This window comes from Staurois parvus, unplaced genomic scaffold, assembly GCF_062004578.1.
Source record: "Staurois parvus isolate SC_StPar_1 unplaced genomic scaffold, SC_StPar_1.0 ptg001115l, whole genome shotgun sequence".
NCBI lineage: Eukaryota > Metazoa > Chordata > Amphibia > Anura > Ranidae > Staurois > Staurois parvus.
The window spans coordinates 185,523-257,611 of record NW_028318911.1 but is presented as its reverse complement, the minus strand read 5'-3'; positions in this window follow the sequence as shown (position 1 = coordinate 257,611).

Genomic DNA, 72,089 nt, shown 5'->3' with positions numbered 1-72,089 from the left:
AACTGTCCCTCTTCTATTCCCAACTCCCACCATCCTTCTCTCCTCCACAACTTTCCTTCTTGTAGAACCAAATCTCTCCATCCCTCTCTCCTCCACAGCTGTCCATCTTCTAGACCCAAATCTTTCAATTCCTCCATCTGCCACAACTGTCCCTTTTCTGGACCCAAATCGTCCATCCCTCTCTCCTCCACAACTGTCCATCTTCTAGATCCAATACTCTCCATCACTCTCTCCTTCACAACTGTTCCTCTTCTGGATCTAAATCTTTTTGTCCGTCTCTCCTCCACAACTGTTCTTGTTGTAGACCCAAATCTTCCATGCCTCTCCTCCACAACTGTCTGTCTTCTGGATCCAAATCCTTCCATTCCTCTCCTCCACAACTGTCCCTTTTCTGGATCTGAATCCTTCCATTCCTCTCCTCCACAACTGTCCCTTTTCTGAATCCAAATCCTTCCATCTCTCTCCTCCACAACTGTCCTTTTTCTGGATCCGAATCCTTCCATTCCTCTCCTCCACAACTGTCTGTTTTCTGAATCCAAATCCTTCCATCTCTCTTCTCCACAACTGTTCTTGTTGTAGACCCAAATCCTCCATGCCTCTCCTCCACAACTGTCTATCTTCTGGATCCAAATCCTTCCATTCCTGTCCTCCACAACTGTCCCTTTTCTGGATCCAAATCCTTCCATACCTCTCCTCCACAACTGTCCCTTTTCTGAATCCAAATCCTTCCATCTCTCTCCTTCACAACTGTCCCTTTTCTGGATCCAAATCCTTCCATACCTCTCCTCCACAACTGTCCCTTTTCTGAATCCAAATCCTTCCATCTCTCTCCTTCACAACTGTCCTTTTTCTTAATCCAAATCCTTCCATCTCTCTCCTCCACAACTGTCCTTTTTCTGAATCCAAATCCTTCCATCTCTCTCCTCCACAACTGTCCCTTTTCTGAATCCGAATCCTACTATACCTCTCCTGTACAACTGTCTGTCTTCTGGATCCAAATCCTTCCATACCTCTCCTCCACAACTGTCCTTTTTCTGAATCCAAATCTTTCCATCTCTCTCCTCCACAACTGTCCTTTTTCTGAATCCAAATCCTTCCATCTCTCTCCTCCACAACTGTCCTTTTTCTGAAACCAAATCCTTCCATCTCTCTTCTCCACAACTGTCCTTTTTCTGAATCCAAATCCTTCCATCTCTCTCCTTCACAACTGTCCCTTTTCTGGATCCGAATCCTACTATACCTCTTCTCTACAACTGTCTGTCTTCTGGATCCAAATCCTTCAATTCCTCTCCTCCATAGCCAGGGGCGGACTGACCATTAGAGCACTCGGGCACCGCCCGAGGGCCCGGGGTCAGTAGGGGGCCCCATGAAATGCCCCTGGTACCTTTTTCATAGGCTTTTTTGAGTGTGGGCAAGGACACGAGGGCCCATGATCCCCCATGAGTTGTCAGTCCGCCCCTGTCCATAGCTGTCCCTCTTCTAGACCCAAATACCTCTTCCACAACTGTCCTTCGTAATCCAAATCTCTATATATCTCCGTTTGTTGCTGTTTCATAAAACACTTTTTTTGTCTTGTGCTTGTAAAATTTTGGGGGAAACATGAACAGAAATGTTTCAAAAACAATTCTTTTTTCCCAAAATGTTTTTACACTCAACGCCCCCCCCCCCCTCCTCTTTCGCCACCCCAGAGATTTAGATGTCGGGGCTTGTAACTACAAAAACTGCACAGATGGCCCAGTTCTGTCCCGCGTTGATTACCGGCGTGCGCCTCGTCAAGCTTCGGATTATAGAACCCCGCCGACTCCACAGATGCAGGACCAGCACTCTAAGCGGCACGTTAGACGAGGAGCAGGTGCGGTCACAGCCCAGCGCCTGACAAGCGCCACATCCGTCACGTATCCACTGTTAAGGATCCAGCCGAGGTGTCCATGCCAGGCCTGATAAATGGCAGTTCATCCAGAACAAAGCTCAGGGGAACCAGCCCATCCGCGCTAATGTAGAAACGCCAGAAAGAGCTGAGAGTCTGGAATCTGTAACCAGCTTGTCGCTGAGCCACCAACCTTGTCCGAGATGAAATATTTATGGCGCGCGACTTGTAAAAATATCATATATCAACTGACGCAAAAGGAGAGTCGACGGGACTTTGAAGAGAACCGGTCACGACTGCGCTTTTTTGCTTTCTGATTATTCCGTCTGAAATTTTTGAATGATTCAATACAGAGGCGCCCCTAGGGTTGGTGTCACCCCAGGGGCGGACTGACCATTTGGAAACTCTTGCACTGCCCGAGGGCCTGGGGTCAGTAGGGGGCCCCATGAGAAGCCCCTGGTCCCTTTTTCATAGGCTTTTTTGAGTTTGGACAAGGACACAGGGGCCCCATGATCCCCTATTGCCTGGGGGCCCCATGAGTTGTCAGTCCGCCCCTGTGTCACCCGGTGCGGTAACACTTGGTGACACCCCCCCCCCCCCCCCTTCCCGACGATCCCCTCAGAATGGATCGGATCTGCGGATTGAGCATAATGGATCGGACTCTGATCCATCATGCTCAATCTGCAGATCCGATCCATCCTGCCGGGATCGTCGGCTTGCTTTTCGTGGAGCGGGTCCAGGGTCACCCCGTATAGGTTGCATGCCGCTGATCCCCGCAGGATGGATCGGATCTGCGGATTGAGCATAATGGCTTGGAGTCCGATCCATTGTGCTCCCCAATCCGCAGATCCAATCCATCCCGTCGGCTTGCTTTACAGCTTACCTTTTGGTGGAGCGGGTCCGGTGTCACCCCGTATAGGTTGCATGCTGACGATCCCCGCAGATTGATGGGATCTGAGATTGGGGAGGATAATGGATCAGACTCCGATCCATTATGTTCAATCCACAGATCGAATCCATCCTGCGGGGATGGTCAGCATGCAACCTATACGGGGTGACACCGGACCCGCTCCACCAAAAGGTAAGTTGTAAAGAATGCCGACGATCCCGGCAGGATGGATCAGATCTGCGGCTTGGGGAGCATAATGGATCGGACTCAGATCCATGATGCTCAATCCGCAGATCTGATCCATCCTGCCGGGATCGTCGGCTTGCTTTTCGTGGAGCAGGTCCGGTGTCACCCCGTTTAGGTTGCATGCCGGCGATCCCCGCAGGATGGATCGGATCTGCGGATTGAGCATAATGGATCGGAGTCCGATCCATTATGCTCCCCAATCCGCAGATCCGATCCATTATGCTCCCCAATCCGCAGATCCGATCCATTATGCTCCCCAATCCGCAGATCCCATCCATCCTGCGGGGATCGTCGGCTTGCTTTACAGCTTACCTTTTCGTGGAGCGGGTCCGGTGTCACCCCGTTTAGGTTGCATGCCGACGATCCCCGCAGGATGGATCCGATCTGCGGATTGAGCATAATGGATCGGAGTCTGATCCATTATCCTCCCCAATCCTCAGATTCCATCAATCTGCGGGGATCGTCAGCACGCAACCTATACGGGGTGACACCGGACCCGCTCCACGAAAAGGTAAGCTGTAAAGCAAGCCGACGGGATGGATCGGATCTGCGGATTGGGGAGCACAATGGATCGGACTCCAATCCATTATGCTCAGTCCGCAGATCCGATCCATCCTGTGGGGATCGTTGGCTTGCTTTACAACTTACCTTTTGGTGGAGCGGGTCCGGTGTCACCCCGTGCGGTAGGTGTCACCCGGAGCGGCGCACACATAACAGAGATTTAATTTTGTTAGTAACGTTGAGAGAAGGGCTTTAATGATTTTCATTATTATTTTTACATCTGTGAAAGGAGTCAGCTTGGGAGTTTGGTGTCAATTGAGGTCTGACAACTGCAACCTTGCCAAATACCTGACCTGGCATGCTGTCTTCTAGCATTGGAGTGTGCTTAACAGAACCTTAATTTTGGTAGTAACGTTGAGGGAAAGGCTTTCATGACTTTCATGAATATTTTTGGGTTTGTGAAAGGAGTCAGCAGAGTCTGACAGCTGTAACCTCGTCAAATACCTGTCCTGCTGTCTTCTAGCACCAGAGTGCACACAACAGATACTTAATTTTGTTAGTAACGTGTAGAGAAGGACTTTTGTGATTTTCATAATTATATTTGGATCTGTGAAAGGTGTCAACTTGGGAATCTGAGGTCATTTGAGGTCTGGCAACTGCAACCTTGCCAAATACCTGACCTGGCATGCTGTCTTCTAGCACCAGAGTGTGCATAATGGAGTCTTAATTTTGTTAGTGACATTGAGAGAAGGGATTTCGTGATTTTCATTTTTATTTTTGGATCTGTGAAAGGAGTCAACTTGGGAGTTTGAGGTCAGTTGAGGTCTGACAACTGCAAATTTACCAAATACTTGACCTGGCATGCTGTCCTCCAGCACCTGAGTGCGCAGAAAAGAGTCAGAATTGTGTTAGTAATATTCAGAGAAGGACTTTCGTGATTTTCATTATTATTTTTGGATCTGTGAAAGGTGTCAGCTTGGAAGTCTGAGGTCAGGTGAGGTCTGACAACTGCAACCTTGTCAAATACCCATCCTGTTGTCTTCTAGCACCAGAGTACGCATAACAGAGTCTTAATTCTGTTAGTAACATTGAGAGAAAGACTTCTGTGATTTTCATTATTATTTGTGGATCCCTGATCAGGGAGTCTGAGGTCAGTTGAGGTCTGACAACTTCTCAATTACAGTACCTGTCTTGTTGTTTTCTAGCACTGGAGTGTGCATAACAGAGCCTGAATTTTAGTTGGCAAAAATGAGAGAGGGAACCTAAGGCACATAAACAGCCATCATTTTTAGACTGTCCTTGAGCTGACCCTGCGATGGCCAACAGGGATTGTTCTGTTTCAAACAGATTATACCTCCTTTGAACCAGTCTGCCTGGCTAATATGGTCACCTGCTGACTTGGCACCCTCCACAGGCAGCGTAACTCTTCAATAAGACACGGAAGTTGAATCTAACCCAGTTTTACTTCAGACAATTGCAGTCATTTGAAGTGTAGAAAATGAGGCCTTTCCTAAGCCCTGTCTCTGCAAATAATACAGACTGAGGAAACGTGGAAAAAAGGTAGGGAGGGAGAACTAACCAGGAGTAAACAGGAGGGGAGGACAGAGGGAGAAACCAAAATCACATAGGAAACAAGTTGTAGCGGCTCAATACCTCCACTAGATTTTAGCATACTAACCTGATGCAGTTCAGAAAATGTACATGAAACTGGGGCAGAACTGGACGCGCCTGGTGTGCAGGAGCTCTAAATGGGCTGCTAACGATCGCGAGGCCGACAAAATCAGAACGGAGCCGTTTTCTTTTCAAAGCAGCGCACCATCTGTGCATGGAGTCTGCAAAGGTGGGTGTAAAGTCAACCTAACTGACACTCGTCCAAAAAAATCGCTAAGAGGGGTTCCCTTTAAAATGCGCACACGGCGAGCTGGGCACGCGGCGGTTAATGCTTTGGTGAGTTCCTGCTCTTGCAGTGCCCGTGGAGCCATAATGTTTGTGCCGGCGATGAAAAGACACATTCAGCAAGGTGACATCAGCTGCTCTCATATGATGCATGTAAACAAGCCATCTCCTCCGGGCTCCAGCTAACCGCAGCATCATCAAGGCACAGCATGGCCTCATCTGACCAGACGCAGCCCTCTCCTGTCCCGGGGCGGCCATAAACAACAATAACATGACGCCATGAAGGCCGGCTACATGGAACGGCTGCTGTGTGAATTGCATACAATCATTTATGGGAACTTTCTTTATAACCTCCAGATGCCACCTAACGTGCCCTCATCATAGCGCCGAAATGCGTTCCCATCAGCAGCCATTTTTTCAAGCATTTTTCTGGTTCACTACAATAATCCATAACTGGAGTGGCCTGACTGATGATTAATTATATCCCCCTCTGATTAACAGGTGACCCACTCTAGGGTTCAGGGACAAAGCTGGGCTAGGGGGCGCTCCTGTCCTCTTCCTGAATGCACTGTCATCCTCTGCAGGCTGTAAAGGAAAAGCCATCAACCTGCCGGCTAGCAATTATACAAGAGCTGGTAGTGCTCTTTAACTGCTCTGTTGGAAAAACCCTGCTGTTCACAGGGTTCAATAGCTCAAGCTCTGAGTTACATAGACAGAGTCTCAATCAGAGAGGGAAGTCAGATAGAAATCCACTTTTGCTGTGCTCTCCCTCTCTTTCTTAATTTCTCTTTCTTTCTCACTCTTCTTTTCTCCCCCCCCCCCCCCCCCCAATTCAATAAACCCCTCTCTCTCCTTTTCCTTCTCCTTCTCTTCTATTTTCTGCTATTTTTCTTCTCCTTTTCTTCTCCTTTTCTTCTTCTTCTTCTTCTTCTTCTCTTCTCTTCCTCCCCTACTCTCATACCAATCATTAAACCCCCTCTCTCTCTCCTTCCCTCTCTTTCTTATTGTTTTTTCTCTTATTCTATATTCACCCCCCCCATCATAATGTTCTGTTAGCTCTTTATCTAATGTCTATATGGCTCCTCCTTCCTCCTCAGATGAAGTTTCGACAAGAGAGAGTGTCTGATGGCAAACGGTTTCTCCTTCTCTTTCATTCTTCTCCTTCTCTTTCTTTCTTCTCCCTCTTCCTTCTCTTCTTTCTCCTTCTCTTTCCTTCTCTTTCTTTCTTCTCCTCCTTCTCTTTCCTTCTTCTCCTACTCTTTCATTCTTCTCCTTCTCTTTCCTTCTCCGCCTTCTCTTTCCTTCTTCTCCTTCTCTTTCTTTCTTCTCCCTCTTCCTTCTCTTTCCTTCTCCTTCTCTTTCCTTCTCCTTCTCTTTCCTTCTCCTTCTATTTCCTTCTCCTTCTCTTTCCTTCTCCTCTTTCCTTCTTCTCCTTCTCTTTCCTTCTTCTCCTTCTCTTTCCTTCTCTTTCTTTCTTCTCCTCCTTCTCTTTCCTTCTTCTCCTTCTCTTTCATTCTTCTCCTTCTCTTTCCTTCTCCTCCTTCTCTTTTCTTCTTCTCCTTCTCTTTCCTCCCTTCCTTCTCTTTCCTTCTTCTTCTTCTTCTTCTTCTTCTCTTTCTTCTCCTTTTCCTTCTCTTTCCTTCTTCTCCTTCTCCTTCTCTTTCCTTCTTCTCCTTCTCCTTCTCCTTCTCTTTCCTTCTTCTCCTTCTCTTTCCTCCTTCTCTTTCCTCCTTCTCCTTCTCTTCTCTTCCCTTCTTCTCCTTCTCTTCCCTTCTTCTCCTTCTCTTTCCTCCTTCTCCTTCTCCTTCTCGTTCTTTATTCTCCTTCTCTTTCCTTCTCCTTCTATTTCCTTCTTCTGCTTCTTCTTCTTCTCTTTCTTTCTTCTCCTTCTGCTTCTCTTTACTCCTCCTTCTCTTTCCTTCTCCTTCTCTTTCCTTCTTCTCCTTCTCTTTCCTTCTTCTCCTTCTCTTTCTCTTCCCTTCTTCTCCTTCTCTTTCCTTCTTCTCCTTCTCTTCCCTTCTTCTCCTCCTCCTTCTCCTTGTTCTTCTCCTTGTTCTTCTCCTTTTCTTCTCCTTCTTCTCTTTCTCCTTTTCTTTTCCTTCTCCTTCTTTTTTTCTTCTCCTCCTCCTTTCTTCTCCTTCTCATTTTCTTCTCCTTTTCTTCTCTTTTCCTTTCCTTCTCTTCTCGTTCACTTCCTCCCCCCTTCTCACCGATCATTAAACCCCCCCCCTCTCATTCCCTCTCTTTTTTATTGTTTTTTCTCTAATTCCATGTTCACCACTGCCCCCCCCCCCCCCATCATAATGTTCTGTTAGCTCTTTATCTAATATCTATATGGCTCCTCCTTCCTCCTTAGATGGAGTTTCAATGAGAGAGAGTGTCTGATGGCAAACAGCTTCTCCTTCTCTTCTCTTTCCTTCTCTTTTCTTCTCCTTCCCTTTTCTTCTCTTCTTCTTTTCTTCCCTTTCTTTCTCCTTCCCCTTTTCTTCTCCTTCTCTAAGCAGACTAATTTTAGCCTTAAATCAGACCTGGTATGAGCCTCTTGCAGTTCAGGTACAGCAGGATTGGGATTTGAAATGGAGAAGCAGTACAAGGAGCCAATCAGTTCATGTGCTGACACAAGGCATTCTGGTTGGAGGAAAAAGCAAAGCGACAGAGAGATGAGCTCAACACTGTGCCGCTACTCCTTTTACTGACCAATTGCAGGTTGGGGGCTGGTCCGGGATGGTCTAGGCTTGTAGGAAGTGGGTTGAATGATTCTGGCCATCAAGCTGAGAACATCTAGTGGATGGGAGGAACCAGGGGAAGCTAAATATCAGCAGATTAAATTCAGCTTTGAAGCTTCCCAACTAGAAGATGGATGGTGATCATTCACTTCTTAAGCTTTTGAAGCCTCAGAAGATTTACAACCAACCAACTTGAACAGAAGATAATTTGTAAAAAAAAACAGAAAAATGTAAAAAAGGTTCTGATTGGTGACCCCGAATAATACATGACACCATGAGACGGTCCTGACATCCTCAGTCTCAGTCTCAAGTCTCAGGGCCAAGTCCTCAAATGTCTATATGGCTCTTTATAAACAAATTACTTCTCCACTTGAGGTATCTACAAGACAGGGCTGTATTTCCTAATATACGACATTCAGCCGGACTTGTCAGAGCCATGTGTTGTAAATAATATTTGATTTACTTTGGAGGAAAATAAAAACTCCATTAGTCAAAGGACCTGCCAGCGTTAAGTTATTCACAGGTTGTACCATATTATGATTTAGAGTTTTAAAGGAAGCCATAAAGGTTGATTTCCCCTCGTCTTACCAGCGGCTTTATGCCAGATTTGTCTTTCAAGCCGCAGGGGTCAGCGTAGATGGAACTGGCGATCTATAAATTTCCCGGTCGTGAGTGACACCGCTACAGCATGAGTCAGAATATTGTGGGAGTCCAAATTAAAAAAAAAGAAAGAAAAATGTCCTGACTCCGCCCAGTTGTCAGACAAAGCGAGCCTTAAAATAAACTGCAACAGCAAACATGGGACCACTTTTAGCAGGTTCAGCCTGGACCAGGACAAGGGGTGGGCAGGTGGGGCAGCTGTCCTAGGCGCAGAGAAGCAAGGGGGTAAACAATAGATGCCAAATGGTACACCCACTCTACGGCATGCATTAACAGCGGGGGAGGGGGGTGCAATTCTGGATCCTTGCCCTGGACCCTGGATGACCCTGTCCCGGTACTGGGTGCAGCAAGTGGGCGGAGTTGGGAACCTGGGTTTGGGGAATCTCACCACTGAGTGCCTGTATGCAGTTAAATCCTAACTCTGCCAATTTTTATTAGTTTTCAGTGATTGGGTAAGAGTTCAAAATTCTTTCCATTTTTTTTTTCCTCCACTGTGCAGGTTTTCCCTCACTTCCTGTCTGTGACACTCGTACAAGAAATAGGGGGTGGCAGGTGTCATTAGGCAGATAGGCAAAAATGGCAATTAAAACATTGTCAACCCTTCCCAATTCCCCCAACAGGGACACATAACTAACAAAGTCTCCAAATCTGTCCAACAGGGGAGTAGATAAGGAGGGGGATATGGGGGTCTAAAATTATTATTATTATTATACAGTATTTATAAAGCGCCAATGGTTCGCTCAGCGCTGTACATTACAAAGGGGGACAGAACATGTGGCAGAACAATACCAATACAATGCAAAACATGAGGGGATCGAGGGCCCTGCTCCTTGGAGCTTACAATCTAGGAGGGAGGGGATGGTGGTACAGGAGGAGATAGCTGTGGGGGATGGAGTGGTAGGAAGAGTGGAGGAGGTCGGCAGGTTAGCAGGGGGTGGGGTAGGCTTCCCTGAAGAGATGGGTTTTCAGGGTGCGCCTACAGGAGAGGAGAGTAGGTGATAATCTGATGGGTTGGGTCAGGGAGTTCCAGAGGATGGGTGACACCCTGGAGAAGTCCTGGAGGCGGGCATGGGAGGAGGAGACCAGGGAACTAGATACCCTCAGAGTTTCCTGGCTGGTGCCCGCTCTAGGGCATTGAAGCCACATAGCCTACATATTCTTTTCTGTCCTCTCAGTAGAAGGCAGCATATACCCAGCATATAGGCAGGTGTGGTCTATTTTCTTCACTGCTCATTCGGAATGGCAATGCAGCTGGAGGAGGAAGTCTAAGGGAAACTGGGTTTCTCTCTGATTCCCTTGGTCACCTGGAGCAGCATTCTGGTTGGCTAAACTGGATCCAGGTGACCCTGGCAGCCATCTTGGGTGACGCAGAGTCTTGTTAAGTTCCTTCCCCCTGATTTTGGCATGATTTTGCAAAGTGGCTAGTGTAGGGATAGCACATCCATCTGTCATGGACAGCACTAGCGGTAGGGAGAGGTTCTGGAAGAGTAGGTAAAGCTTAAGACCTACGTCTGCAACGTCAGCAAGCTCACCTTTGGGTTGGACCAGCCAAGTTGTATTCTGCTTCCCATGACAGGCGCTGTCTTAATTTCAGTCCTACACATCACTGAGTCTTCATTCCAACTGTTGTAAGTTCCCAGATGGGTGAGCTCCCCATTGGGCTGTTGTACTGTTACAAGTTCTTTAATACATTATTTCCTGCATTCCAGGCCTGAGTGTGTTTTCTGCCGCTGCACCAAGCTGCACCTACCCCAGGAAAGTATACCCATTCTAAGGCATTGAGGTCTATGGGCAGTTATACGCAGCACCTTGGCTTACTGGGTGCAGAAATATGCCTGTATTTATGTCGTACCTGGCCCCATATGCCCTTGTGCATGAGGCCTTTGTGTACAAGGACTGTAGCATATATTATTGTGTAGGCTCAGGTAGGCTCCTTCCACTGTTAGAAACGTTTTGCCACACTTATAATGCACAGCAAAACACACGCAGTCACCATATTTTTCCCCTTTGGGTGTCCAAGGTGGGACGCCATTCCTTCAGGAAAAAAATATCTATGGCCCTGGTGAACACTGGGGGAAGGGTGACTGAGGAAATGCTTGTGGTTGACCAATCTTTCCACAGGAACCCCTCAAATAATGTTCTGTTCCCTGGGAACTCTTGCTAAATGAAACTCCTGGGTTGTCCATGGGAAAGAGTCTCTTACATTGGTGGTTATTAGGAAGAATGCAATCCATATAGTAGTGATTAGACACCCAATGTTACAGTCAGCTAAAAAGATAAGTTGGTTTGTGCTGCTGGTGTTGGTCCTAGAACTTTGCAGGCACCATCAGTTAAGAGGTCAATCAGCCACACCTCAAGGTGCCCCTAGGAACCTCTGAAGGAACCCTAGGATTCCATGGAACCCTAGTTGAGAATGGCTCCAATAGACTGATGGCAGCAGCTCAGCCTAGGCAGAGTCCATAGACTGGAGCTCAAGGGTGGATTTTTATGATACCCCTCCAGGTATCATATAGTGCACAGCAAAACACATGCAGTCACCATATTGTTCCCCTTTGGGTGTCCAAGGTTGGATGCCAATCCCCCCAGGAAAAAAATATGTATGGTCCTGGTGAACACTGGGGGAAGGGTGACTGAGGAAATGCTTGCAGTTGACCACTCTTTCCACAGGAACCCCTCAAATAATTTTCTGTTCCCTGGGAACTCTTGCTTAATGAAACTCCTGGGTTGTCCATGGGAAAGAGTCTCTTACATTGGTGGTTATTAGGAAGAATGCAATCCATATAGTAGTGATTAGACACCCAATGTTACAGTCAGCTAAAAAGATAAGTTGGGCCGTGCTGCTGGTGTTGGTCCTAGAACTTTGCAGGCACCATCAGATAGGAGGTCAATCAGCCATGCCTCAAGGTGCCCCTAGGAACCTCTGGAGGAACCCTAGGATTCCATGGAACCATGATTGAGAATGGCTCCAGTAAACTGATGGCAGCAGCTCAGCCTAGGCAGAGTCCGTAGACTGGAGCTCAAGGGTGGATTTTTATGATACCCCTCCAGGTATCATATAGTGCACAGCAAAACACATTCAGTCACCATATTGTTCCCCTTTGTGTGTCCAAGGTTGGATGCCAATCCCCCCAGGAAAAAAATATGTATGGTCCTGGTGAACACTGGGGGAAGTGTGACTGAGGAAATGCTTGCGGTTGACCAATCTTTCCACAGTAACCCCTCAAATAATGTTCTGTTCCCTAGGAACTCTTGCTAAATGCAACTCCTGGGTTGTCCATGGGAAAGAGTCTCTTACATTGGTGGTTATTAGGAAGAATGCAATCCATATAGTAGTGATTAGACACCCAATGTTACAGTCAGCTAAAAAGATAAGTTGGGTCGTGCTGCTGGTGTTGGTCCTAGAACTTTGCAGGAACCAACAGAAAGGAGGTCAATCAGCCATACCTCAAGGAACCTCTGGAGGAACCCTAGGATTCCATGGAACAATGATTGAGAATGGCTCCAGTAGACTGATGGCAGCAGCTCAGCCTAGGCAGAGTCCATGGATTGGAGCTCAAGGGTAGCTTTTTATGATACCCCACCAGGTAAAAAAAAATATCCAAAACCAAATAAAAAGTTTTGGCCAGAGCTGGGAGCTGACTTTTTATGCTGTATTAGCAGTAAAGAGAATCTTCCAGGTTCTGGAATATTTAAACTACTAAAATGTCTTTTTAGAACTCAGCTATTGGCATTACGGCCCCTATTTCCAGACCCTGCATGGGGTATTACACTTGCTGCAATCTGCTGAAAAAGGAAATATGGATTTAGGGCGGACTGCGCTTAAGAAAAAAAAAAAGTCAGTACGCCTTTCATACTCCGTCTGCATCCCCCGGAGCCGGGCTGTGAGCCGCTGCGTTGGGTTTATGTTATTATTTGGATGTTTCACTGACACATCTCTTCACAGGCTCCCCGGAGGGAATCGGCATTATTAAAATGCAAATGAACCTAAAATCATACATTAAAGCTCTCGCCAAACAGGCGTGACATGATGTGGGCAGATGGGAGCCCGCTGTCGTTCGGAGATACTGGAATGGTGGGAAGCAGCGAGTTGCAGGCTTGGGCGCATGTGCGCATGCTTATACATCTTACAAATACGGTTCTGATCTGAAATATGAGGCTGTAGGCGTAGAAGCTGCTGTGATCTCAAAGGATTCCCCTTGTAAAGCCCTGCCGGAGTCTTTAGAAGAGTATTTAGGCTGAAGATTTGAGACTGTAGTCTGGTAAATTGGCCTTTCTCATGAGAAGCCTATCGCATGCGCAACTCCCAAATATGAGGCTGGAGTTCTACAAGCTGCTGTGGCCTAAAAGGAGTTCTCAATTAAATACTCAACCAGTATCAATAGAAGATGTTCGAGTTGCAAATCTGACTCTATAGTCTGGTTGTTAAAACAGTTCCAGAATCCTTATTACTACTTCCAATGGTACTTGCAGAATCCCTGCCAGGACTTCCAATGGTACTTGCAGAATCCCTGCCAGGACTTCCAATGGTACTTACAGAATCCCTGCCAGGACTTCCAATGGTACTTGCAGAATCCCTGCCAGGACTTCCAATGGTACTTGCAGAATCCCTGCCAGGACTTCCAATGGTACTTGCAGAATCCCTGCCAGGACTTCCAATGGTACTTGCAGAATCCCTGCCAGGACTTCCAATGGTACTTGCAGAATCCCTGCCAGGACTTCCAATGGTACTTGCAGAATCCCTGTCAGGACTTCCAATGGTACTTGCCAGGGGTGGACTGACAACTCACAGGGCCCCGGGCAATAGGGGATCATGGGGCCGCTGTGTTCTTGCCCAAACTCAAAAAAGCCTATGTACCAGGGACATCTCATGGGGCCCCCTACAGACCCTGGGCTCCCAGGCAGTGCCAAATGGTCAGTCCGCCCCTGGTACTTGCAGAATCCCTGCCATTACTTCCAATGGTATTCCCATAATCCCTGCCAGAACTTCCAGTAGTACTCAAAGAATTTTTGCCAGTACTTCCAATGGTACTCACAGAATCCCTGCCAATATTTCCAATGGTATTTGCATAATCCGTGATGGTACTTCCAGTAGTACTCAAAGAGTTCTTGCCAGTACTTCCAATGGTACTCGCAGAATCTCTGACAGTACTTCAAATGGTATTTGCAAAATCCTTACCGGTACTTCCAATGGTGCTCACAGAATACCTGCCAGTACTTCCAATGGTTCTCGCAGAATCCTTGCCAGTACTTCCAATGGTATTCCCATAATCCCTGCCAGAACTTCCAGTAGTACTCAAAGAAATCTTGCCAGTACTTCCAATGGTACACGCAGAATCCATGCCAATATTTCCAATGGTGTTCTGTGCTAAAATGTCCAGTAGTACTCGCAGAATACCTGGCAGTACTTCCAATGGTACTCGCAGAATACCTGCCAGTACTTCCAATGGTACTCGCAGAATACCTGCCAGTACTTCCAATGGTACTCGCAGAATACCTGCCAGTACTTCCAATGGTACTCGCAGAATACCTGCCAGTACTTCCAATGGTACTCGCAGAATACCTGCCAGTACTTCCAATGGTATTCCCATAATCCCTTCCAGAACTTCCAGTAGTATTTAAAGAATTCTTGCCAGTACTTCCAATGGTACTTGCAGAATCCCTGCCAGTACATCCAATGGTGCCTGTCACCTGCCTTGTTGCAAGAGCTATAGCACTGTCCTGCAAGATTGCCTGACAGTTGCTGACCCTGATTGACCCAGAAAATTCTTATTCCTGCTGCCTGTCAAGACCTGGACCTGACTATTCTTCTGCCTACCATGACCTGTGCCTTGACCTGACTATTCTTCTTCCTGCTGCCTGCCATGACCCCTGCCTAGACCAGACTATTCTTCTGCCTGCTGCCTGCCATGACCCCTTCCTGGACCTGACTATTCTTCTGCCTGCTGCCCGCCATGACCCCTTCCTGGACCTGACTATTCTTCTGCCTGCTGCCCACCATGACTCCTGTCTGGACCTGACTATTCTTCTGCCTGCCATGACCTGTGCCTGGATCTGACTACTCTTCTGCCTGCCATGACCTGTGCCTGGACCTGACTATTCTTCTGCCTGCTGCCTGCCATGACCCCTGCCTAGACCTGACTATTCTTCTGCCTGCTGCCCACCATGACTCCTGTCTGGACCTGACTATTCTTCTGCCTGCCATGACCTGTGCCTGAATCTGACTATTCTTCTGCCTGCCATGACCTGTGCCTGGACCTGACTATTCTTCTGCCTACTGTCTGCCATGACCCCTGCCTAGACCTGACTATTCTTCTGCCTGCTGCCCACCAAGACTCCTGTCTGGACCTGACTATTCTCCTGCCTGCATTGACCCCTTCCTGGACCTGACTATTCTTCTGCCTGCTGCCCACCAAGACTCCTGCCTGGACCTGACTATTCTTCTACCTGCTGCCTGCCAATGACCCCTTCCTGGACCTGACTATTCTGCCTGCTGCCTGCATTGACCCCTGCCTGGACCTGACTAGTTTTCTGCCTGCTGCCTGCCAAGACCCTTGCCTGCACTTAACTACACTTCTGCTTGCTGCCTGACTACACTCCTGCCTTCTGCCTGCCTAAACCCCTGCCTGGGCCTGACAACTCTTCTTCCTGCTGCCGGCACCTAAATACTCCACTGCTTATTGCTTTGTCCTGCAGTCTCCATGGTGTAGCCGCCCACACTCTCGTAAATCCAACACTGTGCTTTGCAGCACTAAGAGTAGGGCATGTCGTGTTCAGCAATCCATCCTGCCTGCCAACATGTCCTACGGAAGTTATTGGGACCAATGGATGCGTTGTGTTGCCATGTTGTGGTTTACCAAGCACCGCCCCAACGCACCGATGTGAAAGGACCCTGAGCATCGGTTGGGTATGGCCAAAAGCCAACTACGACCAGCATGGCGACATCTCAAAGGCTACAAAATTGGTCATTTCACCTAAACGGGACGCTCATCCCTAATCTTCACCTTGGGTGCCAGAGGACCTCCTTGCCCCAGAACTGGATGGGCACCCTGGAGGTATACACCACCCAAGCGCACCCCCCTCCCCCCGCCAGGCACACCACGTCCGCCGTACATCCCCCCCTTCTATACGCACAACAGTTGGAGGTTTTACCCTTCCCAAAGTCACCGACGATGAAGCCAAGCACGGAGCCAAGCCAAGCTTCGTCCACATCGTAGCAATTTGTCAAGAAAAAGTGGCGCGCATCGCGAAGGCTCGTCACGTATGCCCCGTAATGGAGATGCAAAGCACTTCTAAAAAGCAGGAGGGAATATGCAACCGCACACGTAGATAAATGGACGCGCATCCATAATCCCCCCGTCGGTTCGCGGTTCAAGGGTCGGACGCATGGAAAATCGATGCCATTAGCATCAACCACTCCTAATGGAACAAATAAATAAGGAAGATGAACCGGCGGCAGAGTGAAAACGCAGATTTAACCTCGCGGGAGAGGAAGGTAAACACAGCAAATGGGGCTAAAATGTATTATATTTTCTTCATCACGGGGGAGGGGGGAGGGGGTCATGTGACCCATTTAAAGGGACAATCTCCCTGAGGAATGTTTCTTCAGAAAATTGACGGAAAGTCAACGTGGAATAAAAACAACAGCCCCCCCCCCCAGTTTTTGTTTTCCAAAATGCTTTGGAGAGATACCACTCAGATGTGCGCCTTGAAGCTCCGCCTCTTTTTATGATTTTTAGCCACCGCCTTGTGCACGATTGGCCATGTGATTTGGCAACTCGCCACTTTATATCCAGGCGTTGGGATAAACGTCTTAAAATGTTGCATTCTCTACTTTGCCAAAATTGAACGTTTCTATTGATCACAATAAGATGCGACTTTTGAGAGGTTACGCGGCACTCAAGTCGTATGAAAGTCGCACCAAAGTACTGCAGGAGCCTTTTAAAAGTGGCTGCGACTTTGAACTCTTAAGGCGTCAGCCTACAAAGACATATTGGACAATTTCATGCGCACGGTGCGCAGAAGTCACCAACTGTCTGCAGAGTCAATAGCTAAAGACCTCCAAACTTGGTGTGGCCTTCAGATGAGCCCAACAACAGTGTGTAGAGAGCTTCATGGAATGGGTTTCCATGGCCGAGCAGCTGCATCCAAGCCTTCCATCACCAAGTGCAATGCAAAGCGTCGGATGCCGTGGTGTAAAGCACGCCGCCACTGGACTATAGAGCAGCGGAGATGTGTTCTCTGGAGTGACCAATCACGCTTCTCTGGCCATCTGATGGACATGTCTGGGTTTGGCGGTGGCCAGGAGAACGGTAATTGCCTGACTGCATTGTGCCAAGTGTAAAGTTTGGTGGAGGGGGGATTAAGGTGTGGGGTTGTTTTTCAGAGGTTGGGCTTGGCCCCCTAGTTCCAGTGAAGGGAACTCTTAAAGCAACATTTTGGACAATTTCTGGGAGGAGTTTGGGGATGTCCCCTTCCTGTTCCAACATGACTGCCCACCAGTGCACAAAGCAAGGTCCATAAAGACATGGAGGAGCCAGTTTGGGGTGGAGGAACTTGACTGTCCTGCACAGAGTCCTGACCTCAACCCCATAGAACACCTTTGGGATGAATTAGAGCGGAGACTGCGAGCCAGGCCCCCTCCCCCGACATCAGTGCCTGACCTGACAAATGTGCTTCTGGAAGAATGGTCCAACCTTCCCATAGACACCCTCCTAAACCTTGTGGACGGCCTTCCCAGAAGAGTTGAAGCTGTTATAGCTGCAAAGGGCGGGGCCAACTCAATATTGAACCCTACGGACTAAGACTGGGGGGTCATTAAAGGTCATGTGTGTGTTAAGGGCGGGGCCAACTCAATATTGAATCCTACGGACCAAGACAGGAGGCCATTAAAGGTTGTGTGCGTGGAAAGGCCGGCCGACCCAATATTGAACCCTACGGACTAAGACTGGGGGGCCATTAAAGGTCATGTGTGTGGAAAGGCCAGCCAACTCAATATTGAACCCTACGGACTAAGACTGGGGTGCCATTAAAGGTCATGTGTGTGGAAAGGCCGGCTACCCAATACTTGGGGCAATATCATGTATATATATATATGGTAAGGTAAGTATGTCATCATAATTATTGCATAAATAAACTCAAGATGAAGAATCCCATTCTTCTCAATGGGCCTTTTCACACCTGAGCGTTGCGCCACTCTTGTGTGACGCGCCAAAAAAGTACATGAGTTTTTTTGGGAAGAATCACATTTTGAACAATGCCATTGGAAACCATGTAACCTACCAACAATGTGTTTTTCATGCCGTAAAAAAACCGCACTGGACTGCATGTGGTGTGAACTGACCCTTAGGCTGCGTTCACCCCTAAATGCCACATTTTTTTTCGGTTGTGAGTTTTTCGTGCGTGTGTTTTGTTACAACATTTGCGCTTCAGGCGTTTTCGTATTAGCCCGTGACATCACTTGTTGGTGGGTGGCCATATCAGCTTTAAAATGTGCAAAAATGCGCGTATTGTGCGTTTTTGCGCGGATTGTGCATTTTTGCGCTGAGTTGCGAGTTTTTTGCGTATGTTTTGTTACAGCATTTGAGCTTCAGGCGTTTTCGTATTAGCCCGTGACATTACTTGTTGTTGTGTGGCCATATCCACTTTAAAATGTGAAAAAAAAGCGCGGATCGTGCATTTTTGCGCTGAGTTGCGACATTTTTGCGTGTGTTTTGTTACAGCATTTGAGCTTCAGGCATTTTCATATTAGCCCGTGACATCACTTGTTGCCGTGTGGACATATCTTTCTTAAAATGTGCAAAAAAAGCGCGGATTGTGCGTTTTTGCGCTGAGTTGCGAGTTTTTTGCGTGTGTTTTGTTACAGCATTTGAGCTTCAGGCGTTTTCGTATTAGCCCGTGACATCACTTGTTGCCGTGTGGCCATATCCGCTTTAAAATGTGCAAAAAAAGCGCGGATCGTGCATTTTTGCGCTGAGTTGCGACATTTTTGCGTGTGTTTTGTTACAGCATTTGAGCTTCAGGCGTTTTCGTATTAGCCCGTGACATCACTTGTTGCCGTGTGGCCATATCAGCTTTAAAATGTGCAAAAAAAGCGCAGATCGTGCGTTTTTGTGCTGAGTTGCGAGTTTTTCGTGCGTGTTTTGTTACAACATTTGAGCTTCAGGCATTTTCATATTAGCGCGTGACATCACTTGTTGCCGTGTGGACATATCTTTCTTAAAATGTGCAAAAAAAGCGCGGATCATGCGTTTTTACGCTGAGTTGCGAGCTTTTTGCGTGTGTTTTGTTACAACATTTGCTCTTCAGGCGTTTTCGTATTAGCCCGTGACATCACTTGTTACCGTGTGGCCATATCCGCTTTAAAATGTGCAAAAAAAGCGCGGATTGTGCGTTTTTGCGCTGAGTTGCGAGTTTTTCGCGTGTGTTTTGTTACAGCATTTGCGCTTCAGGCGTTTTCGTATTAGCCCGTGACATCACTTGTTGCTGTGTGGCCATATCAGTCTGAAAATGTGCAAAAAAAGCGCGGATCTTGCGTTTTTGCGCTGAGTTGCAATTTTTTTCCGTGTGTTTTGTTACAACATTTTCTCTTCAGGCGTTTTCGTATTAGCCCGTGACATCACTTGTTGCCGTGTGGCCATATCCGCTTTAAAATGTGCAAAAAAAGCGCGGATTGTGCGTTTTTGCGCTGAGTTGCGAGTTTTTTGCGTGTGTTTTGTTACAACATTTGAGCTTCAGGCGTTTTTGTATTAGCCCGTGACATCACTTGTTGCCGTGTGGACATATCTTTCTTAAAATGTGCAAAAAAAGCGCGGATCGTGCGTTTTTACGCTGAGTTGCGAGCTTTTTGCGTGTGTTTTGTTACAACATTTGCGCTTCAGGCGTTTTCGTATTAGCCCGTGACATCACTTATTGCTGTGTGGCCATATCAGATTTAAAATGTGCAAAAAAAGCGCGGACTGTGCGTTTTTGCGCTGAGTTGCGAGTTTTTCGCGTGTGTTTTATTACAGCATTTAAGCTTCAGGCGTTTTCGTATTAGCCCGTGACATCACTTGTTGCTGTGTGGCCATATCAGTCTGAAAATGTGCAAAAAAAGCGCGGATCTTGCGTTTTTGCGCTGAGTTGCAATTTTTTTCCGTGTGTTTTGTTACAAGATTTGCTCTTCAGGCGTTTTCGTATTAGCCCGTGACATCACTTGTTGCCGTGTGGCCATATCAGCTTTAAAATGTGCAAAAAACCGCACGGATCGTGCATTTTTGCACTGAGTTGCGAGTTTTTCGCGTGTGTTTTGTTACAACATTTGCGCTTCAGGCGTTTTCGTATTAGCCCGTGACATCACTTGTTGCTGTGTGGCCATATCAGTCTGAAAATGTGCAAAAAAAGCGCGGACCGTGTGTTTTTGCGCTGAGTTGCGAGTTTTTTGTGTGTGTTTTGTTACATTTCAGCTTCAGGCGTTTTCATATTAGCCTGTGACATCACTTGTTGCCGTGTGGGCATATCCGCTTTAAAATGTGCAAAAAAAAACGCACGGACTGTGCGTTTTTGCGCTGACTTGCGAGTTTTTTTCGTGTGTTTTGTTACAGTATTTGAGCTTCAGGCATTTTCGTATTAGTCCGTGACATCACTTGTTGCCATGTGGCCATATCTGCTTTAAAATGTGCAAAAAAAAGCGCGCATCGTGCGTTTTTGCGCGGACTGTGCGTTTTTGCGCGTTTTCACACACACCAATGCAATTCTATGGGACTCAAAATGCCCAAAAATGTTGCAATCGGCCCAATTTGACCGACAAGAAGGAGGGTGTGGAGCGCCCCCGCAGCCCCAGCACTTTGAAGGGGTTAATAGGTTTGATTGGTTTTTTTTGGGGGGCCCGTCGGTGACAGGTCCACGTGGGTTACATTCTCCCTTCTCTAGGACCCCGCCATCTCCTTCCCTCAGCGAGCCAACGGGGATGAAGCTGTCTGAACGGGTCGCCCGCAGAAGGCCGCAGCTGCTCGCGCGTAGATCACCGAGCCGGGGCGTTCGTCTGACGAAGACTGCCCCCAGATGGACAGTCCATCAATTTACACCGCAAATTGCTTTTTATGAGCGACTCCGCCGGAGTCCCCGCGCCGCCTGTTTCCCTGACGCATGACCGCCATTGATTATGGAAATGGCAGCTGGGAAAGTTGTTTTAATCGCCGCTACCTGCCCGGCGCAAAATAAATGGCGCGTGACGCCGTTGAGCCTCTCCCCCCCACCATTGTGTTATCTCAATGCAAAATCCGATCGACCTGACGCATCTTCTGCTTTACGGGAGAGTATGGATTTATTTGACCGCAAATTCACGGCGCTGTAAAATGTTGATGAGGTTCTGCCTGTAAGCCGTAAATTGTGTCGGTAAACTTTAATATGGAGGATTCGTCGTGTGGGCCGCCCCTCCGATCGTAAAAAATGGCTACCGGGAAACGCCGCGCGCTAAAGTCCGGAGGTCCATGTGATTCTCCACTTTTGTTCGGATTGGAGTAAGGAATTATTTTCCGGGCGGTCAAGTGCGTTGCAGTAGCCGTCTTTGTTGCCGGTTCTTACCTGCTTGTGTCCTGTAGATAACAATGAAGGGCAGTAACTGGCTCCCGATTGGGTGCTGAGCAGGGGCGGACTGACCGTTTGGAAACTCTATCTATCTATCTATTATCTATCTATCTATTATCTATCTATTATCTATCTATCTATCTATTATCTATCTATTATCTATTATCTATCTATCTATTATCTATCTATCTATCTATCTATCTATCTATCTATCTATCTATCTATCTATTATCTATTATCTATCTATCTATTATCTATCTATCTATTATCTATCTATTTATCTATCTATCTATCTATCTATCTATCTATCTATCTATCTATCTATTATCTATTATCTATCTATCTATCTATCTATTATCTATCTATCTATCTATTATCTATCAATTATCTATCTATCTATTATCTATCTATCTATTATCTATCTATCTATCTATCTATCTATCTATCTATCTATCTATTATCTATCTATCTATTATCTATCTATCTATCTATCTATTATCTATTATCTATTATCTATCTATCTATCTATCTATCTATCTATCTATCTATCTATTATCTATCTATCTATCTATCTATCTATCTATCTATCTATCTATCTATTATCTATCTATCTATTATCTATCTATCTATCTATCTATTATCTATTATCTATCTATCTATCTATCTATCTATCTATCTATCTATCTATTATCTATCTATCTATTATCTATCTATTATCTATCTATCTATCTATTATCTATCTATCTATCTATCTATCTATCTATCTATCTATCTATCTATCTATTATCTATTATCTATCTATCTATCTATTATCTATCTATCTATTATCTATTATCTATCTATTTATCTATCTATCTATCTATTATCTATCTATCTATCTATCTATTATCTATCTATTTATCTATCTATCTATCTATTATCTATCTATCTATCTATCTATCTATCTATCTATCTATCTATCTATCTATTATCTATTATCTATCTATCTATCTATTATCTATCTATCTATTATCTATCTATTATCTATCTATCTATCTATTATCTATCTATCTATCTATCTATCTATCTATCTATCTATCTATTATCTATCTATTATCTATCTATCTATCTATCTATTATCTATCTATCTATCTATCTATCTATCTATCTATTATCTATCTATCTATCTATCTATCTATTATCTATCTATCTATCTATCTATCTATCTATCTATCTATTATCTATCTATCTATCTATCTATCTATTATCTATCTATCTATTATCTATCTATCTATCTATCTATCTATCTATTATCTATCTATCTATCTATCTATCTATCTATCTATCTATTATCTATCTATCTATTATCTATCTATCTATTATCTATCTATTATCTATCTATCTATCTATTATCTATCTATTATCTATCTATTATCTATCTATCTATCTATTATCTATCTATCTATCTATCTATTATCTATCTATCTATCTATCTATCTATTATCTATCTATCTATCTATCTATCTATCTATCTATCTATTATCTATCTATCTATCTATCTATCTATCTATCTATCTATTATCTATCTATCTATCTATCTATCTATCTATTATCTATCTATCTATCTATTATCTATCATCTATCTATTATCTATCTATCTATCTATCTATCTATCTATCTATCTATCTATCTATCTATCTATCTATCTATCTATCTATTATCTATCTATTATCTATCTATCTATCTATCTATCTATTATCTATCTATTATCTATCTATCTATCTATCTATCTATCTATTATCTATCTATTATCTATCTATCTATCTATTATCTATCATCTATCTATTATCTATCTATCTATCTATCTATCTATCTATCTATCTATCTATCTATCATCTATCTATTATCTATCTATTATCTATCTATTATCTATCTATCTATTATCTATCTATTATCTATCTATCTATTATCTATCTATCTATCTATCTATCTATCTATCTATCTATCTATCTATCTATCTATCATCTATCTATTATCTATCTATTATCTATCTATTATCTATCTATCTATTATCTATCTATTATCTATCTATTATCTATCTATCTATTATCTATCTATTATCTATCTATCTATCTATCTATCTATCTATCTATCTATTATCTATCTATTATCTATCTATCTATCTATCTATTATCTATTATCTATCTATCTATCTATTATCTATCTATCTATCTATTATCTATCTATCTATTATCTATCTATCTATCTATTATCTATCTATTATCTATCTATCTATTATCTATCTATCTATCTATCTATCTATCTATCTATCTATCTATCTATCTATCTATCTATCTATCTATTATCTATCTATTATCTATCTATTATCTATCTATCTATCTATCTATCTATCTATCTATCTATCTATCTATCTATCTATCTATCTATCTATTATCTATCTATCTATTATCTATCTATTATCTATCTATCGCTCCTGTAATCCATTCCCATGATGCATTTGGGTGCTCTGCTCCTCCCCCTCCCCCTTTGAGTGTTGGGGTGTCAGGCACTGTACGGCATGCTGAGCCCCCCGGACTTTTCATTCGATGTTTATATTTAATCTGGTGGCCTGTGAAGGTCGCACTGCCCCCCCCCCCCCCTTTCCTGCATTAAATTTGTTCCCTCTTTTCGGTACAGATGGCTCCGCCCAGCCCCCGCCTTTCGTAGGTAACGCAGAAATCGTTTTAATTAGAGGCTGGAAAAAAAACGACAAAGGACCGTCTGGGATCCGCCATCTGCCCGGCAACAGATGATAATTAATTTCATTTGATATAAAGGGAGGAAAACTCGCAGCTAATGTAAATTGCGTGCCCATCGCTGTAAACAACTCGTTTGGTGGCATTAGATCCTCTTCTCCGTGATTTAGGCTACATCTGCTCTTCGGAGTTCACTTCACTCCCGGAAAACTCCGGATTTAAAGGCCCACTCCACCCAAAAGTGGCATTTGTAGTGATAGGTGGTGCTTGGCGGGTGGAGTCGGCCCCTGAAGTCTTATATGTCTCGGATGTTCCAGCAGTGAGATCTCCCGGCCAAAACTCCCGACTCTGCTCCTGCACACCTGGGAGATTAGGGAATCCCTGCCCACTCATGTGTGTCACAGCTCCTCCCCTTATACTCTTCATTATATAGAATAAATAATAGTCCTATAGGAACTCTGCCTGTTCTTGCCCAACCCCACCTACAGGGATCCACTGGTACTGTCCAGCACATAGAGAGATCTACTGGTGCCACGCTGGTGATGGGGCCCTACTGTACGGTGGGGCACACATGAGAGTCAGGTGATCCTCAGTGCTTCATAGTGCAAAGACTATATTCTGATTATGGTGCATCAATAATACCTTTAGGGCTTGATTCATTTATTCATTATATATTGTTTAAAGACTGCATTCGTTGAATGCATGAGTAAGGGCGTTCGGCGGGCCGCACCCCACAAGGCACTGTGCATTGACAGTGCATTGTGATTGGCCAAACAAATGCACCTGATCACAGATCAGTTGCAATGCTTTGGCCAATCACAGCACAATTGGGCGTAGCTAGCGGTGACTAGCAAATGTCAGATTGCGGACGGGTCGGGGGGCATGTTTTTTTTTTTTTCTTTTAATCTCAGCGAGTTGTCTTGACAACGCTGGATGCCGTGATTGATGAAGGATTACATCGATGGAACCATTTTTTTTTTTAATAAAGGACTTGTCAAAAACTGTTGTTTTTTGTTTAATAAATTAACTTTTCAAAAGTCTTTATTTTTTACTAAATTTAACCCTTTAGGGACAGTTCACACTCCATGCGTTTTAGTTGCTTTTTTTCTGCATACAAAACGCACAGAAAGTAGGTGATATGGTGGGTGGTGTCATAGTCTTCTGGTCTCCCCCAAATATCCCGAGACTTGTAGTCCCCCCAGATATCCCGAGACTTGTAGTCCCCCCAAATATCCTGAGACTTGTAGTCCCCCCAAATATCCCGAGACTTGTAGTCCCCCCAAATATCCTGAGACTTGTAGTCCCCCCAAATATCCCTGGACTTGTAGTCCCCCCAAATATCCCGAGACTTGTAGTCCCCCTCAAATATCCTGAAACTTGTAGTCCCCCCAAATATCCTGAGACTTGTAGTCCCCCCCAAAATATCCCGAGACTTGTAGTCCCCCCAAATATCCCGAGACTTGTAGTATCCCCAAGTATCCCGAGGCTTTTTTTCTGCATACAAAACACATAGAAAGTAGGTGATATGGTGGGTGGTGTCATAGTCTTCTGGTCCCCCCCAAATATCCTGAGACTTGAAATCCCCCCAAATATCCTGATACTTGTAGTCCCCGCAAATATCCCGAGACTTGTAGTCCCCCCAAATATCCTGAGACTTGTAGTCCCCCCAAATATCCTCAGACTTGTTGTCCCCCCAAATATCCCGAGACTTGTAGTCCCCCCAAATATCCCGAGACTTGTAGTCCCCCCAAATATCCCTGGACTTGTAGTCCCCCCAAATATCCTGAGACTTGTAGTCCCCTCCAAATATCCTGAGACTTGTAGACCCTCCAAATATCCCGAGACTTGTAGTATCCCCAAATATCCCGAGACTTGTAGTCCCCCTCAAATATCCTGAAACTTGTAGTCCCCCCAAATATCCCGAGACTTGTAGTCCCCCCCAAAATATCCAGAGACTTGTAGTATCCCCAAATATCCCGAGACTTGTAGTCCCCCTAAATATCCCGAGGCTAGCAGCCCCCCCAAATATCCTGAGACCTGTAGTATCCCCAAGTATCCCGAGACTTGTAGTCCCCCCAAAAATCCAGAAACTTGTAGTCCCCCCAAATATCCTGAGACTTGTAGTCCCCGCAAATATCCCGAGACTTGTAGTCCCCCCAAATATCCCTGGACTTGTAGTCCCCCCAAATATCCTGAGACTTGTAGTCCCCCATATATCCAGAGACTTGTAGTCCCCCCCAAATATCCCTGGACTTGTAGTCCCCCCAAATATCCTGAGACTTGTAGTCCCCCCAAATATCCCGAGACTTGAAGTCCCCCAAAATATCCTCAGACTTGTAGTCCCCCCTAATATCCCTGGACTTGTAGTCCCCCCAAATATCCCGAGACTTGTAGTCCCCTCAAATATCCACAGACTTGTAGTCCCCCAAATATCCCGAGACTTGCAGTCGTCCCCATAAATATCCAGACACTTGTAGTCCCCCCCAAATATCCCAAAACTTGTAGTCCCCCCAAATATCCCGAGACTTGTAGTCCCCCCAAATATCCCGAGACTTGTAGTCCCCCTCAAAATATCCCGAGACTTGTAGTCCCCCCAAATATCCAGAGACTTGTAGTATCCCCAAATATCCCGAGACTTGTAGTCCCCCCCCCCAAATATCCCGAGACTTGTAGTCCCCCAAATACACCAAGACTTGTAGTCTCCCCAAAATATTCCGAGACTTGTAGTCCCCCCAAATATCCCGAGACTAGCAGCCCCCCCAAAATATCTTGAGACTTGTAGTTATCCCTCCCTATTTTTTTTGTTGCCCCACTCTGATCTACTCAATGAACCCCCCCCAGAAGTAGCCTTCCCCTCCTATAAATAGGGATCCTGCTGCGTGGGCTGTGGAAAGAGGCGGGGCGTGTCAATAACGCGGCGTGCATAATGAGCAGAGCGCGCTCCGTCTACTAATTAGCAGGAATTGGTGATCCGTGGCCTGAGCGTGTCATGTCGGTACACGGGAACCTTTGTCCGGGCGCTTGGGTGAGGCGTGTGGAAACGGAGCGGTAAACGATCTAGAAAGCTGGAATCCGCCTTAATTAGCGCGTTATCTTTGCATGTTATATATATGTATTTATATATATATATGTCACGCTTCCTCCGGGATGCTTCTTTATGAGATAAAAATAAAGACGAGACGTGGAATCGCTCCTCGCTGATCGTTTGCTTTTTATTCAGCACCTGCCGACAGCGAAGTGTCAGAAATCATGTTTGAAAGAAAATGGTGAGAAGAGGGACTATAAGGAGCTCCAGCATCCCTGGGGTGCGTGATGGCTCTGACCAGACCAATCGGAAGCTAGCCTTGGGGACATAAACATCTCCTGAGAGCCACTAAAAGTTAAGCGGCACGATGATTCAGCGAGGGGGGGGCGGAAAAAACAGTGACCAGGCTTCAAGGACCCCACACTATTATAACACTCAAGTCAAGTCTTCAGCTCGGTAACCTCCAAATGTGACGGACTTTAGTGGCTCTGTGGCCAAAAGCAGTGAAAGGATTCAATGCGTGGACTTTAGTGATTGGGGTGATCTGAGGGGCAAAGCTGCAGGAATTGGGGTGATCTAAGGTTTGAAGGTGCAGGAATTGGGGTGATCTGAGGTATGAAGGTGCAGGAATTGGGGTGATCTGAGGTATGAAGGTGCAGGAATTGGGGTGATCTAAGGTTTGAAGGTGCAGGAATTGGGGTGATCTGAGAGGTGAAGGTGCAGGAATTGGGGTGATCTTAGGGGTGACTGTTCAAGAATTGGGGTGATCTGAGGTATGAAGGTGAAGGAATTTGGAGGGTGATCTGAGGTTTGAAGGTGCAGGAATTGGGGTGATCTGAGGGGTGAAGGTTCAGGAATTGGGGCTCATCTGAGGTGTGAAGGTGCAGGAATTGGAGTGATCTGAGGAGTGACTGTTCATAAATTGAGATGATCTGAGATGTGAAGGTTCAGGAATTGGGGTGATCTGAGGTTTGAAGGCTCAGGAATTGGGGTGATCTTAGGTATGAAAGTTCAGGAATTGGGGCGATCTTAGGTATGAAGGTTCAGGAATTGGGGTGATCTTAGGTATGAAGGTGCAGGAATTGGGGTGATTTGAGGTATGAAGGTGTCGGAATTGGGGTGATCTGAGGTATGAAGGTGCAGGAATTGGGGCGATTGGAGGTATGAAGGTTCAGGAACTGGGGCTCATCTGAGAGGTGAAGGTTCAGGAATTGGGGTGATCTGAGGTGTGAATGTGCAGTAATTGGGGTGATCTGAGGGGTGAAGGTGCAGGAATTGGGGTGATCTAAGGTATGAAGTTTCAGGAATTTGGGTGATCTGAGGGATGAAGTTTCAGGAATTGGGGTGATCTGAGGGATGAAGGTTCAGGATTTGGGGTGATCTGAGGTATGAAGGTTCAGGAATTGGGGTGATCTGAAGTATGAAGGTTCAGGAATTGGGGTGATCTTAGGTATGGAGGTTCAGGAATTGGGGTGATCTTAGGTATGAAGGTTCAGGAACTGGGGTGATCTTAGGTATGAAGGTTCAGAAATTGGGCTCATCTGAGGTATGAATGTGCAGGAATTGGGGTGATCTGAGGTGTGAAGGTGCAGGAATTGGGGTGATCTGAGGTGTGAAGGTGCAGGAATTGGGGTGATCTGAGGTGTGTAGGCGCAGGAATTGGGGTGATCTGAGGTATGAAGGTGCAGGAATTGGGGTGATCTGAGGTGTAAAGGTTCAGGAATTGGGGTGATTTGAGGTGTAAAGGTTCAGGAATTGGGGTGATCTGAGGTATGAAGGTTCAAGAATTGGGGTTCTCTGAGGTGTGAAGGTTCAGGAATTGGGGTGATCCGCGGTTCGCACCCTGCAGTTGCCCTCTGACGCACTGGCTCTCCAAGGCTTGTAAATGGACCTATGGGAACGGTTGCTGCCCCCCCCCCCCGGCTCTGGAACCACCTCTGATACGGTCATACATGAGGGTCTCTGATGTGAACGACCACGAGGAATTCTCACCACCATAATTTGCACGAAACGCACTTTTAGGGGTCGCACTGCCCACCCGAAAAGTAAAACATAAAAGTGTGAGGGGGGCTGGGGCGGACTGACCATTTGGAAACTCAGGCACTGCCCGAGGGCCCGGGGTCAGTAGGGGGCCCCACGAGATGCCCCTGGTACCTTTTTCATAGGCTTTTTTGAGTTTGGGCAAGGACACAGGGGCCCCATGATCCCCTATTGCCCGGGGGGCCCCATGAGTTGTCAGCCCGCCCCTGGGGGGGGGTGGTTAGAACTGATCACTCGGCTTCGTGTGGATCTAGGCAGGCAAGGGTTGCCCGCTCCCCCCCATCACGTCACCCCCAACGCGCGCCCCTCTCCCAGCACCAACAGATGTTGTGCGCCGCTCCTCGCATCCCCGCTCGTCTCCTAATGAGGAGGAAGGAGAGCGGAGGAGAGGCTGGCTGTCAGGATTAAGCGCGCAGATAATTTTACCTCTCGTACAACAAGAACTTGTTTATTGGCGCCGCGATATAAATATCCCTCGCAGATCGCGTACATCGCGCCATTAACTGGCAGCAGCTTATCCAGGGGAAAAAAAACAGAAAAGCGCGGCGGAGCGCACTCCGGGATAAATGATTACAAGTTATCTTCCTGTCACTCGTCTGATGGAAGTGCTTCTTCTAGGTGAGCCGGAGAGGAAGAAGGTGAAAGGAACCGATTAGACCATTCCGCCGCCAAACGACTCTTTAGATGCGTCGCGCGTGCTAACGAGAAGAAACCGCGAAAAAAAAAAGTAATGGGGAGACATGGGGGGGGGGCTGAAACCCAATTCTGTGGCGCCCCCCGTATCAGGGGCGGACTGACCATTTGGAAACTCTTGCACTGTCCAGACAGAGGTCAGGGGTCCTGCATCCTCCTAGAGCAGAATGAAAACTCCTCCTACAAGCTTTAACCAGTGCTCTGCTGGACACTGATAGAAGTCACAAGCAGGGGCGGACTGACCATTTGGAAACTCTTGCACTGCCCGAGGGCCCGGGGTCAGTAGGGGGCCCCATGAGATGCCCCTGGTACCTTTTTTCATAGGCTTTTTTGAGTGTGGGCAAGGACACAGGGGCCCCATGATCCCCTATTGCCCGGGGGCCCCATGAGTTGTCAGTCCGCCCCTGCCCCGTATTTTCAAGCAGTCCACTACGACAATGTAGACAGATATAAATGAACACGCCTTTGTAATCACTGAATGCGTCATTTAGCCGGAGTTCGCGCCAAAGCGGAGCGGGAAACGCTGCGACTCCTGTGCGTTTCTTGTATCGCGTTCGTGCGATCTGGTGCGGGCTTCAATGATAAATTAATGACAGATGCGATTGCCGGAAAGTGGCGTCGCACGGGTGAGGACACCCAGGCGACGCGATTTGAAAAAGGGTCCTGGAAAGCACTGGAAAGCGGTAAAACGCATCAAAAAAATGCACTGGAACGCACCAAAAACGCACTGGAACGCACGTGTCCATATTTAAATTGAAGAAAAAGAGAGGGGAAAAAGAAAAAGATTCGGAATGCATAAAAAACACTGGAAGGCATCACAAACGCATCAAAAACACACCAAAAATGCATCCAGAATGCCAGAAAATGGTGTTGCATGGGTGAGAACACGCAAAAAAGTCAAAAAACGCACTGGAATGCATGTGTCCCTATTTAAATTGAAGAAAAAGAGGGGAAAAATGAACTGGAATGCATAAAAAACACACTGGAAGGAGTCACAAACGCATCAAAAATGCACCAAAATGCGTCAATGGAAGTGGGGAATGGGGGGGAGCCTAATTAATACTACCACTGGCCACCAATGAAGGGGGGTGGGGGGTTTTTACTTCCACTGACCACCAATTAAAAGGAGAATTTGAATGATTACTTCCACTGACCACCAATGAAAAAGGTGGGAGGGTTAACTATTCCTCCCACTGACACCAATGATGGGGCACTATTCCTCCCACTGACACCAATGATGGGGCACTATTCCTCCCACTGACACCAATGATGGGGCACTATTCCTCCCACTGACACCAATGATGGGGCACTATTCCTCCCACTGACTCCAATGATGGGGCACTATTCCTCCCACTGATACCAATGATGGGGCACTATTCCTCCCACTGACACCAATGATGGGGCACTATTCCTCTAACTGATACCAATGATAGGGCACTATTCCTCCCACTGACACCAATGATGGGGCACTATTCCTCCCACTGACACCAATGATGGGGCACTATTCCTCTAACTGACACCAATGATGGGACACTATTCCTCCCACTGACACCAATGATGGGACACTATTCCTCCACTGATACCAATGATGGGACACTATTCCTCCCACTGACACCAATGATGGGACACTATTCCTCCACTGATACCAATGATGGGACACTATTCCTCCCACTGACACCAATGATGGGACACTATTCCTCCACTGATACCAATGATGGGACACTATTCCTCTAACTGGTACCAATGATGGGACACTATTCCTCCACTGACACCAATGATGGGGCACTATTCCTCTAACTGATACCAATGATGGGGCACTATTCCTCCCACTGACACCAATGATGGGGCACTATTCCTCCCACTGACACCAATGATGGGGCACTATTCCCCCCACTGACACCAATGATGGGGCACTATTCCTCCCACTGATACCAATGATGGGGCACTATTCCTCCCACTGACACCAATGATGGGGCACTATTCCTCCCACTGACACCAATGATGGGGCACTATTTCTCCCACTGACACCAATGATGGGGCACTATTCCCCCCACTGACACCAATGATGGGGCACTATTCCTCCCACTGACACCAATGATGGGGCACTATTCCTCCCACTGACACCAATGATGGGGCACTATTCCTCCCACTGACACCAATGATGGGGCACTATTCCTCCCACTGATACCAATGATGGGGCACTATTCCTCCCACTGACACCAATGATGGGGCACTATTCCTCCCACTGACACCAATGATGGGGCACTATTCCTCCCACTGACACCAATGATGGGGCAATATTCCTTCCGGAAATCATGTTAAATGGACTGCTGTGCGTTTCTGCAAAACGCAGTGGAAAACGTAGGCGTGAACCTAGACTAAGATAGGTCAGATTAAGAGTGGAGTTTGGCTTTAATGACCCTGTTGCTGTGTATTATGACATATCAAAAATATACTCGTGACGGGTCCACTGACAACTCATGGGGCCCCCGGGCAATAGGGGATCATGGGGCCCCCGGGCAATAGGGGATCATGGGGCCCCTCTGTCCTCGCCCAAACTCAAAAAAGCCTATGAAAAAGGTACCAGGGGCATCTCATGGGGCCCCCTACTGACCCCGGGCCCTCGGGCAGTGCCTGAGTTTCCAAGCGGTCAGTCCGCCCCGGGGTCCACATTAATACTGCGTTGAACTAATGGCGAATGACTCAAACGGCGAGCATTTGCAGCGCAGAACGTGGCCCTTCTCCCCCCTCTCCGCGTCGCTGGCAGATCTTGAAAAGCAAACAAAAAAAAATAAAAAGATTACGTGAATAAAAAAAAAAAAAGAAGAAACAGAAATATACGGCGCAGTAATAACGCACATTCGGTTTTAATGAGATTTTATTCGATTGTTTTTATTTTCTGTAGCGCGCCGTCCTCATCCTGGCCGGCTCATATCTGTAATTGCAGGCAACGCGGCGCGGCTTTCTCTACATTACCGTTCATCTTGTTCTAGAAGCTTCTCGCCGCGCGCTGACAGCTCGGGATATATAAAATAAAAGCGTTATTAGTGTTTGATTCGCACCGCGCCGAAACATGACGCTGGGAGCAGCTGACAGGCGAGAATGAGCCGTGATATATATATATATACGCAGTCAGCGCGGTGTATAGTACCACCCCCCAACAACAACAACGAAGATTCCGATTCAACCTGAAAATTATACATTTAAATAGACAAAGGCGGCAGATGTCTGCTCTTGCTTGCGTCCGGGAACGTGCGCAAAATTCCACGCGATTTAGCAGACGCATGCCGTTGCCATTAATTGCCAATGGCACCCCCCCAGGCATCTGCAGAAAGCGTGCGTCAAACCACATTTCCGCGGTTCAATGCGGCGCATTTTTGGAAGGGACTTTTATGCGCTCATGCGTGCAGATGTGTGAGAGTGCCGCAAGCAATTAATAGCACCCCTGCGCGTTTGTTGGCATGTTAGGAAAACACGTCAATTTTGCGCACCTTCCCAATGCGAATCGATGTGAACCCAGCCCTGGCTTCGTTTTCATTTTATGCGCGCACCAGAACGCACGTACGATTCCAGCGTGATTCCGTGCATCACATGCAGGGCAGCTCATTCACTTCAATTTTGTGCGATAAGCGCAGAAAAGTCCCTTCCAAAAATGTGCTGCAGCACCATGCGGTTCAATGCAGCGCATTTTTGGAAAATACTTTTCTGCACTTGTGTGCAAATGCGTGGGAATGCCGCAAGCAATTAATGGCACCCATGTGCGTTTGCTAAATCGCTGCGCGTTTCTCTGCATGTTAGGAAAACACGACAATTTTGCGCACCTTCCCAATGCGAATCGATGTGAACCCAGCCCTGGCATTGTTTTCATTTTATGTGCGCACCGGAACGCACGTGCGATTCCAGCTTGTTTCCTTGCAGCACATGCAGGGCAGCCCATTCATTTCAATTGTGTGCGATAAGTGCAGAAAAGTCCCTTCCAAAAATGTGCCGCAGCACCACGCGGTTCCATGCGGCGCATTTTTGGAAGAGACTTTTCTGCGCTCATGTGTGCAGATGCGTGGGAGTGTCGCAAGCAATTACTGACACCCCTGCGCGTTTGCGAAATCGCTGCGCGTTTCTCGGCATGTTAGGAAAAAGCAACAGTTTTGCGCACCTTCCCAATGCGAATAGATATGAACCCAGCCCTGGCTTCGTTTTCATTTTATGCACGCACCGGAACGCATGTGTGATTCCAGTGTGTTTCTGTGCATTACATGCAGGGCAGCCCATTCATTTCAATTGTGTGCGATAAGCGCAGAAAAGTCCCTTCCAAAAATGCGTCGTATGGAACCGTGTGGTGCTGCGGCACATTTTTGGAAGGGACTTTTCTGCGCTTATCGCACAAAATTGAAATGAATGGGCTGCCCTGCGTGTGATGCACAGAAACACGCTGGAATCGCACATGCGTTCTGGCGCACTAATAAAATGTAAACGAAGCCAGGGCTGGGTTCACATCGATTCGCATTGGAAGGTGCGCAAAATTGTTGCGTTTTCCTAACATGCTGAGAAACACGCAGTGATTTAGCAAATGGGCAGGGGTGCTATTAATTGCTCGTGGCACTCCCACGCATCAGCACACATGAGCGCAGAAAAGTCCCTTCCAAAAATGCGCCGCATGGAACCGCGTGGTGCTGCAGCACATTTTTGGAAGGGACTTATCTGCGCTTATCGCACACAATTGAAATGAATGGGCTGCCCTGCATGTGATGCACAGAAACACGCTGGAATGGCACATGCGTTCCGGCACGCGCATAAAATGGAAGCAAACCCAGGGCTGGGTTCACATCAATTCGCATTGGAAAGGTGCGCAAATTGTCGTGTTTTTCTAACGTGCCGAGAAACGCGCAGTGATTTAGCAAACGCACATGGGTGCCATTAATTTTTCGTGGCACTCCCACACATCTGCACACATGATCGCAAAAAAGTCCCTTCCAAAAATGCGCCGAATGGAACCGCGTGGTGCTGCGGTACATTTTTGGAAGGGACTTTTCCGCGCTTATTGCACAAAACTGAAATGAATGGGCTGCCCTGCAAGTGATGCACGGAAACACGCTGGAATCTCACGTGCGTTCCGGCACGCATAAAATGTAAATGAAGCCAGGGCTGGGTTGACATCTATTCGCATTGGGAAGGTGCGCAAATTGTTGCATTTTCCTAACATGCAGAGAAACGCACAAGGGTGCCATTAATTGCTCGCGGCACTCCCACGTATCTGCACACATGAGCGGTTCGGTGTGGTGCGTTTTTGGAAAGGAGTCAGCGCCGGTTCACACCATGACTGCTGCACCGTTCCTGTGTGATTCAGAACACATGCAAAATGCACTCCATTTGCGATCTGCAGAAACGCGTACAGAATAAAAGTTCATCAGCAGAGGTTTTCTTCGGTGAAAACCGCACGCCGATACCATCAGTAAATCCAGAGATATAGCCGGCTGAAGTTGTAATAAAACCTTCTTTTTTTGCTTTCCGAGTTGAGCTTGGCCCATCCTCCTGATGCTTCCTATTGGTCAGTGAGCCTGCTGACCACAATGAAGGAACGGCAGGGGGCGGGGCCAAGCTTGAACTTGCAGGAGATTTTATGTGATTTCAGCTGCCTATATCTCTGGATCCGCTGATCATTTTCACGCGCGGTTTTTAATAAAGGTCTCCTCTTCTTATCAATTTATTTTTCATTCAGCCGCCTCGCGGTGTGAAAGGTTCGCTTTAATTTTTCAATTTTTTTCAGTGTAGTTTCAAATATTAGGTGAATGGATTCGGAAAGGTGCTCCGCCCTAGAGGGGGCCCCCGGGTGGAGGGTGGACATAAGAAGGGCAAATTCATTATCCGACATGTGTTTCAATCTCCAGGCGTGAAAGACTCGAGCAGCAATCTCCGACTTCCCCAACACGCCTGTTCATGTTAATAATATATCCCGTCCTTTGTCTGTGATTTCTCATCTCTCTGTGTAATGAAAAAGGTTCTGCTCTCCGGGGACCCTCTCTATTAAAATAAAATATTAATAGATTCAAATGAATATCTGTAGGGAGGGGGGGGATAGGAATGGCTGCCTATTAAAGAAGAACTCCGTATCGAATGATCTATATTGAATTGGAGACACACCGGAAAAAGATTATTAATATATACAAGTTACATTCTGGACTGTGAAAAGCACACTAGGGGTTAAAGTGTTCCTAAACCCCAGTCCCTGCATTCACTATATCTCGTCCCCTCGGACCCCGCATTCACTATATCCAGTCTCCCTGGACCGCACATTCATTATAGCTGCTCTCCCCGGACCCTGCATTCACTATATCTGGTCTCCCCGGACCCTGCATTCACTATATCTGGTCTCCCCTAACCCCGCATTCACTATATCCGCTCTCCCCGGACCCCGCATTCACTATATCTGGTCCCCTTGGACCCTGCATTCACTATATCCGCTCTCCCCGGACCCTGCATTCACTATATCCAGTCTCCCTGGACCCTGCATTCACTATATCCGCTCTCCCCGGACCCTGCATTCACTATATCCAGTCTCCCTGGACCGCACATTCATTATAACTGCTCTCCCCGGACCCTGCATTCACTATATCCGGTCTCCCCAGACCCCGCATTCACTATATCTGGTCTCCCCGGACCCTGCATTCACTATATCCGGTCTCCCCGGACCCCGCATTCACTATATCCGCTCTCCCCGGACCCCGCATTCACTATATCTGGTCTCCCTGGACCCTACATTCTCTATATCCGGTCTCCCCGGACCCTGCATTCACTATATCTGGTCTCCCTGGACCCTACATTCTCTATATCCGGTCTCCCCGGACCCTGCATTCACTATATCCGCTCTCCCCGGACCCCGCATTCACTATATCTGGTCTCCCCGGACCCCGCATTCACTATATCTGGTCTCCCCGGACCCTGCATTCACTATATCTGGTCTCCCCGGACCCCGCATTCATTATATCTGGTCCCCTCGGACCCTGCATTCACTATTTCCGCTCTCCCCGGACCCTGCATTCACTATATCCAGTCTCCCTGGACCCTGCATTCACTATATCCAGTCTCCCTGGACCGCACATTCATTATAACTGCTCTCCCCGGACCCTGCATTCACTATATCCGGTCTCCCCAGACCCCGCATTCACTATATCTGGTCTCCCCGGACCCTGCATTCACTATATCCGGTCTCCCCGGACCCTGCATTCACTATATCCGCTCTCCCCGGACCCCGCATTCACTATATCTGGTCTCCCCGGACCCTGCATTCACTATATCTGGTCTCCCCGGACCCCGCATTCACTATATCCAGTCTCCCCGGACCCTGCATTCACTATATCCAGTCTCCCTGGACCGCACATTCATTATAACTGCTCTCCCCGGACCCTGCATTCACTATATCTGGTCTCCCCGGACCCTGCATTCACTATATCCGGTCTCCCCGGACCCCGCATTCACTATATCTGGTCCCCTCGGACCCCGCATTCACTATATCCGCTCTCCCCGGACCCTGCATTCACTATATCCAGTCTCCCTGGACCCCGCATTCACTATATCCGCTCTCCCCGGACCCTGCATTCACTACATCCAGTCTCCCTGGACCGCACATTCATTATAACTGCTCTCCCCGGACCCTGCATTCACTATATCTGGTCTCCCCGGACCCTGCATTCACTATATCCGGTCTCCCCGGACCCTGCATTCACTATATCCGGTCTCCCCGGACCCTGCATTTACTATATCCGCTCTCCCCGGACCCTGCATTCACTATATCTGGTCTCCCCGGACCCTGCATTCACTATATCTGGTCTCCCCGGACCCTGCATTCACTATATCCGCTCTCCCCGGACCCTGCATTCACTATATCCGCTCTCCCCGGACCCTGCATTCACTATATCTGGTCTCCCCGGACCCTGCATTCACTATATCCGCTCTCCCCGGACCCTGCATTCACTATATCTGGTCTCCCCGGACCCTGCATTCACTATATCTGGTCTCCCTGGACCCTGCATTCACTATATCCGCTTTCCCCGGACCCTGCATTCACTATATCCGGTCTCCCTGGACCCTACATTCTCTATATCCGGTCTCCCCGGACCCCGCATTCACTATATCCGCTCTCCCCGGACCCTGCATTCATTATATCCGCTCTCCCCGGACCCCGCATTCACTATATCCGCTCTCCCCAGACCCTGCATTCTGACATATACCGCAGCGCTGTACAGAGAACACAGAGCCAGTCATATCAGTCTCTGTACCAGAGGAGCTTACACTCAAAAAAGTGGGATTTTTCTAAAAAAAAAAAAAAATTAAAAAGCCAGACTCTAAGCATCTGAAGATGGTTGGATTTGGACTTTAGTAGAATGGACGATCATTCCCTGATTGGGCAGAGGTCCAGTTAGGATGGAAGAAGAGTGAGAGGAGACCCTCAGTACTTCCGAGGTAATGCCCTGTAGCTTAGCTAAGTTTATTTTTAGTTAGTTAGAGGCTGAGTAGCAGCCTGGGATGAGTCAGCCTGGGAAATAAGGTAGGGCTGGGAGGCTCTAAAAGATCAGAGCTTCTGGAGCCCTCCAACCTTTCTAGAAAGTGGAGCAGGGGAGTGGAGGGGAGGAGGCCCAGATCTGCATGTTTGAGGGACCTTGGCCAATCCCCTGGCTGGGTATGGTGACCAAGGCAACCCTCGAATATCACAGAGCATGAAGCGCAGTAGTCAGTTGGGTGGAAGAGGAGTCAGGAAGGCTGAAGTGTGGAGCCTGGGAGAGGGCCCCAGGGAAGGGGCTTACCTACAGGCAGCTTGTTGTAAGAGTGGATCTCCACTGTACCACCATCTCCTAGGGAGGACATCCTGAGCAGCAGGAAAGGAACCAGCCCAGCAAAAGGCCTGAAGGCAACCACCAACCCACTAAGCCGACAGAACAGGACAGCATGAGTACTCTTACACCCCCTGATCTGGATAAGGGGGGAGGGGCAGTTAGGTGAAAGACCTAACTAGTTTTTCACCTGGAACTGCTTGTGCTAAATTGACAGTTTCTGGGCCCCCTGCCCAAGGAATACCCTCAGTGCAGCTGGGTGAAAAGGACTAATCATCCAAGGTCTGAGGAGGTAAGCTAGGAAGAGTCTATGGGGCTCTTCAAAGAAAGAGACTTGCTATTCACATAGTTGCTACAGAGTTTGCCCTCAGGTTCTACAGTACCTCAGGCATCCCATATACCCCTAGACCCCATCCAAGTTCTCAACCCCTTAATAAAATCACAAAACCAAACTCGAAGACTGTTCTTTGACTCCAGTGTGCAAAATATGAAAAATGCGTGTTGTCTGGGCTTAAGGGGGACCCAAAACTCAGAGACTCCCGAAGCGAGTAGTGCTACACGTAGTTTACGGGAGGCGGGGTGAAGACCTTTGACCTTTGCAGGTATCAGGTCCTTGGCGAGAAGCAGAGAGATCATGCCGGAGCAAGTGCACAAAAGTCACCTTTTCACAATTTGATTTACATAAACAAAACTCCTGCAGAAGGTGTAGGAGATACGCCCATGAGGAGCTGTGACCCCGCCTACCAAGTACACGTGTTATCTTGAAGACCAACAAAAGCCCTGTGACAGGTCCACTTTATCATTCTTCATCAAAAATGAGCGTCCTTTATAAAACAATACTCTGGTTTTGTTCGGGGGCTCTCCTTTCACTTTCACGCTAATCTGAACCCTGGACCATGTATGATCACTAATCCTCCACTGGCTGCCTCAACGTCTTTTCCTACATTATTAGTTTTGCAGTGAATGAGCTGCTTGAAGAATAAGCCCCCTCTGCCTCCTATGACAATGGCGGCAACTCTGGGGCCTTTGAAAGGAAACAAAGCGTCCCAATTAACCGGTTGCAGTCTTCTCCACGCACTCCCCACCCTTTGTTCTCCATCCTTTCTACAGCCGGATTCAGCGCCTTTCCTACAGGCAAGGTGACGATGTCCTGGCCGAGTCGCGCTTTAATTAAGTCCACTTTGTCGGAACTCTCCCGCCGCTCTTGGGATAAAAGCTGTTAAGTAAAATCAGCGCTGATTTGCTGGCCCCCCCCCGCAGAGCAATATCTTCTTCCACTAGACGAGGAACGCGCTCCTCGAAAGAAAAACCAAAGAAGTCCTGCCATGAACGGCGAAGACTAAGGGCAGATGGACGTCAGAATGACGCATTTTGATCAGTTCTGCCTGAAACGGTCTCTGGGGAAGGGGGGGATCTGTGGATTTTAAATATTCCGTTTGACTGGCGGGTACCTGAAAACATATACAAACTCCAGGCAGATAAAAAAGACCAAAATAATGCAGTTGGGGAATCATTAACCCTTCCATCATCAAATTGTATCAGAAGTTCCCGAATTCGACCCGGTGTCAGCCGCTCGCAGTACAGAAGGCCTGGAGTTTGAGAGGAAGAAGCAGCACAAGGAGTCAATCAGTTCATGTGCTGACATGCTGATAGGCGGAGAGAGCCAGAGAGATGAGCTCATCACTGGGCTGCTTCTCCTTTCACTGCCCAGTCACCGATAGGGGCAACCCATAACACTCTGTTTCTTCTTTTTCGAGCCATTCTTTGGTGGGTTTGCTATGGTGCTTTCAGATCGTTTTTGTGTTGTAGACCCTTTTCTTCATCTTTTGGACCGATGACTTGATGACTGCGGGCTGCCCTGGCTCTGAAAACATATACAAACTCCAGGCAGATAAAAAAGACCAAAATAATGCAGTTGGGGAATCATTAACCCTTCCATCATCAAATTGTATCAGAAGTTCCCAAATTCGACCCGATGTCAGCCGCTCGCAGTACAGAAGGCCTGGAGTTTGAGAGGAAGAAGCAGCACAAGGAGTCAATCAGTTCATGTGCTGACATGCTGATAGGCGGAGAGAGCCAGAGAGATGAGCTCATCACTGGGCTGCTTCTCCTTTCACTGCCCAGTCACCGATTGGGGCAACCCATAACACTCTGTTTCTTCTTTTTCGAGCCATTCTTTGGTGGGTTTGCTATGGTGCTTTCAGATCGTTTTTGTGTTGTAGACCCTTTTCTTCATCTTTTGGACCGATGACTTGATGACTGCGGGCTGCCCTGGCTCTGAAAACATATACAAACTCCAGGCAGATATAAAAAACCAAAATAATGCAGTTCGGGAATCATTAACCCTTCCATCATCAAGTTGTATCAGAAGTTCCCGAATTCGATCCAGTGTCAGCCGCTCGCGGTACAGAAGGCCTGGAGTTTGAGAGGAAGAAGCAGCACAAGGAGTCAATCAATTCATGTGCTGACATGCTGATAGGAGGAGAGCACGCTGATAGGCGGAGAGAGCCAGAGAGATGAGTTCATCGCTGAGCTGCTTCTCCTTTCACTGTCCAGTCACCGATTGGGGCAACCCATAACACTCTGTTTCTTCTTTTTCGAGTCATTCTTTGGTGGGTTTGCTAGGGTGCTTTCAGATCGTTTTTGTGTTGTAGACCCTTTTCTTCATCTTTTGGACCGATGACTTGATGACTGCGGGCTGCCCAGACCCTGAAAACATATACAAACTCCAGGCAGATATAAAAGACCAAAATAATGCAGTTTTGTAATCATTAACCCATCATCAAATTGTATCGAAAGTTCCCGAATTCGACCCGGTGTCAGCCGCTCACATTACAGAAGGCCTGGAGTTTTAGAGGAAGAAGCAGCACAAAGAGTCAATCAGTTTATGTGCTGACATGCTGATAGGAGAGCACACTGATAGGCGGAGAGAGCCAGAGAGATGAGTTCATCACTGGGCTGCTTCTCCTTTCACTGCCCATTCACCGATTGGAGCAACCCATAACACTCTGTTTATTCTTTTTCGAGCCATTCTTTGGTGGGTTTGCTAGGGCGCTTTCAGATCGTTTTTGTGACGAAGACCCTTTTCTTCATCTTTTGGACCGATGACTTGATGGCCCTGAAGCTGCAAAGCAACCCCAAGCAAGCCACCCCAATCCACCACCATGCTTCACAGTTGATATAAGATTCTTCTCCTGGAATCTTCTGTTTGCAGCAATCATGTCTACCGTTACTGTGACCAAACAGCTCTATCTATGATTGATCAGTCTTCAGCACATTCTTCCAGAAAGTCTGGTCTACCTATATGTTCAATGGCAAGTCTTGCTCTAATGTCCTTTAGGATCATTAAAGTCTTTTTCTTAACAAATCTGGTATGCAGGTTGAAATTTGTGCAATATCTTGCTGACTGTAGATGCATGCGCTTTGACCCCCAACTGCATGCACTCTAGACCCCTCTCGGCTCTTGGGTTGAAGTTGCTGGGTTGACTAGACCTGGACAGATTAGCAGTTGTTTGAAGTCTATGCCACTTGTAGATTATTTATAGTGGAATGTAATTTCAAATTGTCAATCTTTTAAAATGCCTTGCCAGACTCAGAGGCATTCACAACTTTCTTTCTGACTATCTATTGATCTTAGCATGATGGCACATATCAATATTAAAGAGAACACCAGACCCTAAAGGTATGAGGTTTAAAAAGGACAGTTCCCTCCTGCACATTCCGTAAGGAGGTTCTAATCGTTGGCACGAAATCTGGGACACCCGATTCTAATTTAATGGATTTGAAATATTGATAAATCTTTTTTTCGTATGACAAATTTGTATTTTTGTTCATTTAAAGCAGTCTATCTCAACCTTTTTTTAACCCAAGGGAACCCTTGAAAAAACTTTCAGGTCTTGGAGGACCCATTACAGTGGGCCAGTGGGAAGAATGCCCCCTGCATTGGTGACCAATGGGAAAAATGCCCCTTACATTGGTGGCCAGTGAGAAGAAAGCCCATTACATTGGTGGCCAGTGGAAAGAATGCCCATTACATTGGTGGCCGGTGAAAAAAATGTCCATTACATCGGTGGCCAGTGAGAAGAATGCTCCTTACCTTGATGGCCAGTGAGAAGAATGCCCCTTACATTGGTGGCCAGTGAGAAGAATGCTCCTTACCTTGATGGCCAATGAGAAGAATGCCCCTTACATTGGTGGCCAGTGAGAAGAATGCCCCTTACATTGGTGACCAGTGAGAAGAAAGCCAATTACATTGGTGGTCGATGGAAAAAATGTCCATTACATTGATGGCAGATGGAAAAAAATGTCCATTACATCGATGGCCAGTGAGAAGAATGCTCCTTACATTGGTGGCCAGTAAGAAGAATGCCCCTTACATTGGTGACCAGTAAGAAGAATGCTCCTTACATTGGTGGCCAGTAAGAAGAATGTACCCTATATTGGTGGCCAGTGAGAAGAATGCCTCTTACATTGGTGGCCATTGGAAAGAATGCCCATTACATTGGTGGCCGTTGGAAAAAATGTCCATTACATCGGTGGCCAGTGAGAAGCATGCCCCTTACATTGGTGAGCAGTAAGAAGAATGCTCCTTACCTTGATGGCCAGTGAGAAGAATGCTCCTTACATTGGTGGCCAGTGAGAAGAATGCCCCTTTCATTGGTGGCCAGTGAGAAGAAAGCCCATTACATTGGTGGCCAGTGGAAAGAATGCCAATTACATTGGTGGTCGATGGAAAAAATGTCCATTACATTGATGGCCGGTGGAAAAAAATGTCCATTACATCGATGGCCAGTGAGAAGAATGCTCCTTACATTGTTGGCCAGTAAGAAGAATGCCCCTTACATTGGTGACCAGTAAGAAGAATGCTCCTTACATTGGTGGCCAGTGAGAAGAATACCCCTTACATATACCCATTACATTGGTGGCCAGTAAGAAGAATGTCCCTTACATTGATGGCCAGTGAGAAGAATGCCTCTTACATTGGTGGCCATTGGGAACAATGTTCCCCTTATAGTGGTCATCAAAATGCCTTGCCATGCCTGCCAGACAGCTAAAGAGATCACAAGGATCACTTGGCTCTGCCAAGTAGTGCTGGCCATGGAACTATGTAAGCACCATGGGATGGGCTGTCAATCAGCCACATCTCAAGGAACTGCTTGAAGCCTCTGGAGGAACCCTAGGGTTCCATGGAACCCTTGTTGTGAATGGCTGACTTAGATCATGAAAATGATTACACCATGTCAATTTTATGTGCCATTTGTTCAAGTTTAATGTACTTACCTTTTCCATATGACAAATCTGCATGTTTATGGATTTAGATCTCTCTTTCTAAACCTTCTCAGGGAACTTGCGCTAAAAAACAGTTTATTGGTGGCTAGTAGGAAGACTGCTCTCTATACAGTGGTGATCAGAATACCACCCTTAGAGTGGTGGTCTGATTGCCCTCTCCTTTAAATTGGTAGTCATAATGGCACTCTTGAGATAGTGTTTGGAATTTGCCTTTACTTTGATGGCCAGTAGAAATTATGTCTCCTTTACAGTGGTGGTCAGAATACCTTCTTTACAGGGATGGTTGAAATGCCCCCTTACATTTGTGGTCAGTAGGAAGGAAGCCTCTTTTACATTGGTGGTCAGAATGCTGCCCTTACAGTGGTATTTGGAATCCCCCCCTTTCTTTGGTGGGCAGTAGAAAGGATGTTCCCTTTACAGTGGTGGTCAGAATACCACCCTTCAGTAGTGTTTGGAAGTCCTTCTTACTTTGGCGGTCAGTAGAAAGAATGTTCCCTTCACATTGGTGGTCAGAATGCCACCCTTACATTGGTGTTTGGAAGTTCTCCTTACTTTGGCGGTCAATAGAAAGAATGTTCCCTTCACATTGGTGGTCAGAATGCCACCCTTACATTGGTGTTTGGAAGTCCTCCTTACTTTGGCGGTCAGTAGAAAGAATGTTCCCTTCACATTGGTGGTCAGAATGCCACCCTTACATTGGTGTTTGGAAGTTCTCCTTACTTTGGCGGTCAAGAGAAAGAACGTTCCCTTCACATTGGTGGTCAGAATGCCACCCTTACATTGGTGTTTGGAAGTCCTCCTTACTTTGGCGGGCAGTAGAAAGAATGTTCCCTTCACATTGGTGGTCAGAATGCCACCATTACATTGGTGTTTGGAAGTCCTCCTTACTTTGGCGGTCAATAGAAAGAATGTTCCCTTCACATTGGTGGTCAGAATGCCACCCTTACATTGGTGTTTGGAAGTCCTCCTTACCTTGGCGGTCAGTAGAAAGAATGTTCCCTTCACATTGGTGGTCAGAATGCCACCCTTATATTGGTGTTTGGAAGTCCTCCTTACTTTGGCGGTCAGTAGAAAGAATGTTCCCTTCACATTGGTGGTCAGAATGTCACCCTTACATTGGTGTTTGGAAGTTCTCCTTACTTTGGTTGTCAGTAGAAAGAATGTTCCCTTCACATTGGTGGTCAGAATGTCACCCTTACATTGGTGTTTGGAAGTTCTCCTTACTTTGGCGGTCAAGAGAAAGAACGTTCCCTTCACATTGGTGGTCAGAATGTCACCCTTACATTGTTGTTTGGAAGTCCTCCTTACTTTGGCGGGCAGTAGAAAGAATGTTCCCTTCACATTGGTGGTCAGAATGCCACCATTACATTGGTGTTTGGAAGTCCTCCTTACTTTGGCGGTCAATAGAAAGAATGTTCCCTTCACATTGGTGGTCAGAATGCCACCCTTACATTGGTGTTTGGAAGTCCTCCTTACTTTGGCGGTCAGTAGAAAGAATGTTCCCTTCACATTGGTGGTCAGAATGCCACCCTTATATTGGTGTTTGGAAGTCCTCCTTACTTTGGCGGTCAGTAGAAAGAATGTTCCCTTCACATTGGTGGTCAGAATGTCACCCTTACATTGGTGTTTGGAAGTTCTCCTTACTTTGGTTGTCAGTAGAAAGAATGTTCCCTTCACATTGGTGGTCAGAATGCCACCCTTACATTGGTGTTTGGAAGTCCTCCTTACTTTGGCGGGCAGTAGAAAGAATGCTCTCCTTACAGTGGCGGCCAAAATGTCAATCCTACAGACAGCTAAAAATATCATTGGGATTGGGTTCATGCTGTTGGCTTTTCCATGAGACATTGACCCCGGAATTCTGCAGGCACCATCAAATTGGAGGTCAGTGAGCCACAGCTCAAGGAACCCCTCGCAACCTCTGGAGTAACCCAAGTGTTCCATGAAACCATTGCTGGGAATGGCTAATTTGATCATGAAAATCAATACACATTTCAAAGTTATGAGGCATCTGCTCAAGTATCTCACCTCTACCTGTAGGCACTATCTAGATCATGGGTGTCAAACTGGCGGCCCTCCAGCTGTTGCGAAACTAAAACTCCCATCATGCCTCTGCCTTTAGGAAGTCATGCTTGTAACTGTCAATCTTGCAAGACCTCAAGGGACTTATAGTTGGGCAACAGCTGGAGGGCCGCCGGTTTGACACCCGTGATCTAGATCAAGATCCAATGTTTGCCTGTTCCAATATATCGGAAAAGTCAACAATTTCCATTGGGTGGAGGGGGGTGTACTTACTTTTTCACATACCTATGTTTCCTTTTATGGTCATTGAGGGATGTATTTAATTTAAGTTTTGGTGTTTGGAGGTTCAGCCTTACATTTAGAAAAATGGCTTATTTTTTTTATATATTTTTTACACGAAGGTGGATCTTGAGGTACGGGTTCAGTTGAGGATTTCCACCGCCACATTGTATGTAGATCGCAGTTATTGTAACAATTTGGAAACCTTGCGGAACTCCAATGTTCTCACATCAGTTTTCTGCCCTCCCAACAGGAACGAAACGTTGTCAAATGTATCAAACGCTTATCGCCTTCAGAGACGGTGTAGAAGATATTGATGGTTGGCCATCCTCGGGGTGTAGAAGATATTGATGGTTGGCCATCCTCGGGTTGATGGAGAGGGAGTTGTTCCCTTGTCACTCCTCGGCTATGGATGGTACCCCGCTCCCGGCTCTCGGCCGAGATTTGTGTCTGATCCCTCTAGATGGAGTGCTCAGCGCCGAACAGAGCTGCGTCGTCCCATCCATAACCCCCCGTGTCAGGAGACGCAGATTGGCTGTTGATCCCATCCTCCTGATGAATAGACCTCTTCTACCAGCCTGGTGAGCTCGTGATGGATGAACCACGGGGCCAGCATGGCATCACTTAGGTACAAATACGGGGAAAAAAATGGCTTCTTCAGCGAGGCGAAGGGCGGTGCGCAGCAATCTGCGGCAACAAAAGGGAATCCGTTATTCTTTTTATATTTTTATGGCGATGTTTTAGAGAAGCCGCCAAAAATGCAAAAAGCTCAAAAGTGAACTTAAAACGTATCTATACCCGAGAACAGAGAAATGTCAGACACTGAAAAATGGCAGTCCGTAGAGGTGGTGGCTGCATTCCTTTTCTTTTTTCAGGGGTTTTGGTTTGCTTTATTTTCACATGGTGATCCTGCCAATAACACACTTCCTGTTCTGGGGTGACAAGATTCACTCATTGTATTGGATCCATGGAGGTGTTGTCACCCTAGAATAGAACTCCCCTTCCACCATCAGTGTCAGTATATACTGCTGTGTTATGTGATGTGTCAGTATATACTGATCTCTTATATCCTGTGATGTGTCAGTATATACTGATCTCTTATATCCTGTGATGTGTCAGTATATACTGCTCTGTTATGTCATGTGATGTGTCAGTATATACTGCTCTGTTAGATCATGTGATGTGTCAGTATATACTGATCTCTTATATCCTGTGATGTGTCAGTATATACTGATCTCTTATATCCTGTGATGTCAGTATATACTGATCTCTTATATCCTGTGATGTGTCAGTATATACTGCTGTGTTATGTGATGTGTCAGTATATACTGATCTCTTATATCCTGTGATGTGTCAGTATATACTGATCTCTTATATCCTGTGATGTGTCAGTATATACTGATCTCTTATATCCTGTGATGTGTCAGTATATACTGATCTCTTATATCCTGTGATGTGTCAGTATATACTGCTCTGTTGTATCCTGTGATGTTTCAGTATATACTGCTCTGTTGTATCCTGTGATGTGTCAGTATTTACTGATCTCTTATATCCTGTGATGTGTCAGTATATACTGATGTTATATCATGTGATGTGTCAGTATATACTGCTCTGTTATACCCTGTGATGTGTCAGTATATACTGCTCCGTTATATCATGTGATGTGTCAGTATATACTGATCTCTTATATCCTGTGATGTGTCAGTATATACTGATCTTTTATTTCAGGTGTTGTGTCAGTATATACTGATGTTATATCATGTGATGTGTCAGTATATAATGCTGTTATATCATGTGATGTGTCAGTATATACTGCTCTGTTGTATCCTGTGATGTGTCAGTATATACTGCTCTGTTGTATCCTGTGATGTGTCAGTATATACTGCTCTGTTGTATCCTGTGATGTGTCAATATTTACTGATCTCTTATATCCTGTGATGTGTCAGTATATACTGATGTTATATCCTGTGATGTGTCAGTATATACTGATGTTATATCCTGTGATGTGTCAGTATATAATGCTGTTATATCATGTGATGTGTCAGTATATACTGCTCTGTTATACCCTGTGATGTGTCAGTATATACTGCTCTGTTATATCATGTGATGTGTCAGTATATACTGATCTTTTATTTCCGGTGTTGTGTCAGTATATACTGATCTGTTATATCATGTGTTGTGTCAGTATATACTGATCTCTTATATCATGTGTTGTGTCAGTATATACTGATCTCTTATATCCTGTGTCAGTATATACTGCTCTTTATCTGTACCTAGGGCCTGTATGATGACCTCGAGTAGTCAGTTCTAAAAGTACAGAGATGAAGATTGGAAGGAATCCAACCAGCAGACTGAATATCGTGGATAATAAGAAATGAAAAAAATTTTTGGGCAGCAAAAAAAAAAAAATCCAAACTAGAGCTTGAAGTGAACTGCAAAGATACATTGTGATCACACTAAATGACAAAAATGGTTTGTGCGGTTATTTTGCCGATTGCTATTCACGGGCCATTGACTGAGTTCACGTCCCTCTTCAATTTTAATAGTCGAACGTAGCTCTCTCATTGGTTCATTGAGCCTCGCTGTGGCGGCAGTGACTGGAGTTCATTCGACGTGAATGCATCAGCCGTGGGTTAGCGGAATATCAATAGCCGCGTCGAACGGGAAGGGAAGAATATTTCAGAATCGAATCACCTTGCCACAGACGTGTTGTTAAAAGTTAATTAAATGCTCATTAAAAGCACTTTATGGTAAGTGTTAGGAGAAATGGCTTTTCCCAGGAGCCGCCGTCGAGTGCCCCGTTCACAAGGCCGATCGTAATGAAACACATTGTGAGCGCAGACTGTCTCCGCAGCCAAAAAAGCAGACGTTAAATCTTTCATTCGTCCCCTCTTTTCTCCTTTCCTGCATTATTCAATCAACTTAGAAAGTTACGGAACTTGAATAAAAAAAATGGATGTGCGTTTTATGTGTGGCCCCTGTAGAGGCATAGTTCCATGACTGCCTAATTGGTAAAGTCATATGGAGGGTTAATGTTGGGGTTACAGGGAAGGTTAGTGTTGGGGTTACAGGGAGGGATAGTGTTGGGGTTACAGGGAGGGTGAGTGTTGGGGTTACAGGGAGGGTGAGTGTCGGGGTTACAGGGAGGGTGAGTGTTGGGGTTACAGGGAGGGTCAGTGTTGGGGTTACAGGGAAGGTTAGTGTTGGGGTTACAGGGAGGGTTAGTGTTGGAGTTACAGCGAGGGTTAGTGTTGGGGTTACAGGGAGGGTGAGTGTTGGGGTTACAGGGAGGGTGAGTGTTGGGGTTACAGGGAGGGTTAGTGTTGGGGTTACAGGGAAGGGTTAGTGTTGGGGTTACAGGGAAGGATAGTGTTGGAGTTACAGGGAAGGGTTAGTGTTGGGGTTACAGGGAAGGATAGTGTTGGAGTTACAGGGAGGGTTAGTGTTGGGGTTACAGGAGGGTTAGTGTTGGGGTTACAGGGAGGGTGAGTGTTGGGGTTACAGGGAGGGTTAGTGTTGGGGTTACAGGGAGGGTAGTGTTGGGGTTACAGGGAAGGTTAGTGTTGGGGTTACAGGGAGGGATAGTGTTGGGGTTACAGCGAGGGTTAGTGTTGGGGTTACAGGGAGGGTTAGTGTTGGGGTTACAGGGAGGGTTAGTGTTGGGGTTACAGGGAGGGTGAGTGTTGGGGTTACAGGGAAGGATAGTGTTGGAGTTACAGGGAGGGTTAGTGTTGGGGTTACAGGGAGGGTTAGTGTTGGGGTTACAGGGAGGGTGAGTGTTAGGGTTACAGGGAGAGTTAGTGTTGGGGTTACAGGGAGGGTTAGTGTTGGGGTTACAGGGAGGATTAGTGTTGGGGTTAGAGCGAAGGTCAGTGTTGGGGTTACAGGGACAGTTTGTGTTGGGGTTACAGGGAGGGTGAGTGTTGGGGTTAAAGGGAAGGTTAGCGTTGGGGTTACAGGGAGGGTGAGTGTTGGGGTTACAGGGAGGGTGAGTGTTGGGGTTACAGGGAAGGTTAGTGTTGGGGTTACAGGGAGAGTTAGTGTTTAAGTTACAGGGAAGGTCAGTGTTGGGGTTACAGGGAGGGTTAGTGTTGAAGTTACAAGGAGGGTTAATGATGGGGTTGCAGGGAGGGTTAGTGTTGAAGTTACAAGGAGGGTTAATGATGGGGTTGCAGGGAGGGTTAGTGTTGGGGTTACAGGGAGGGATAGTGTTGGGGTTACAGGGAGGGTTAGTGTTGGGGTTACAGGGAAGGTTAGTGTTGGGGTTACAGGGAAGGTAAGTGTTGGGGTTGCAGGGAGGGATAGTGTTGGGGTTACAGGGATGGTCAGTGTTGGGGTTACAGGGAAGGTTAGTGTTGGGGTTACAAGGATGGTCAGTGTTGGGGTTACAGGGAGGGTTAGTGTTGGAGTTACAGGGATTGTCAGTGTTGGGGTTGCAGGGAGGGTTAGTGTTGAGGTTACAGGGATGGTCAGTGTTGGGGTTACAGGGAGGGATAGTGTTGGGGTTACAGGACGGGTTAGTGTTGGGGTTACAGGGAGGGTTAGTGTTGGGGTTACAGGGAAGGTTAATGTTGGGGTTACAGGGAGGGTTAGTGTTGGGGTTACAGGGAAGGTTAGTGTTGGGGTTACAGGGAGGATTAGTGTTGGGGTTACAGGGAAGGTTAGTGTTGGGGTTGCAGGGAGGGATAGTGTTGGGGTTACAGGGATGGTCAGTGTTGGGGTTACAGGGAGGGTTAGTGTTGGGGTTACAGGGAAGGTTAGTGTTGGGGTTACAGGGATGGTCAGTGTTGGGGTTGCAGGGAGGGTTAGTGTTGAGGTTACAGGGATGGTCAGTGTTGGGGTTACAGGGAGGGATAGTGTTGGGGTTACAGGACGGGTTAGTGTTGGGGTTACAGGGAGGGTTGGTGTTGAAGATACAGGGAGGGTTAGTGTTGGGGTTACAGGGATGGTCAGTGTTGGAGTTACAGGGAAGTTTAGTGTTGGGGCTACATTGAGGGTTTGTGTTGAAGTTGCAGGGAGGGTCAGTGTTGGGGTTACAGCGAGGGTTAGTGTTGGGGTTACAGGGAGGGTTAGTGTTGGGGTTACAGGGAGGGTTAGTGTTGGGGCTACAGGGAGGGTCAGTGTTGGGGTTACAGGGAGGATTAGTGTTGGGGTTACAGGGAGGGTTAGTGTTGGGGTTACAGGGAGGGTTAGTGTTGGGGTTACAGGGACGGTCAGTGTTGGGGTTACAGGGAAGGTTAGTGTTGGGGTTACAGGGAGGGTCAGTGTTGGGGTTACAGGGAAGGTTAGTGTTGGGGTTACAGGGAGGGTTAGTGTTGGGGTTACAGGGAAGGTTAATGTTGGGGTTACAGGGAGGGTTAGTGTTGGGGTTACAGGGAAGGTTAGTGTTGGGGTTACAGGGAGGATTAGTGTTGGGGTTACAGGGAAGGTTAGTGTTGGGGTTGCAGGGAGGGATAGTGTTGGGGTTACAGGGATGGTCAGTGTTGGGGTTACAGGGAGGGTTAGTGTTGGGGTTACAAGGATGGTCAGTGTTGGGGTTACAGGGAGGGTTAGTGTTGGAGTTACAGGGATGGTCAGTGTTGGGGTTGCAGGGAGGGTTAGTGTTGAGGTTACAGGGATGGTCAGTGTTGGGGTTACAGGGAGGGATAGTGTTGGGGTTACAGGACGGGTTAGTGTTGGGGTTACAGGGAGGGTTGGTGTTGAAGATACAGGGAGGGTTAGTGTTGGGGTTACAGGAAAGTTTAGTGTTGGGGCTACATTGAGGGTTTGTGTTGAAGTTGCAGGGAGGGTCAGTGTTGGGGTTACAGGGAGGGTCAGTGTTGGGGTTACAGGGAGGATTAGTGTTGGGGTTACAGGGAGGGTCAGTGTTGGGGTTACAGGGAGGATTAGTGTTGGGGTTACAGGGAGGGTCAGTGTTGGGGTTACAGGGAGGGTTAGTGTTGGGTTACAGGGAGGATTAGTGTTGGGGTTACAGGGAGGGTTAGTGTTGGGGTTACAGGGAGGGTTAGTGTTGGGTTACAGGGAGGATTAGTGTTAGGATTGGTCCAGCACTCAATTATGAGACAAGTACCATCCAGATGGTGATATTCTATCACAGCTCAATGAGCAGGAAGAAAAAGGGAACGCTTCTCATGAGTATAAACCTGGCCACGGAATCACAAGACCGACTGAACAGATTTACAGATTTTCTCATCATGTTAAAAAACAAAACTCCACCCATACGTATTAGAATTGTGCTCCTTGTTTGGTTGGAGTTCCACCCTAAGTAGACTTTTTATTTTTTTGCTTTTACAACTTATTTTAATTCATGACGTTAAGCACAGACCGCTGAGACATCCGTTCTATCAATTAGCTCCCTGCAAGTCAATATTTTACAATTAACAAGATAGGCTGATTGATGCCGCCATTGCTGAACATGGCGGCGCGCCCTGGGGCTTATCAAAGGCATTGCGCTAATAATCATCGGACGGACTGAGAGCGTTCGCGGGAAGAAACAATGGCCGCAGGCGACAGTACATCTCTTTTAAAGGTAATTAGCTTTTTTTTTTTTCTAACCGGTCTAGTCATTGCTGATTTATGTGGTGAGCTAATCCGATCGGCGTGTTCTCTTGTTTTCCTCCCGCCTTGAATCTGGGCGCATGGCGCCAATAGAACGCAGTGTCGGAGTGTCAGACCTCGCTTTCATCACCTCAAAATACCCCAAAAAGACATTTTTTAAATAGATGTTTCCCTGTTATCTACTTTCACTTAAAAGAAATCTTCATTTTACATTGGGAACCTGTCTGCACTTTTATTGTTGTTCATGTCAGAGAGTGTTGTTTTATTACAGTGTTCATAGTAAAGCCGTTCTCTTGCTGTGCCTCCCTGTAACCCCAACACTAACCTTCCCTGTAACCCCAACACTAACCCTCCCTGTAACCCCAACACTGACCCTCCCTGCAACCCCAACACCAACCTTCCCTGTAACCCCAACACTAACCCTCCCTGTAACCCCAACACTAACCCTCCCTGTAACCCCAACACTGACCCTCCCTGTAACCTCAACACTAACCCTCCCTGTAACCCCAACACCAACCCTCCCTGTAACCCCAACACCAACCTTCCCTGTAACCCCAACACTAACCTTCCCTGTAACCCCAACACTAACCCTCCCTGTAACCCCAACACCAACCTTCCCTGTAACCCCAACACTAACCCTCCCTGTAACCCCAACACTAACCCTCCCTGTAACCCCAACACCAACCTTCCCTGTAACCCCAACACTAACCCTCCCTGTAACCCCAACACTAACCCTCCCTGTAACCCCAACACCAACCTTCCCTGTAACCCCAACACTAACCCTCCCTGTAACCCCAACACTAACCCTCCCTGTAACCCCAACACCAACCTTCCCTGTAACCCCAACACTAACCCTCCCTGTAACCCCAACACTAACCCTCCCTGTAACCCCAACACCAACCTTCCCTGTAACCCTAACACTAACTCTCCCTGTAACTCCAACACTAACCTTCCCTGTAACCCCAACACTAACCCTCCCTGTAACCCCAACACTAACCCTTCCCTGTAACCCCAACACTAACTCTCCCTGTAACCCCAACACTAACCTTCCCTGTAACCCCAACACTAACCCTCCCTGTAACCCCAACACTAACCCTCCCTGTAATCCCAACACTAACCTTCCCTGTAACCCTAAGACTAACCCTCCCTGTAACCCCAACACTAACCCTTCCTGTAATCCCAACACTAACTCTCCCTGTAACCCCAACACTAACCTTCCCTGTAACCCCAACACTAACTCTCCCTGTAACCCCAACACTAACCTTCCCTGTAACCCCAACACTAACCTTCCCTGTAACCCCAACACTAACCCTCCCTGTAATCCCAACACTAACCTTCCCTGTAACCCCAACACTAACCCTCCCTGTAATCCCAACACTAACCCTCCCTGTAACCCCAACACTAACCCTCCCTGTAATCCCAACACTAACCCTCCCTGTAACCCCAACACTAACCCTCCCTGTAATCCCAACACTAACCCTCCCTGTAACCCCAACACTAACCCTCCCTGTAACCCCAACACTAACCTTCCCTGTAACCCTAACAGTAACCCTCCCTGTAACCCCAACACTAACCCTCCCTGTAACCCCAACACTAAATCTCCCTGTAACCCCAACACTAACCCTCCCTGTAACCCCAACACTAACCCTCCCTGTAACACCAACACTAACCTTCCCTGTAACCCCAACACTAACCCTCCCTGTGACCCCAACAGTAACCTTCCCTGTAACCTCAACACTGACCCTCCCTGTAACCCTAACACCAACCCTCTCTTTAACCCCAATGCCAGGAAAGGAAAATTAGGGTAAATATTTGATACAATTTACTGTTTCCCTGGCACCAACACGGCAGCATTCTATTAACTATATGCTGCCATGGTTTGGTTCTAGGAAAAATATGGTAAGTATCTCATACAACTTTCCATTTTTCTGGTGCAAACATGCCAGCATAGTGCCAAGATCGGTGTCAGGAAAGGAAAATTATGGTAAGTATCTGATACAACTTTCCATTTTTCTGGTACAAACATGGCAGCATAGTGCCAAGATCGGTGTCAGGAAAGGAAAATTACGGTAAGCATTTGATACAATTTTCTGGCACCAGCATGTCGGAATACCATCACATGTATGCAGCCATTAATTTTCTCCAAGAAAGGAAAATTATGGTAAGAATTTGATACAATTTTCTGGCACCAGCACATCGGAATACCATCACATGTATGCTGCCATTCATTTGCTCCAAGAAAGGAAAATTATGGTAAGTATTCGATACAACTTTCCATTTCTCTGGTGCAAACATTATTATTATTATTATTATTATTATTCAGTATTTATAAAGCGCCAATAGTTCGCTCAGCGCTGTACATTACAAAGGGGGACAGAACATGTGACAGAACAATACCAATACAATGCAAAACATGAGGGGATCGAGGGCCCTGCTCTTTCAAGCTTACAATCTAGGAGGGAGGGGATGGTGGCACAGGAGGAGATAGCTGTGGGGGATGGAGTGGTAGGAAGAGTGGAGGAGGTCGGCAAGTTAGCAGGGGGCGGGGTAGGCTTCCCTGAAGAGATGGGTTTTCAGGGTGCGCCTAAAGGAGAGGAGAGTAGGTGATAATCTGATGGGTTGGGGCAGGGAGTTCCAGAGGATGGGTGACACCCTGGAGAAGTCCTGGAGGCGGGCATGGGAGGAGGAGACCAGGGAACTAGAGAGAAGGAGGTCTTGTGAGGAGCGGAGTGTGCGTGCTGGGCGGTACTTGGATATTAGGTCAGTGATGTAGTTCGGGGCAGTATGGTGGACAGCTTTGTACGTCAGCGTTAGGATTTTGAATTTGATCCGTTGCGCAATCGGAAGCCAGTGGAGGGATTGGCAGAGGGGGGTGGCGGAAACGGAGCGGTTGGAAAGGTGAATGAGTCTGGCAGCCGTATTCAGGATGGACTGAAGCGGGGATAGCCAGCGGCGAGGCAGGCCAGTGAGGAGGGAGTTGCAGTAGTCGAGTCGCGATATGATGAGGGAGTGGATGAGCTGTTTAGTGGTTTCTGGAGTTAGGAACGTGCGGATTTTGGCGATGTTGCGGAGGTGGAGTCTGCATGAGTTTGTTAAAGAGTGGACTTGGGGCTGGAAGGATAGGTTGGAGTCCAAAATGACACCAAGTACTCTGGCATACTGCCAGGATGGGTGCCAGGAAAGGAAAATTATGGTAAGCATTTGATACAACTTTCCATTTTTCTGGTACAAACATGGCAGCATACTGCCAAGATTGGTGTCAGGAAAGAAAAATTACGGTAAGCATTTGATACAATTTTCTGGCACCAGCACGTCAGAATATCATCACATTTATGCAGCCATTAATTTCCTCCAAGAAAGGAAAATTATGGTAAGTATTTGACACAATTTTCCATTTTTCTGGTGCAAACATGGCAGCATACTGCCAAGATTGGTGCCAGGAAAGGAAAATTATGGTAAGAATTTGATACAATTTTCTGGCACCAGCACATCGGAATACCATCACATGTATGCTGCCATTCATTTGCTCCAAGAAAGGAAAACTATGGTAAGTATTCGATACAACTTTCCATTTCTCTGGTGCAAACATGGCAGCATACTGCCAAGATGGGTGCCAGGAAAGGAAAATTATGGTAAGTATCTGATACAACTTTCCAATTTTCTGGTGCAAACATGGCAGCATACTGCCAAGATCGGTGCCAGGAAAGGAAAATGATGGTAAGTATCTGATACAACTTTTAATTTTTATGGTGCAAACATGGCAGCATACTGCCAAGATTGGTGCCAGGAAAGGAAAATTACGGTAAGCATTTGATACAATTTTCTAGAACCAGCACGTCAGAATATCATCACATTTATGCAGCCATTAATTTCTTCCAAGAAAGGAAAATTATGGTAAGTATTTGACACAATTTTCCATTTTTCTGGTGCAAACATGCCAGCATACTCCCAAGATTGGTGCCAGGAAAGGAAAATTATGGTAAGTATTTGATACAACTTTCCATTTTTCTGGTGCAAACATGGCAGCATACTGCCAAGATTGGTGCCAGGAAAGGAAAATTACGGTAAGCATTTGATACAATTTTCTGGCACCAGCACGTCAGAATATCATCACATTTATGCAGCCATTAATTTCTTCCAAGAAAGGAAAATTATGGTAAGTATTTGACACAATTTTCCATTTTTCTGGTGCAAACATGCCAGCATACTCCCAAGATTGGTGCCAGGAAAGGAAAATTATGGTAAGTATTTGATACAACTTTCCATTTTTCTGGTGCAAACATGGCAGCATACTGCCAAGATTGGTGCCAGGAAAGGAAAATTATGGTAAGTATTTGACACAATTTTCCATTTTCATTACAAGTGGTGTTGGAACTGCTCGGCGCCTCTCTATCTTTTGGTTAATAAAAAATTTTTGCCATTTCTGGAGCGCCTAATAAAAATGATCCCTCGGAATTTTCTGGCACTTGTCATTTACTGTCACATTGATCGACTTCATCCGGCCGCTGTCTAGGCCCGTCGTCTCAGTTTACCGTCACCCACCTCTCCTCCGCGCAGAGGTGGACAGCGCCTCCTGACCGGAATCCAAATTCAGCGCGTCGCCCGCGGCCCGGCAAACCGCCTTTTATTGTGCTATGAATAATACAGGAGCGTGACCCGGCGCTGTGCAGAAGGCAGATCGCAGATTTCCCACGGGAGGCCATGGAAATACTGACATATTATAAAAGCAGAAGCCTCGGTGCCCCCGGAGAAACTTCCCTTTCAATCTCAGGACATTAAAAAATAACGACGTTTGTGTCCATCTTCCCGAGAGCCGAGACGGAGAGGTGTTTATATTTCCACTCCGAGAAAGGGGGGGTGCGTTAAAACTGAACGCGTCCTCCGGGTGCGAAGGCACATACCTGAACAAATATAGAACGACATAATTATCAAAGGATGGCTGTCTTAAAGTGGACCTGTCATCAAGCTCAGCAATGTGTCATTGTAACACTTCTAGGCATTTACTACATCTCCCAGAGATTGCAGTACCCACCCTGACCATGCTTTCATCTACTTTTCTCTCCAGAAGGTCGGCGCCATCTTTGTTCCGGCATCATCCAGGGTCACCGTCCACATCCTGGAATAAGATGAAGTTCAGAGGTGATCGATCGATATAAATCCCACATTTCTTGGCTATGTTCACCTTGTGACTTGCTGCAATGTTAGAATGTACAGTCTGAGGGATCCCTGGGGGGAGAGACTGAGGAATTGCTTCCTCCTGGCTGCAGCAGACTGATGATGTCATCTTGGCCTAGGCAAAGTCACTGGTTTTGAGCGTAAGGATTTTTTTTTAATAACAAGTGGAGCTTTCTAAACCATGGGAACCCCTCAAAATGGGCACAGCGGGTGTACGGACCCGGGAACTCAGCACGGGGATGGTGGGAACCCCTCATAATGGGCACGGCGGGTGTACAGACCCGGGAACTCAGCGCAGGGACAGTGGGAACCCCTCATAATGGGTACGGCGGGTGTACAGACCCGGGAACTCAGCACAGGGATGTTGGGAACTCCTCATAATGGGCACAGCGGGTGTCCAGACCCGGGAACTCAGCACAGGGATGGTGGGAACCCCTCATAATGGGCGCAGCGGGTGTACAGACCTGGGAACTCAGCACGGGGATGGAGGGAACCCCTCATAATGGGCACAGCGGGTGGACAGACCCAGGAACTCAGCACGGGGATGGTGGGAACCCCTCATAATGGGCGCAGCGGGCGTACAGACCCGGGAACTCAGCACAGGGATGGTGGGAACCCCTCATAATGGGCGCAGCGGGCGTACAGACCCGGGAACTCAGCACAGGGATGGTGGGAACTCCTCATAATGGGCGCAGCGGGCGTACAGACCCGGGAACTCAGCACAGAGATGGAGGGAACCCCTCATAATGGGCACAGCGGGCGTACAGACCCGGGAACTCAGCACAGGGATGGTGGGAACCCCTCATAATGGGCGCAGCGGGCGTACAGACCCGGGAACTCAGCACAGAGATGGAGGGAACCCCTCATAATGGGCACAGCGGGCGTACAGACCCGGGAACTCAGCACAGGGATGGTGGGAACCCCTCATAATGGGCACAGCGGGTGTACAGACCCGGGAACTGAGCACAGAGATTTTACCAATAGCGTCCCCCACAGAAGAGACTATTAGGGGATTTAACTCTTCAGCATCCCCCAAACACTGTAATATGATTTTTAGGTGGAGTGACCCTTTAATCCACACCGGGGGGGGGGGGGGCTGGGTATATACCAATATGCAGTCTTGCCGTCTCTTCTATGTATTCCGCACAGCAGACTCAGCTCGGGGCAATTTCGTTCCCGTGATTTGATTTTTAAAACCGTTAAGCAAAACAATTAATTCTAAGAAAACTAATTAATTCTGCAAACCCAGAACTGACAGAGGGAATATGTTTACTTCTCACAACACAGAAAGTAAATTAGAACTTGGAGAGATTTTCTTGTTTTAGGTGTTATTCTGGGAAGGAACTCAGCTATAGAGACGTGTGAGAAGCTGGCGACCGACTACCACCCAACACGGGTCATCTGAGGGGCGACACAACTCCGGCCAAACTTCCCCGGTGTTCAGTGAGGGACAGTGCGGGGCCTGCTGGGCTTCTGTTAAAGTCTGGGTCCCCATTACCCCTCACTTCCTGTCCAGGTGACACCCTGCATAGGAAATGAAGGGAAATCTCCCCAGTGGGGACACAAGCAGAAGTAAAAGCTTGGCAGAGCGTCCCTTGTCCCTGATCTACCCAACACTACAACGTTTCACATCTTCTCTTCTCTGCTTAGTATCGGCCTTTCTAGTTCCTTCTCTGTGCCGCCCTCTTCTTTTTTTTCTTTCCCTTTCTGCTCCTTCCTTCCCTTCCACTTCCTTTTCCTTCCTTCAGTGTTTTCTTTCTTCTTTCCATTCCTATTCCTTTCTCTTCCTTACAGCTTTCTGTCATGTCCTTCCATTCTTCCTTCCTTCCTTTTCTTTCTTCTTTTCTTCTTTCCATACATCCTTTCCTTCTTTCTTCCTATTTCCTCCTACCTTCCCTTCCTTCCTTCCTTCCTTCCTTCTATCCCTCCAGCCACCCCTCTTTCTTTCTTTCTTTCTTTCTTTCTTTCTTTCTTTCTTTCTTTCTCTCTTTCTTTCTTTCTTTCTTTCTTTCTTCCTGTCTTTCCTTTTTCCTCCTACCTTCCCCTTCCATCTCTCTATTCACCCTTTGTTTCCTTTCCTTCCATTTATCTTTATTTTCCTTTCTCTTTTCCTTCCTTTCTTCTTCCTTACATTCCTATTCCCTTCCCATCCTTGCTGTTTTCTCTGCTGTCCCTTTCTTTCTCTCTTTTTTTCTCTCTTTCTTTCTTTCTTTCTTTCTTTCTTCCTCCTCCTTCCTTTTCTTTCCTTTCCTTCCCTTTCTTCCATTCCTCCTTATTTTCATTTCACTTTTTCTTTTCCTTCTCTTTCTTTCTTTTTCCCTTCCTTCCTTTCCTTTTTTCTCCTACATTCCCTTCCTATCCCTTCCATCTCTCTATTCACCCTTTTTTTTCCTTCTCTTTCTTTTCCTTCCCCTTTCCTTCCATTTATCTTTATTTTCCTTTTCTCTGTTTTCCCTTTCTTCCTCTCTTTTTTTATCTTTCTTTCTTTCTTTCTCTCTTTCTTTCTTTCTCCCTTCCTTCCTGCATTTCCTTTTTTCTCCTACCTTCCCTTCCTATCCCTTCCCCTTCCATCTCTCTATTCACCCTTTTTTCCTTTCCTTCCATTTATCTTTATTTTCCTTTCTCTTTTCCTTTCTTTCTTCTTCCTTACATTCCTTTTCCCTTCCCTTCCTTGCTGTTTTCTCTGCTGTCCCTTTCTTTCTCTTTCTTTCTTTCTTTCTTTCTTTCTTTTCCCTTCCCTTTACTTCCTTCCATCTTTCTTCCTTTCCCCCTTCCCTTTCTTCTTCCTCCCTTATTCCCCTGTTTTTTACTCGCATCCTTCCTTCCTTCCTTTCCCTCTTTCTTACTCACATCTTTATTTCCTTTCCCTCCCTTCCTTCCATTCCTCCTTATTTTCCTTTCACTTTTTCTTTCTTTCTTTCTTTTTCTTTCTTTCTTTCTTTCTTTCTTTCTTTCTTTCTTTCTTTCTTTCTTTTTCTTTCTTTCTTTCTTTCTTTCTTTTTCCCTTCCTTCCTGCCTTTCCTTTTTTCTCATACCTTCCCTTCCTATCCCTTCCCATTCCATCCCTCTATTCACCCTTTTTTTCCTTTCCTTCCCCTTTCCTTCCATTCATCTTTATTTTCCTTTCTCTTTTCCTTCCTTCCTTCTTCCTTACATTCCTATTCCCTTCCCTTCCTTGCTGTTTTCTGTGCTGTCCCTTTCTTTCTTTCTTTCTTTTCTTTTTCTTGCTTTTCTTTTCTTTTTCTTTCTTTCTTTTCTTTTCTTTTCTTTCCTTTTTCCTTCCCTCCCTTATTCCTTTCCCCTCCCTTATTCCTTTCCATCCCTTGGCCTTCCTTCCATTCTCCTTTCCCTCCTATTCTTGTGGTGAACAGACCCCTCTCCTCCTCCCTCCTCAGACTTCTCCTTGCCTCTGACTGAGATTTCCCCACCTTTCACTGCAGTGGCTCCACAATGGCCTCTCTCCCAGCCCCTGAGTGCGCACAGCCTCCCCTCCCCACCTTATTTCAGCAGAATCCATCCACATCAAGGACTGAAGAAAGATGAAACCTACTCACAGACATGAGGAGGACAACTGGGCAAGCATCAGATTTCGAGTTCAGGGTTCATTCATCTGGAGACCATCTGTGTGGAGGATCTTTGCTAGAAGATCAGATAATAATCTATCAGGCTGGAATCCTTCCTGTATTTTCTGGATCCATGGTGGGGAGATTGCCCCTTCTATTTGTCCTGGGCACCATTGTCCCCGGGACAGAAACTGATGGGAAATGTAACATATTACAGTTGTCACTGGAACAGGAAGTGTGGTGAAACCTTGCATCGGGGACACCTGTTCCAGTTACAAGGGGCTAAAAAGGGGAGTTGCTGTCACTTTGGAGAGGTTTTTCCTACTAGGGCAGCAAGTTACGGAAAAAAAATTCTGGATCCATGGTGGGGAGATTTGTCCTGGGCACCATTGTCCCCAGGACAGGATCTGATGGGAAGTGCAACATATAACAGTTATCACTGGAACAGGAAGTGTGGTGAAACCTTGCATCGGGGACACCTGTTATAGTTACAAGGGGCTAAAAATGTGATTTGCTGTCACTTTGGAGAGGTTTTTCCTACTGGGACAGGAAGTTAAGAAACAAAATCGAACCAACGAAACAGACGAGTCGGTTACACTTGGAAGTGTTGGATCGCACCTTCATCTCTTGAAGAAAGTAAAGCTTTGTCCTGCGCAGGGGCGGACTGACCGTTTGTAAACTCAGGCACCGCCCGAGGGCCCGGGGTCAGTAGGGGGCCCCATGAGATGCCCCTGGTACCTTTTTCATAGGTTTTTTTGAGTTTGGGCAAGGACACAGGGGCCCCATGATCCCCTATTGCCCGGGGGCCCCATGAGTTGTCAGTCCACCCCTGCAGGGGCCCCATGATCCCCTATTGCCCGGGGGCCCCATGAGTTGTCAGTCCGCCCCTGGACCTGCGCCCCTAACATGGGCAAATATACAACTTCTGCTCTTACAGGCTGTCCTGAGCCTTTCATTTTTTGCAGCAACAGGTTGCTGCAAATGGAACATGACAGCCAGGCAACTGTCACTTTCAGGAGAGGTTACCTAGGACAGTTGCCTTCACTTCCCCAATTCCGACAGCAGAGGGTGCCCTTGTGTCAGTTTTGCTGCATTGCTGCAAAGTTTCTGGTTCACAGTTGTCCCAGTTGGTGTCCTGCAAGAAATGTGCCACTTTACCGGGAACCAGAGGCTGCAGAAACGTCATGCATCATGTTACCCAATGACTTGAAATAGAAGCAGCCTCTATGTTTGAGGCCATCTGCACCCCCATGTAGTGAGGCTTACATGCTGGGTTATTTTTGGCCCCCTCCTGACACTGTTATAACACAGGGGGGCCCATGGCGGATCTATCCAGCCATGACTGCCCCTCTCTGGTTCTTAGGGGCTCCTCTGTGATGTGAACTTGTCTGTTTGTTTGCAATATTGAATTGCACCACATTGTGCCCTGTGTTATACTGCCATCTGCTGGAAGAAACCGGAAAACATGGATTTTGTGTCATTTTTATGCAGCCAAATATTTTTAGTTTTGGGTGGAGTATGGAAGGATTAGAACCTCTGCCAGGTTTTGTTGCTGTCTGTGTCCCCCCCCACTGGAGAGATCCGGACTCTCTAGCAATGCTGGTGACCGTTGTCACCGAGATAGGAAGTGAGGTGACAAAAAAAAATCCAAAATGTTACACCTGTCCAGGGGCGGACTGACAACTCATGGGGCCCCCGGGCAATAGGGGATCATGGGGCCCCTGTGTCCTTGCCCAAACTCAAAAAAACCTATGAAAAGGGTACCAGGGGCATCTCATGGGGCCCCTACTGACCCCGGGCCCTCGGGCAGTGCCCGAGTTTCCAAATGGTCAGTCCGCCCCTGCAGTTGTCACCGCAATTTTCTAATTGGGACACCTGGGTACAAAACAAAGACAGGTGTCCCAATCAGGAGGTTGCGGTGTTTCGGTGACCACTGAAAAAAATTAATTTTTTTCTTTTCAGTCTTTGGTTCTCCTTCCTCTGAAAAGATTTTGTCTTACTTCTTGCTGTGTCACCAGAATAGGAAGTAACAGGAAATCTCCCCCAAAAAATCATACCATAAGAAACTTCGGGAAGTATTTTTTTTTTTGCCATTTATGTTCCCCTAACTTCCTGTCCCATAGCCACAACAGGAAGTGAGAGGAAATCCTCCCAAAGTGAGTTGTCACCAGAACTAGTGTCCCCGTTGGAAGATTTCTCTTCACTTCCAGTCCCATAGTCACAACAGGAAGTGATAGGAAATCCTCCCAATGTGAGTTGTCACCAGAACTAGTGTCTCCGTTGGAAGATTTCTCTTCACTTCCAGTCCCATAGTCACAACAGGAAGTGAGAGGAAATACCTCCAATGTGAGTTGTCAACAGAACTAGTGTCCCCATTGGAAGATTTATTTTCACTGCCTGTCCCATAGCCACAACAGGAAGTGAGAGGAAATACCTCCAATGTGAGTTGTCACCAGAACTAGTGTCCCCGTTGGAAGATTTCTTTTCACTGACTGTCCCATAGCCACAACAGGAAGTGAGAGGAAATACCTCCAATGTGAGTTGTCACCAGAACTAGTGTCCCCATTGGAAGATTTCTTTTCACTGCCTGTCCCATAGCCACAACAGGAAGTGAGAGGAAATCCCTTCAAAGTGAGTTGTCACCAGAACTAGTGTCCCCATTGGCAGATTTCTCTTCACTTCCTGTACCATAGCCACAACAGAAAATGAGAGGAAATCCCTTCAAAGTGAGTTGTCACCAGAACTAGTGTCCCCATTGGAAGATTTCTCTTCACTTCCTGTCCCATAGCCACAACAGGAAGTGAGAGGAAATCTCAGAATTTGTGTCCCCATTGAAAGATCCCTCCTCTGTTCCTTTTCTGGTGACAATCAAAACATTGGGGTTTTTTCTTTCTCTTTCACCAAGGATCTCTCTAACGGGGGCTACAGACCGTAATAAAGACAGGGGTTCCAATTCCTTGCCTTTAGGACTTGTTCACATGTGTGGCAGGAACTGCCACTGCTCTGGAAAGTGATCCACACTCAGATCGCTTTTCAGAGGTGTGTGACAGGTGGGGAGGAGGTGATGTGTCACCAATGAACAAAGCACATCCCTCTCTAGTGTGTACTTGTCTAAGTCCAGAGCACTAACTGTCATTTCTGTCTGCCGCCTCCTTCCTCTGCTATCTGCATGAGTCACTTCTGACACATTTTCCTGACACCAAGAGAAAAATGGTGTCAGGGGAGGGCGCAACCTGTGATTGACAGCCTCAGCTCTGTTCCTGTGTGCTGTGTAAAGGGGGAGGGGTGTATCCCTTCCCTCCAATCAACTCTTTCTGAGCTCTGCAGAGTTTAACTTTAGCTCCCCGCCCCCTGCTTTCTGGAAGCTCAGACAAACTGTTTAAATTCGGCACTTTCAACAGATGTAGAGAAAGGAAGACTGCAGATAAACAGGTACAACTTATGTAGGGGGATTTGTTTCATCGCTTAACTGGCCCCTCTTCCACAGATGCCTGTAATAGCGAGGGGTCTAATGTGTTCCTAGTTATTACCTCCCCATAGAACTTCATAGGTTTCTGTGGGAACACTTTTCTTGAGATCTGGTTTCAGATGAGGGTTCCAGCATTATACAGCCCTTGCCTCTAAATCACTTAGCTGCCCCCTCCTCCACCAATGCCTGTAATAGCGAGGAGTCTAATGTGTTCCGAGTTATTACCTCCCCATAGAACTTCATAGTTTTCTGTGGGAACATTTTTCTTGAGATCTGATTTCAGAAAAGGGTTCCAAAAGTACAAAGCCCTTGCCTCTAAATCCATGAGTGACCTCTTTCCCAGCAAGGCAAGTAAATGCAAGAAGTTTAACACGTTCCTCATAACCTACTCATAGAACCAAATGGGTTGCTACCCTACCTGCTGACCTACTCATAGAACCAAATGGTTGCTACCCTACCTTCTAATCTACTCATAGAACCAAATGGTTGCTACCCTACCTGCTAACCTACTCATAGAACCAAATGGGTTGCTACCCTACCTGCTGACCTACTCATAGAACCAAATGGGTTGCTACCCTACCTGCTAACCTACTCATAGAACCAAATGGGTTGCTACCCTACCTGCTAACCTACTCATAGAACCAAATGGGTTGCTACCCTACCTGCCAACCCTCTCATAGAACCAAATGGTTGCTACCCTACCTGCTAACCTACTCATAGAACCAAATGGGTTGCTACCCTACCTGCTAACCTACTCATAGAACCAAATGGGTTGCTACCCTACCTGCTAACCTACTCATAGAACCAAATGGGTTGCTACCCTACCTGCTAACCTACTCATAGAACCAAATGGGTTGCTACCCTACCTGCTAACCTACTCATAGAACCAAATGGGTTGCTACCCTACCTTCTAACCTACTCATAGAACCAAATGGTTGCTACCCTACCTGCTAACCTACTCATAGAACCAAATGGGTTGCTACCCTACCTTCTAACCTACTCATAGAACCAAACGGGTTACTACCCTACCTGCTAACCTACTCATAGAACCAAATGGGTTGCTACCCTACCTGCTAACCTACTCATAGGACCAAACGGGTTACTACCCTACCTGCTAACCTACTCATAGAACCAAATGGGTTGCTACCCTACCTGCTAACCTACTCATAGAACCAAATGGGTTGCTACCCTACCTGCTAACCTACTCATAGGACCAAACGGGTTACTACCCTACCTGCTGACCTACTCATAGGACCAACTGGATTGCTACCCTACCTGCTGACCTACTCATAGCACCAAATGGGTTGCTCTTGGGTTCCGTTCCTTAAGATCTGATTTCAGATGAGGGTTTCTACATTGCAAAGCCCCTGCCCATCCTTGGGTGATTTATTTCCCAGCAACTCAATCAAGGGCAAGGAGTTTAACTTGGTTCTGGCCTAGCCACCTCCTAAAACTACTCATAGAATCAAATGGGTTGCTACCCTACCTGCTGACCTACTCATAGGACCAACTGGATTGCTGCCCTACCTGCTAACCTACTGTTAGGAATGGACTTGCAAGTAATGGTGGGACTCACCTGCCTTGTGGGCTGCAGTACCAGGGCTGGCCAGCGGGTGCTCCCAGCAATCAGAGACTCAACCCTGCAGCCAGCCAAACACCTGAAACTGCTTATACAGGTGTATTTAAGTGATGGCCAGACCTGCAGTCTGGGCCTTGGTGTGTGTGTTTTTCCTGGGCCCTGTATCTTGTAATCCTGCATTCTTATTCCTGTTCCTGTGTTCCTGCTAGTACGTTTCCTTGTTGCCAAACTCTGCCTGTTCTGATTACGCTGACCCTCTCCTGCTCTGACCCCGGCTTGTTCCTGACCATCCCTCTGCCTGACCCTCTGTACCACGCTGCCTGCTACCTGCTGAACCTGGCTTGTGACCCCGACCATTCTCCGCTTGCTCCCCCTGTACCTACCTGCCCGATTGTTATTGACCCGGCCTGCCTGACGACGCTTGCATTGTATGTATTATCTGTGGGTGGTTGGTTTGGTTCGTTTGCACTGTGTTATGTTTTAGTATTGCACTGCGTTTATGTTTGTATTGTTAGTGTTAATAAATTATATTGTTTATAACATATCTGAAGTCTGCGTTTCCCTGCGTCAGTCACATACCTCTGGTCATACCCTGGAGCCCTGACACCTACTCATAGCACCAAATGGGTTGCTCTTGGGTTCCGTTCCTTAAGATCTGATTTCAGATGAGGGTTTCCTCATTGCAAAGCCCCTGCCCATCCTTGGGTGATTTATTTCCCAGCAACTCAATCAAAGGCAAGGAGTTTAACTTGGTTCTGGCCTAGCCACCTCCTAAAACTACTCATAGAATCAAATGGGTTGCTACCCTACCTGCTGACCTACTCAAAGGACCAACTGGATTGCTGCCCTACCTGCTAACCTACTCATAGAACCAAATGGGTTACTACCCTACCTGCTGACCTACTCATAGGACCAAATGGGTTGCTACCCTACCTGCTGACCTACTCATAGAACCAAATGGGTTACTACCCTACCTGCTGACCTACTCATAGGACCAAATGGGTTACTACCCTACCTGCTGACCTACTCATAGGACCAAATGGGTTGCCGCCCTTCCTGCTAACCTACTCATAGAACCAAACGGGTTACTACCCTACCTGCTGACCTACTCGTAGGACCAACTGGATTGCTTCCCTACCTGCTGACCTACTCATAGGACCAAATGGGTTGCTCTTGGGTTCCATTCCTTAAGATCTGTTTTCAGATGAGGGTTTCTACATTGCAAAGCCCCTGACTTTAAATCCTTGGGAGACCTCTTTCCCAGAAACTCAATCAAGGGCAAGGAGTTTAACTTGGTTCTGGCCTAGCCACCTCCTAAAACTACTCATAGAACCAAATGGGTTTCTACCCTACCTGCTGACCTGCTCATAGAACCAAATGGGTTGCTACTCTATCTGCTGACCTACTCATAAAACCAAATGGGTTGCTCTTGGGTTCCGTTTCTTAAGATCTGTTTTCAGATGAGGGTTTCTACATTGCAAAGCCCTTGCCTTTAAATCCTTGGGTGACCTCTTTCCCAGAAACTCAATCAAGGGCAAGGAGTTTAACTTGGTTCTGGCCTAGCCACCTCCTAAAACTACTCATAGAACCAAATGGGTTGCTACCCTACCTGCTGACCTACTCATAAAACTAAATGGGTTGCTACCCTACCTGCTAACCTACTCATAGAACCAAATGGGTTGCTGCCCTACCTGCTAACCTACTCATAGAACCAAATGGGTTTCTTCCCTACCTGCTAACCTACTCATAGAACCAAATGGGTTTCTTCCCTACCTGCTAACCTACTCATAGGACCAAATGGGTTGTTCTTAGGTTCCGTTCCTTAAGATCTGTTTTCAGATGAGGATTTCCTCATTGCAAAGCCCCTGCCTTTAAATCCTTAGGTGACCTCTTTCCCAGAAACTCAATCAAGGGCAAGGAGTTTAACTTGGTTCTGGCCTAGCCACCTCCTAAAACTACTCATAGATCCAAATGGGTTGCTCTTGGGTTCCGTTCCTCAAGATCTGATTTCAGATGAGGGTTTCTACATTGCAAAGCCCCCGCCTTTAAATCCTTGGGTGACCTCCTTCTCAGCGACTCAATCAAGGGCAAGGAGTTTAACTTGGTTTTGGCCTAGCCACCTCCTAAAACTACTCATAGAACCAAATGGGTTGCTGCCCTACCTGCTAACCTACTCATAGAACCAAATGGGTTGCTCCTGGGTTCCGTTCCTTAAGATATGATTTCAGATGAGGGTTTCTACATTGCAAGGCCCCTGCCCATCCTTGGGTGACCTCTTTCTCAGCAACTCAATCAAGGGCAAGGAGCTTAACTTGGTTCTGGGCTAGACACCTCCTAAAGGTAGTAGGTGTCTGTGGTGGCCCGTTCCTCGATGATCTGATGTCAAGGGATCTGATATTAAATGTCCTTTGGCTTTCAATGACTGAATGACTCCTCTCCCACCAGTGCGAGGAATTTGATGCATTCATCGAGGAACTCTTTATGGAGCCACTTTTCTGCATTCACGAAGTGACCTTCAAGACTTGAACCCCAACATCAGGGGGTCTCGGGCGGCAGAGCGAGATGTTTATGTTGGACGAGATGACTCCACATGGAATTTGTAGAAGGGATTACTTTATTTAGAACTTAATATCGCGCCGCCGCTGTCCACCGCCAAAGCCGTGCCTCCAAGATCGCATTTTCTGTGCCCCCCCCCCTCATCCCGTAACCCTTTCCCAGCCTCTGTCACCCCTGTCCCTTAACCCCCTCCGGTCTGCGTGACTCCTGCATGTACGGAATTCACCTCCCGGCGTGTTTTCGGCCTCAACTTCCTCGAATTCTCAGTTTCTCTAAACGAAACATCCATAAAGCCCCGACGTTTGTCAACTTCTGTCTTTTCTTGTTTATTTCTCTGGCAAATATTATGACAAGAGATAAGTGTTCCTACTTGGCTACATGACCCCAGCGTGAGGTTCATACGTTCAATTTATTATGGTGCTATTTAAAGGGTTAGTCCACGCAGAACGGGTGGATGCTAGAAAATGAAATCCCCCCCCATGGTTTCTGTTTGTTGTAGACTCTATTGTAAGATCCCTGTGCTGAGTTCCCGGGTCTGTACACCTGCTGAGCCCGTTATGAGGGGTTCCCACCATCCCTGTGCTGAGTTCCCGGGTCTGTACACCTGCTGAGCCCGTTATGAGGGGTTCCCACCATCCCTGTGCTGAGTTCCCGGGTCTGTACACCTGCTGGGCCCATTATGAGGGGTTCCCACCATCCCTGTGCTGAGTTCCCGGGTCTGTACACCTGCTGAGCCCGTTATGAGGGGTTCCCACCTTCCCTGTGCTGAGTTCCCGGGTCTGTACACCTGCTGGGCCCCTTATGAGGGGTTCCCACCATCCCTGTGCTGAGTTCCCGGGTCTGTACACCCGCTGTGCCCATTATGAGGGGTTTCCCCCATCCCTGTGCTGAGTTCCCGGGTCTTTACACCCGCTGGGCCCCTTATGAAGGGTTCCCACCATTCCTGTGCTGAGTTTCCGGATCTGTACATCCGCCGTGCCCATTATGAGGGGTTTCCCCCATCCCTGTGCTGGGTTTCCAGGTCTGTACACCTGCTGTGCCCATTATGAGGGGTTTCCCCCATCCCTGTGCCGGGTTTCCAGGTCTGTACACCCGCTGTGCCCATTATGAGGGGTTTCTCGCCATCCCTGTGCTGAGTTCCTGGGTCTGTACACCTGCTGTGCCCATTATGAGGGGTTCCCTCCATCCCTGTGCTGAGTTCCCGGGTCTGTACACCCGCTGGACCCATTATGAGGGGTTCCCACCATCTCTGTGCTGAGTTCCCAGGTCTATACACCTGCTGTGCCCATTATGAGGGGTTCCCACTATCTCTGTGCTGAGTTCCCGGGTCTGTACACCCGCTGGACCCATTATGAGGGATTCCCACCAACTCTGTGCTGAGTTCCCGGGTCTGTACACCTGCTGTGCCCATTATGAGGGGTTCCCACCATCCCTGTGCTGAGTTCCTGGGTCTGTACACCTGCTGTGCCCATTATGAGGGGTTCCCACCATCCCTGTGCTGAGTTCCTGGGTCTGTACACCTGCTGGGCCCAACATAAGGAGTTCCTTCCATTCCTGCAGGAATTGTTTTTATTTTATAATACGGAGAATGTAATAGGAGGATCTGGGACTCACAAAGGTGGGTGAAAACACTCCCAACTCTCAGGAGGACGGGAACAGAAACCAGAAATGATGGTGGGGAGATCTTGTTGTTGGGAGTATCCCAAAAATATAAAAAGCTGACTCAACAAGTTCCACCCATAACCAAAATATGTCCTCGCCTTTAAGGGCTAAATCTTTGCAGCAGATCGTCTTTTGGTGTATTTAAAATGTAAAAATAAAGCAGCCAACTACGAGGTCTTCTGAAATATAAAATGAGACTTTATTTTACTGAGATATATGCAAAAATCACATTTCTCACTTCCTTGTGTATTCTGGATGGGACACTTCTGGAAGGACTGAACAACCAACAAAATAGTTGTGTGCTTCCTTGACCAGCTTAAGTTTGGTTGTCAGAACAACAGGGATGAGTAACGGGGGAGCATTGTGTAGAATTCCCAATAATACCCAACTAAATCCACAACTCCTTGTCCCGTCATTCCTCACAACTGTCCCTCTACTTCACCTAAATCCCTCCATCACTCTCTCTTTCAGATTTGGGGTTTTTTTTCCGAACCCAAATCCATCCTTTCCTCTGTTCTCGACTGTCCCTCTCCTAGACTCAATTCCCTCCATCCCTCTCTCCTCCGCAACTGTCCCTCTTCTAGACCCAAGTCCCTCCATCACTCTCATCTCAACCGTTTCTCTTCTAGACTCAAATCCCTCCATCACTCTCTCCTCCACAACTGTCTCTCTTCTAGGCCCAAATCCCTCCATCACTCTCTCCTCCTCAACTGTCCCTCTTCTAGACCCTAATCCCTCCATCACTCTCTCCTCCACAACTGTCCCTCTTCTAGACCCAAATCCCTCCATCACTCTCTCCTCCTCAACCGTCCCTCTTCTAGACCCAAATCCCTCCATTCCTCTCATCTCAATCGTTCCTCTTCTAGACACAAATCCCTCCGTCCCTCTCACCTCAACCGTTCCTCTTCTAGACTCAAATCCCTCCATCACTCTCTCCTCAACTGTTCCTCTTCTAGACCAAAGTCCCTCCATCCCTCTCACCTCAACCATTCCTCTTCTAGACTCAAATCCCTCCATCACTCTCTCCTCCTCAACTGTCCCTCTTCTAGACTCAAATCCCTCCATCACTCTCTCCTCCTCAACTGTCCCTCTTCTAGACCCAAATCCCTCCATCACTCTCTCCTCCTCAACTGTCCCTCTTCTAGACCCAAATCCCTCCATTCCTCTCTTCTCTATTACTGTCCCTCTTCTAGACCCAAATCCCTCCATCCCTCTCTCCTCCGCAACTGTCCCTCTTCTTGACCCAAATCACTCCATCCCTCTCTTCTCAACT